General features: G+C 33.1%; 2 protein-coding genes across 2 annotated transcripts; one reads left to right on the forward strand and one right to left on the reverse strand.

Moving 5' to 3' along the window:
* Positions 1 to 11634: 11634 nt before the first annotated feature.
* Positions 11635 to 12228, reverse strand: LOC128668850 (uncharacterized). The gene has a single exon (XM_053742654.1). It carries the CDS (start codon positions 12226 to 12228, stop codon positions 11635 to 11637), a length of 594 nt encoding a protein of 197 aa, XP_053598629.1.
* Positions 12229 to 37329: 25101 nt separating this feature from the next.
* On the forward strand, positions 37330 to 38846 carry LOC128668851 (serum response factor homolog A-like). Its single transcript, XM_053742655.1, has 2 exons — positions 37330 to 37345; positions 38491 to 38846. The coding sequence occupies exons 1-2, from the start codon at positions 37330 to 37332 to the stop codon at positions 38844 to 38846; spliced, it is 372 nt and encodes a 123-aa protein (XP_053598630.1).
* The last annotated feature ends 33243 nt before the right edge of the window (positions 38847 to 72089 follow it).

The following is a 72089-nucleotide window of genomic DNA, read 5'->3' on the forward strand; positions in this document are numbered from 1 at the left end:
GTTGAAAACAGCGGAAAGTTTTGGGGCTGGCCCGCAGGGTCAACCGACGCCCAGATTTTTTTTTTTTTTACGCAAATTTTTTTAATTGTGTTGTGAGGATATTTTGTCCGGGGATCAAGAATCATGGAATTTTTTAAAGTTTCGAATCACTAGTTTTAAGATCTTTTCTACAAAATTTGTTTCGAGTTACCGCTATTGCGCAATCATGAGAAATACTGTGAAACAAACATTTTCTAAATTTTTTTTTTTTTTTTTTTTTTTTTTTTTTTGAAGAGACAACAGGATGATGAGAATTTTTCTCAGCTCAACAAATTTATTGATGAGTTAGGAAATTAATTCAGCTTTAATTTACTTTTATGTTCAACTTTGTGTGATAATTTGACGTTGAGATATCAGCCTTCAAATGAAAAAGGATCCTTTTCACTTAAATCATCGATATTTCTGCTACCAACGATTTCACAATAAATCAGAGGTGGCCTTAAATAACTCATAAGTTCCCTACAAGACCCCCCATAATTTTTCATTTAAAATAAAAGCTAAAAAAAAAAAATTTTATTTTTTAATTTATTTGAATTTTTTTTTATTTTTCGGAAAATTTCAATTTCCCGTTAAGAAAACTTAAAATTTTCAAAAATTCAAGTAGTTATTGGTTTCGGTCCGACTTTCGAAAATTGATTTTTTATCAGATCTTAATGTTTTGAGGTTCTAGGAAGCTATTCCGACTAATTTTAAGATGATATCCAAGTGTTTATATGTATGTACTAGAAATTTGAATAGCGCGCTACGCGCGCGCGTAAATTTCAAAGAATACTGAATCGTGGCCCGTTTTTTGCGAGTTTCGACCCTTGACTAACTTCAAGACTTTCATCTATTTTATAATATAGGATATGTACGTACGTACGTATGTAATTATTCTGTAACTTTTGAACGAATGAACCGATATTGATCGTCGAGGTGTCACTCGGCGCGGCTTGTTATTTACTATAACACTGAAAATTTGAGCTTGATCAGTAAGGTGCGTTCGGAGATATTCCAAAAAAAAAACATTTTTGAAAAAATGTTTTTTTTTTTTAGATAACTTTTAATGTGCTCAATAAATTGATTCCGAAATCTAATCGGCCCTGTAACTTTATAAGCCACCTCAAATGCCACCTCAACCATCGAAATCAGTTCATTCGTTCAAGAGAAACCGTTAACGAAAGAATTAAAAAAAATTTTTTTTTATTATTTTTTTTTTAAATTTATCAAAAACGACTAGATAAATCAATTTCAATATCTGATCAGCTTTAGAACTCAATAAATCACGTCGCTTGCCACCTCAGCCGTCTCATTTGGTCAATTCGTTTGAGAGATATCGTTGGATAAAAAATGGTAAAAAAATTTTTTTTTCGAAAACAACGGTATAAAAATTATCACAACAATTTTCTCGAGCTCAAGGCACTCGAAAACTGCGGTAATTTTTGGAGTTGGCCCGCAGAGCCCACCGATAGACTGATTTTTTTTTACTCTTTACCTTAGATTAACTGAGTAATTAACGCAAAAATAGAAAAATAGTCGAAAAAAAATAATTTTTTCATTCAAATGATATTCCACAATTATAAGATCAAACCTTGTTCCTTCAAATATTTAGTAAAACTTTAATCAATTGCCCCGGAAAAACGGTTCCAGAGATCACTTAAAAAATTTACGGTGCATTGTTAAGAAGCATTAAGGACATTCTAGCCTAACTACAAAAATAATATAATAATTAGTACTTGGCAATAGTGGAAGAAGCACAATTGAATTCTGACGTCTTTGACCACATTTTTCAGGGCGTTTCGGTTGGCCAACTCAAAATCCAAATGGATTATAGGTTGCAGTGCTTTAATTTCTGGGCAAAGATCGTTAAATAAAAATTTGAACACCTCTTCATAAGCAGCTGTTTTCTTCGACTTCATCAACACGTACATAAAGGCCACTGCCTGTGGTTTAAATCATGTAATAATTTCGATTACTTAATAGATATTTATGTAACTTAATTGCAAAATGGCAGTTTACCGACAGTTGCAATGTTGCGACATAAGCTTACAGGGGAAAAAAAAACAGATGCTGCAACAGAACGCGATCCTGTAGGAGCAACTGGACAAAATCCTTTTGCAGTAACAGGATTTTTGCTGTGGAATCAATAGGATAAAAAACAAGTTTCATACGCAAATTTTTTTTGTTCGTATAGAGGAATTTCGAAATTTGAAAAAAATTCTAATTCTGAAATTTAAGCTATTGTTCGAAATTTGAATTTTCTTCCAAAGTTTAAATGTTTGTCAAGATTTGAATTTTTTTTCAAATTTTCAAATTGTATTATACTGACAAAAATAATTAGTACATAAAACTTGTTCCTTATCCTATTGTTTTCATAGAAAAAATCCTGTTGCTCCCACAGGATATATTCTGTTGCTGTAACATGAAAATCCTGTTGGTCCTGGAGGATTGCGTCCTGTTGCAGTTTCTACTTTTTTTCCGTTTAACATTCGTGATGCATTTCTACGAACATGAAAGTATGACGCACGAGCCGGAAGCGTAAAATTATACGAGTTTCAGTAAATAAGCATATGAAAAATGAAGCAAATGTCGTACAATTGTCTCTGTCTGGATCATCATTTTACAACCAAGTTCCATGCTTTTTTTTTTGAAACCCATACTCGGAATGTACATTTTTAAGCGCCTATAGCTGGCGTCTTATAATTTAATACAAGACACAATCGGTAATAAAAATACCTTAATCTAATCATTCGAATAGTGACATCATCAGCAAATCAAGAATTTTTTTTAGTTACTTGGAGGATTGGTTGCATGTAAAAAGTATCATAGTAACTCATGTTGTCATATTGTGATAAAGTTTTTCATTATAATCTAAGCGCCTTTTATTATCTGCGGCAAGAGACATGTCATCTATAGGAATTTATAAGCGTACATTTCGAGTATTTTCGACGTGACAACGTCTTATAATTCGATAGAGCCGGCTGCACGCACGAAAAAACATGACTCATGCGACGTTACCTCGCTCTGAGGCGTTCCATGTAAGGCTTAAAGTGCAAGCGAGAGTGCGGAACGAGCGAGAAAGAAGCACAATCGGCCTTTGCGTTCGGCAGCGTTCGACATCCGTCTCTCTCCTACTTGAGTGAGCGATGCATCTCTGTGGACAGCTGCTATACTATAGTACATCTACATGTTTTGATCGAGTATCAAGTGCAGTGAAAAGTGAATGTGGTGTCAATTGTTTATAGCAACGATAATTACATCGATAAAGGTAATGATTCTTTCGATATTAATTATATATTCAGTGATATATTGTCGAATATTCGTGCTTTCATCATTAAAATGAATAGCATCGGTCCGCTAGTGCAGCGATTGTAGGTTATGCTATAATTGACAAAATTAAAACAATAAGTTAACAGAACTATTTCACGATGAGTAAAAAATCGATGGCTTCACTATTCAATCGAAATAATTATCGAGCGTAGCTATGATTTAAAAAAATTAAAACATAAATATTAAATCTTCCACATATCACAACAACGTGTCTGAAATGACAGGTTGGACCAGCCATCCGTCGAAGGGAACATTTTCTCCTATATCAAACACATTGAGGCGGGCTTTTTAAAAAATAGATTTACGAAAATTTTAATGTTTTCAAATTTTAAATTTTTAATGTAAGATTTATAAACAATAATTTAATCATTGTTTATTCTTATAATGAATTATTTAAAATTATTACTTTTTTATAACAAATTACAATTAAATTCTGTAATGACTCAAACAATGCAGGACAAACTTTAATAACGAACCTTAATTCACAGAGTTTGCCTGCTCACTTTGCAGATATTGAAAAAGACACAGTGATTCCAAGGTCTGATTATTAGATTCTGACTGAAACGTGGATGCTTGACAATTGTGATCCAATTTCAATTGAAAATTTTGAATGTGTAACCCGGCAGAATAATCGATCAGATTCTGAAACAAATGCAGCAGGTGGAGTGGCAATTTATAGAAACTTATCATTGACATCCACAGCCAAAATTCTCAACGTTGAACTTTCGGATACAACCCGCCTTATTAGAAACACTGGTGACGTTTGCTTAGCAGAAGTTACATGCTTCACCGCTGATACTACGTTCAAAATGGTTCTTGGCGCAATTTATATTCATCCTGGAGCAAGTATTTCTAACATCGGTGTTCTGCTACATCAAGCACTATTTCCGTATGTTTATAACAGGCAGTATGTACATTCCACCATGGAAGTTGATACCGATATACCAATTCTTCTTTGTGGCGACTTCAACACAAATGTGAAAAATGACGAAACATTCATCAAATTCATGAAAGACATGTTTAATGTCGATTGTGCATCAGACGTTAATAACTCAACAACACTAGGAGGCGCTACCATCGATTTGACTTTTTCAAGACACATTAAACTCGAAACACTCCCTTTCATTTCCTACTTTTCCTATCATCGTCCTATTCTCAACAGAATAACACAGATTGTAAGAAATTAAATATTACACATGTTTAAAAGTTGTAAAACAATTGCTCAAAGCACATTTATACTTGTAAAAACTATTAAATTGTAAAAAAAATTGACATAATTGTATTTATGCGTACAAATAAATCTAACTTGATCAATTTCATTGTGATTTCCAATTACCTCCTTCTCTATATACATATAAATCTATTATATACAAACAAATGAAATTAAAATTTTCTTTTGAAAAATTCTACCATTCCATCAGTATTTTCTTAAGACGTTTTTTTTTGAAAAATGCAACCATTCCATCAGTATTTTGCTATGACGTTGTCACGTTCAACTATCGTCAGTAAACCGACTTTACAGACAACCGATTTTTTTTTTTTCAAAAAGTTATGAATATATCGAGTACGATTCCGTATAAAACGTTCGTTGCCTAGTCAATCTTACTACTTGAGTTTTATACACAATCGTATTTGATGTATAAGCTACTATTTAGTTACTATTGCCCCGAAATATGAATTTGAGGGAAATAGAAGTTATATAAATATATATTTATCAAAACATAAAGTTAATTTTCTGTGGGATTTATTATAAATTAAACTCTTATTTAAATATAATAACAAACATTGAAGTGAATATAATTATTAGAGTACTATGAGTTAAGTGGATAAAAATTTTCCTCCATTTCAATGGACTGCAAAGAGATGGTCGATGCATTAGAATTTATTGTTCTTGATACTTTTTCTATTTTATTGTAGTGAAAAACATATTACAGTGTAACCCTGCATGAAATTATCATATATGATAAACTGTACATGTATTCTTATTAGTTTCCATATATAAATAACATTTATCTTTTAATACATCAAAACTTATGTTTTCAAATATATAAAAAATATATAGAAGTTATACGGAAATATATGGACTCGTATAAGAGAAAACATAAATAGAAATTTAGTAAAATTGGCCAAAATCTATATATATAATTTTATGTAAGATTTTATGTTTTCTCTGATTAAGGAAAATGATTTGGGATTATTCAAAACAATTTGAAATTATTTAAAACAATTCGAATCGACTAATATGTAGATATACACTTAACATGGAGCAAATCTTTTTTTTTAATTAGAGTTGTCACAAATATATATATATATATATATATATATATATATATATATATATATATATATATATATACATATATATACATATATATATATATATATATATATATATAATATTTTCATGCGGGAAAGCCGCAAAGTCAAAACTTGGCCGCAAAATTTTATTTAGTGAACTAAATCCGGCAAAGTAAATGCTTCAAATGAAGTTTTCGGAGCAAGTGTAACAAAAAAACATCCTATAAATATAGAACTCACTTGATTTCCTTTATAAATCTGCATCGTCATGAACTGGCGGGGCTTTATCGAATTCGGGATAATATTAAAAGTGGAATCGATAGAAAATTCCAATTCCCCATTTACGACATTTTTAAGTGTCATTTCCATGTAATTTATATTATAAAATACTACAGAAGTCTCATTGCCAGTCCCAACTTTTTTCACATCTAACTTTTCGTAATTGTAAGGTAATAGAGATTTCCACTGAGATCCTTACAAGAAATCTGCATACTCATCAAAATTTTTGGGTTGCGGAGGTACACCCTTTCTGCGGCACCTATACATGCTTGTCTTTTTATTGTCATAGGAAACAGCTCTTAATATTGACTTTAAGAGCTTCTGCATTGCACTCCAATTTACCATAAGAATAACATGGAAAAAATGTTTTTTGCGTATTCGTATTTTTATAAGTAGCTAATGATGCGTAATAGGAATCATTGGCAGGCATACTATTGTAGGTAATTAAATGCTCTACAAAAAAAGTTTCTTCTAATTTTTTTTTAAATCTATTTGTTCAAAAGTTATTTGAGGTTAAAGTCGAATTAATATTTAATTTTGAGATCTTTTCATTTTTCCGGCGAAACTATCAGACCTATTACAAAATATCATGAGGCCTTTATTGTAGACAATTTTATTTCCTAAAAGTTATTTCAAGAAAGTTTTTTCGAATTTCGCATTGTTTTCTAGTTATTTTTTTTTAACATCAAGCTCTTAAAATCGATTCGAAGACTATTTTTTTATGAGCTTGGCATTAAAAAGAAAGAAAATAACTAGAAAACAATGCGGAATTCGAAAAAACCTTAATAGAATAACTTCGAGGGAATAAAGTTGTCTTCAAAAAAGGTCCCATGATATTTTGTAATAGGTCTGATAGTTTTGCCGGAAAAGTCAAAAGATCTCAAAATTTATTATGAATTCGACTTCAACCTCAAATAACTTTTGAGTAAATAGATTTATCAAAAAATCACAAAAACTTTTTTCGTAGAGCATTCAATTACTTACAAAAATATGCCTGCCCATTATTCCTATGACTCATTGTTAGCTACTTACAAAAATCAGAAGACGCAAAAAAAATTTTTTCCATGTTATTTTTATGAAAATAGAAAAGTGCAATGCGGAATTTCTTAATATTAATATTAAGAGCTCTAATTTTCACAGGTGTCTTTACTTAGCTAAATGAAACTTTTGAATCTATTTACGAGAATACAATAAAAATTTCTTATTTTTTTGCATTACCCTAATAAATACACAGCTACCCGCTACGTATTCGCTTTAGATGTTTACTCTGCATATTTTTGACAGTGTACATAAAATAGTAAAATTAAAGAAAAAGTAAGTAAATAAGTAAACAGCAGAAAAAAAAGATTAAATGGTTAATAAATAAATTTATAAATGAATGAATAACTCTAAAAATGAAAAAAATCTTTATGTATAAGTAAAAAAAAATAGACTTAGAGATTAATAAATATATACATAAATAAGAAAATCATATAGAAAGTAAGCAAATCAATATACAAAAAAATTAGATTTAGTGATAAATAAATAAATTAATACCTTGTGAAAAATTGGAGGTGATTTTATTACGATATCGAAACGATTGCAAGCAGATTTTATTGCAATTGTTTCGTTAATTTAAGTAATATTACCGAAAAATTATATAAAAAATCACGGTTTTCTTTCAGTTCTCTCGGATATTTTATATATAAATGATATGACATCATTCAAAGCTCACGGAGAAAAATGTTGGCTCAAAACCTACCAATTTTTGTTATGCTGTCGACTAAGCTTAAAACAGAAAGAGAAGCATCCAAAAAATTATTATGCTCCTATAAAAAATTATTAAGTTGCTTCACTACTATTATAATGTAAGAAAGTAATTGTTATTAAATCTTATCAATAAGTGTTTTGCGCGTAGTATTATGATACAGCATAATAATTTTTTGGATGCATTCCTTCTTGTTTCAAATTTGGTCGATAGCTTAATGAAAATTGGTATAGGTTACGAGCCAACATTTTTCTCCGTGCTCGTTTAAGTTTCTAATTTAATCGCATTTACTGATTTTTTTCCGCATTAATTAAACTAAATCGTGCAGAAATTCAAAAACCGCTTGTTGGAGCTTGAAGACATCAAAAATACAAATGTATTAAAAGATTTTACCGAGCTTTATGAGCTCGAATGTGTGCTGTGACAGAAGTGGTTTCGAGCTCAAAAACAGTGGAAAGTTTCGGGGCTGGTCCACAGGATGAACCGTTTTTTTTTTTTTTTTTTTTTTTTTTACATTTAGAAATTTGTTTATTTATTCAAATGTTTATTCATTGATTGATTATTAAATTTTTGTTATCGTATTTATTTGTTTATTTTACTCATTTATCTATTTATTATTACTTCTATATATTTTTTTTTTACTTATGCATTCAAATATTTATATATTTTATTTATTTATTTATTTATTCGTCAATTTTTTCGACTTATTTATTTAGTTATTAATTATTGTATTTGCTTATTTACTTACTTATATATTTATTTATTATTGATATTTATCATTGAATAAAATAAATTTAAATAAATTTATAACGGGGCTAAGCTGTTACCCTGGTCGTCCTTAAATTACTTTTTCAAGGGCGCCACTGGAAGGATTAAACGGTCTTCCAGAACCGGTTCTTAATATTCAGGGTCGGTGTAAATTTCAATTGTAAGAGGAGTAAGAGGAAGGATAATTTTATAAATAAACTAGATTTATTTATTATCACAATATTCACTTTTATTAATTCACAACCTTGTAAATAAAACCTTATAATTTTCACAACTTATAACCTTTGACCTTAAACCTTATAACCTTATAACCTTATACCTTATAACTATTAAACCTTTTGATCTTATAACCTTTAGACCTTATAACTATTAACCTTTTGACCTTATAACTTTTGACCATATAAAATTCTGCCAATTGCTTTTGGTGACTTAAGACTAAATTGCCACTACCTTGGCATCACACACTCTCACACACTCGGTTAAAATCATTGCCAACTACCTTTGGACTTACAATTTAAAATCGGTTACCTCCCGAATTATTTATTAACTATTCCATACATTTTAAAATTCATTTCCTACACACACACTGCACTCGAGTCTCCTGGACTTAACTCACACACACTGATTTTAAAATGGCCGTTCCCGCCACACTTAATAAATTAATTAATTAATTTATGAAGAAAAATGATTATTATTAATTAATTAATTTCAGTATAACTCCTTTACAACAACTATCATTAATTCTTCCATTATGATAATGACCCAAAATTACTAGATTTAATATTTTAAGTTTAGTTCGTAACATCTCATCTCTGTTTTCTTTTACTCAACACTCGACTTACTCGACTTTTTACTTTATAAATTTTCTTTTACGCCGAGTATATTTTTATAATAATTTTATTTATAATTTTATGTATTACTTTACTTTAATTATTAATTTTTATTTTATTAATTTAATAAATCTAACTTAGGTCCTTGTCTAGTTACGGTAACTAATTTTTATTAATTTATTAATTTGGTTGATTTAATTATTTTTAATTTAAAACAACGCGGACTAGAATATGAAAATTTCTGGCTTGTCATTTACGATCGGCCTAGAAATTTCTACGACGCATATAACTCCGGCGATGGCCTGGAATTATAAGGCGACACCCTGGACCCGGCAATTGGGCCTGGATCCGGTTAGACAACCGTCTGGCTTAATTTTTATTAATAAATTAATTCTATGACTAATTAATTATTGACTATGGGCGTGGACGCGGATTGCTCCCGACTAACGACTAAGTATTTTGAATTAAATTAATATTCTGGCTTCGGCCTAAAATAATTAATCTAATTAATACCTGATTACTTTCTTCGGTTCCATCGTGAATAAGTGGGGGCTGGGGTAATCTTCCATACCGACATTCAAGATAGGGGGCGCTAGTAGCGCTTTCTATTGATCTTCTATACCGGCACCCGAGAGAGGGCGCTAATAGCATTTTTTAGTCGATTTGGTGGGGAGTGGGCCTGAGGGAAGGGAGGTGTGGGATTGGGGAAGGGGTATGAGATTGATACTGCAGGTTTGGGGCTTGGATTATTGGGTGGGGGTATGTGATTGATATGGTTAATGAATAAGGATGTAGAGGACGTTGGAGTGGGGGTATCTTTCAAATTTAGGTGGGAAAATGACGTATGCTATTATCATATTGTTTAAATGTTTTAAGATTAAACTTTAAAATATGTGGAAGGATGAGGGGCGGGGGTATTTTTATAACAAATGACGTGTTTTTCATTTATTAACGTATGTTTTATCTTATCTTATTTTTAGCAACGTTTACTTTTTTGTTTATAACAAATCAATCATTTGTTTTCTGAAAATTTACACTTTTCTCTAATATTTATCTATTTTTCTCCCATTTTTCCACCAAAATCGTAGTGGGGTTTGTATTACAAAACCTCTATTCATCCAACAGGGTTGTACAGTATACGTCTTAGTGTGTGCGTAAAGTTAGTGGTTAAATGTGTTTAACTAAATCGTTTTCTATCTATGCTTATGGCTAAGTTAAGTGATCTGATTTTTGAGTTATTTGTTTGACATCCATACATTTTGGATTGGATTCGAGCTCAAACTACATGCCCAGATGCAATTTATAAAATTGATTGCTTAATAGAATTAGTAAATCTCATAAGAAAATTGGAAAAGTTGGAAAATCGCATGATCAATAAATAAATAAACAATGAAGCTGATAATGGACTTTGTTGGGTTTTAAATGCCGGATTGCACATTTGTTGTAAAGGAGCTGTGTATTATTGATGTAAACAATACGAAATATACCAATGGATTGTATCATAGTCAGTATTGGCTATTTCAACCACCCATGGAATACATAAATGCTACGGTTATTCGTGAAAGTGAAGACGAAAACGGTGATCGACACGGAATTATGTGGGATACAGGCGATACACCATATGACTCATTTAATCTAATAATGATCGAATTAATAAAAAAAGTGCGCTACTTTTATGTCTAAGGAGCACAGGCGAGGGAGAGACTTGAAAGAATAATCGATTTTGCTGTTCCAATCATTGGTCTACAATTGATGCGTCATTTTTCATTCGATTGCTTAGAAGAACTCAACAAACGTTTGCATCGTATCAAACACACAAAAAGAGGTCATTTCGCATGTGCATTTGGTACAACACAACAACTCAAGCACTGGTTTTTGAAGTATTGGGGTGTTGGGATATCTTATGAAAAGTCTGTTCAACTATTTTACCAACTAAATGATTTGAGGAAAATGGATGTCACCGACATAGCATGTCTTGATAATTTGTTCATTTTACGTTTTGCAAAATCACCAATTAAATTTGTATGGGATACACTTCCAGGGCATTTCGAATATAATGAAAAATTAATGGACTATTCACTTTGCATCAAACATAACCCACTATCAGCTTCGAGCCATGATATTCTAGGAACATGGCTTTATCCTTAAAAAAAATATTGTCCTACATGCAAAAACATGAAAGATAATTATTGAAAATCAATTAATATGTAAACTCTACATGTATGTAGATTTTAAAACTACTTATACTAATTAAAAATAATGTAGGTTAAAAGATATGATATAAATAAAAACACAATAACTATAATTAAAGTGAGTTTTATTTCTTTAATTTTTCTCCTCCTTCTCCTCAATGCAATATATGTTTTAAGTTAATTTTCTTACAGTACTACTTAATGGATTATATTCAATTATACGATCATGTAAAATAAGACAATATGCAGATGTTTGATCCGGAAACTGTTCATCAGATTCAAACTCAAGACAAATATCAACTGGTCCAGATTTAATAGATTCATTTTGTGGCGCTTGTTGTAAATATTCAGTTTTTGTCAATAATGGTTTCGATTCCTTATTATAGTATGACGTTAGGGAATTAGTATGCATATCATATATTAAAGCATACTGATTACGACTAATGTTTAGATTTAAATTTCCATATGGATAACTTTGAGAATTGAGAAATAGCTTTACATCTCTAATATTGCAATGATCGAATTGACTGGCGTTTTTCGTTACAACATTTTTTCTAGCAGTTTGAAATCCTAGGATCACATATCGTGGCTTTTCCAATTGTGTCGAAGTCTTGATTGGCCAAACATGTTTCGTTGTTCGAGGGAGTAGTGGGTATTCATACAATTGCCATGTGCGAAAGCTTATTGATATAGCTGGATCATTAGCAATAAAGTTCAGTGTTGAATTTTCTGCTTGTCCGTCATTGTGACGTATGGGACATTCCATTCTACCTTATTGAGAAGAACTTTCACTATTTCAGCGTTACCACCAGCGGAAGCAGGTGTATGTATATATGTATTAACATCAGAATTTGATCTTATAAGAATCAATTAATGTTTAGCATTCATGATAATACGATGATAATCTTCAGCAAATCCAAGTATGTAACTTAGTGTTATAGAAATGTTGAAATATCCATTGTCATTAGTTAATTTACTGTCATTACTGATCAACCATCCAGCATGCCCAGGACTCAAAGATATATAATTTTTCATGATACTTGTAAGACCCACAGTTTTACATCTATCAATTTCAACAGCATTTAATTCATAGTGCATTTCTTCAAACATATGACAAATAGCCATATTGACTAAGTTCATAGTTGCACCTGCGCCGGTACCATTTTCTTTTACAAATCTTCCACAAATGTGCAGAGCACTTTTGCTTGGTAGGGTGCATAAGTCTTGATTTTGAATACTGATTCCAATTTCATCACTATTGTTAAATGTTGATGATGCATAGGTTGATGTGAATGAATCTCATAGTGAGAAATTGATTCATCAAAGATGATTGGTTTCTGAATGTCTAATATTTCCGCCATGGTAATATAATGCAGCACAAATTAACTTTTCTTATTTTTCCAATCTTCCACGTAATTTTAATCATAGACTTTTGAGGAATTCCACGTTCTGAGGTGTTAGCACTCTGACAGGAGCACGATGACTGATGGGCTTCAGACATGATGATACACTTTTATAGCTGCTACCAATCTTTTTATCAAATACAACCCCATTATTTCACTGATTTTATATGCAATCTTATTGTAATCCTTTCACCACGAAAATTCACCAAATTCCCATCGTGATCAACAATGCGCAGCTGAAGATTGTGTATTGACTGTACTGCGACTGGTAAGTAAATGATGTGGGATGGTACTTCAATGATCTTATATCCGGGTGCAACACTTGGGAAAAACTCATGAACTGTGTGAACTTTATGGTTATTCATATGTGCACCATTAGTAATATTGCACTCAACTCGCAGTGCATTGATTTTGAGGATCTTTATTGGTAAATCAGATTTGTGTAAAAGGTTCGGTTCAAGTCGACTATTTCCAAATCCTAATAATGATGCGATTGAATCTTTCGCTTCAAAATTTACAATTCGATTACATTTAATTTCACTATGTAATTCATTGTTATTTGCTTTGATACTCAATTCTACATCCTCAGGTAATTCCTTTATTAAATACTTTTCAATTTCACGTAATTTATAACTTCCGGTTGATATTCTTATAACTTTATCTGCCGCCTTTCTATTTACACTGGATAAATAGAACTTATTACAACCTTTATCAATATTAGGTATAGAATTGAATGTTCACAATTTCACAAGTCCCAATACATAAATTTTTCCTGGTGATAATTCAATTGGTGGAAAATATTGAGCTTCCAATGTGGAGGTAGCTCCAGATAGTGTTAGCGTCAAGGAATCAGTCATGACTAACTTATATCAATCAAACCACACCATTTATAGTTCATTATTGAGGAATTTTAAACACAAATGTCCACATATAACGGTATCATAATCTCGATACTTCTGATGATTATATTTAACGCTACCAACATCGAGACATTTCATGAGATCACTTGGTGGTTGGAGGTTACCGAATCCGTCAAAATAGATGGTATCATTACCATTCTTTTTGTATGCAACCCAATGGGTTCCACGACCATTTTTATCATCGAGATTTATGATTGCTGACTCTTTTTTCCACGGACCAGACTTTGGTAAATTATTTCTCATGAAAACACCTCGGAAATATGGAATTTTTAAATCTTTTGCATACTCGATTAATCGAAATTGGTAAGAGCTCGATGAGGTAGCGTTACATGTTTTTTGGTGGAGGGCTCAAATATAATCCCATTCCAGTCTTGTGCGGTGACAAGTATAACCCTTTACCCAGGGCTATAGCTTCCATTGTTGAATTATGCCGTTTACTCTCCTTCAATTCACGTTTAGCAGTCTTAGCAGCAATTACAGCTTTAGCGATACCAGCAGCACCTCCAGCTAATGCACCAGTAGCGCTTAAGCCAGCAAGAATTGGTATTAAAAGTGGTAACAATCCACCCACTTTTAGTGGTGGTATTGGTAATATACGTGATGATCGTACATTTTTTTTCCCACCAACCAATTTTACAGCTTCACGAGCACCCCGTAATGACGACTTAGACGGTGAAATGAGTACACCTTCATTCATAGTTTTTTTAGCTGTATTTATAATTTGCCTCATAGGAACAAGTTTTTTTGTTTTCTTTAATGTCTTCTTTTTCTTTTTACCATTTCTTCTAGACTTCCCCCTCTTCATTTTCAACTTCTTTTTAACCGCATCCATTTTTTTCATGCCCATACTCAAACTTCTCTTCACTCTCATGGTTTTATTAACTCCCCAAGCCATGGCTTTTTCACCAAGGCTGGCATCTTTTGCATGAAGACGTTGTAAAGCTATTTCAGCAAGATCTTTATCAGCCGCATGACGTGCTGCCATATTGTCAGGATTTTTAGAATAAGCAATGTCCTACGCTTTACATGCTCGGTCTAGAGGATTTATTCCCGGATCACCTCGAGCTAATCTTTTTGCTAATTTTGTACCAGGTCCACAGTACTGATATCCCGGTACATGTAATTCTATTAGTAGTTTATTTATAACACTGTTGACAAAACCTTTACCATGCTTAGTTGCGACTTTACTGATAGGTCTGCTCTTAGCCATTGTCGATCTATGACTAATCTCGATCATATAAATACTCGATACTTATAAGTATATTGTTGAGTTAGAATTGAGTCATCAGCGGAATAACATAGTAATTAGTGTTCTTAAAAATAATTCAGAATGAAGTTTGAAAAACAGACAGCTAAATTACCTGTGATCAATTTTGATCACATAATTCAAGGTGATGAGAAAAAAAAATTCAAAAACATCATGGCGCGCTGCTACCGAATACTGTTCGAGCAGTCCTTTGTGGATCATCAAATTGTAGGAAAACAAATGCGCTTCTTGCATTGATTACTCATCCTAATGGCTTCAGATTTGAAAACATTTATGTATACTCTAAATCACTAATTCAGTCTAAATATAAATTCTTAGAATCAGCATTACAGCCTATAGAAGGAGTCGGATACTTCCCATTTAATGATCATGAATCAGTTGTAAATCCAGATGATGCACAACCGAATTCTCTTATGATATTCGATGACGTCGCTTGTGAGAAGCAAGATCATGTTAGAGCATATTTTTGTATGGGGCGACACAAAAATATTGATAGCTTTTATCTCTGTCAAACCTATACGCGTATACCAAAACACCTGATACGCAACAATGCCAATTTTCTTGTACTTTTCCGTCAAGATGAAATGAATTTAAAGCACATATATTATGATCATGTGAATACAGATATGCCGTACAGTGAATTCAAAGATTTATGTTCAGCATGCTGGAATGATAAGAAAAGTGATAATAAACACGAATTTGTTGTTATTGACAAGGATAGTGAATTGAATAATGGACGTTATAGAAAAGGTTTTGACTGTTTTATAAGTATAAATTAATCATCTCTTTATAAATTGACACAGTCTTAAAGGACATTCAAGTGTGCAAACATGGCGTATAAAAATATGTTTCAGCAGAAAGATATGCTGCTCTAAATAACTAAAATTAGTGATGCGATAAGACAAAAGCATAAAATATTAAAAGTTGAGAAAGACACTTTTGAACAAACTGCAAATGAAATGTTTAAACCTATTGTGACACCGTTGAGAACATTAGTTGAGAATTCTAAAGCTTTAAAACATGAAATTAAAAAAGAAGAAGAATCATTGCAAAATTTTTCTCTGAAAAAACGTGAACATAGTGACTATCAAACTATTTGTGATAATAGTGACACACATGAGGGTCAGAATACTTATGATGATTTAAATGTGAACAGTACTAGTAGCAGCAACTTGGATGAAACCATTTTATCTCATCCTCCAACCTCTACAAGCACACCACTGAAATATCATAACTCTGTATCTAAATATATTGATATGTTGAATAAAAAAAATCCTAAAGGCTTGGATACAAGATTTGGTATTCGCAAAGAAAATAATCAATTATTTTTTGGTAATTCACCTGTTCAATTTAGAGATAATATAATATCAGTAAATGATCAAAATCATGTTCTATCTCCGGGGCTTATAGAATTGTTATTTAAAAGTGATCCAAATGAAAATTCAATTACTACAAGTGATTTAGATGTGTACCATAAACTCATTGTTTCAACGAATACTCACAGGAAAAATTATGAATCTGAAAGAAGTCTTTATGTTGAGAGGACTGCTAAATATACTAAATATATTGCTGACTTTGTTCAATCACCACAAAAAAGAGGTAAAGAGCTACCTGACTTTATGACTGTTTCAAAGAAACGAAAATATGTGGATTATGTTTATTGGGATGATCCTAATGAACTCATAGATCGCCTTCGCCTGTTAATAGCATCTCAAGCAGCTGGCAACTCTAGTCATTCTAATGAAATAATTTCAATCGTTGAAAAGCTACGTGAAGCTAAAATTATTTATTAAGAGATACATTAACAATAATTCATCATTTATAAAATAACATTCGGGAAGGAAGGATCATCAAAATGGGTATCGATATATTTGGACGTGTATCTTCCCAACTGAATCAGGCACAATTCAAAGGCTGTAGCAGTAGTGTTGGACCACCTGGAAAAAGTTTCAAATTGACAGATGATGGACAGTTTGACTTAGACGGAAAAAGGTTATGTAATGTTGCCGAACCTAAGAATGAAAGTGATGCAGTCACATATAATACTATGAAAATTGCAATCAAACAAGACTTAGACAATGTAAAAGCAATTAGTGACTACAATAAATATCGTATGACTGATCTTGAAGATAAAGTAACGGTTGAAATAGTTAAGCTAGAGAATAAAATGACGAGTAAAGATCCAGACCTCATTATCGAATTGAGAACCAAAGTGAGCGCATTAGAAGAGAGTCTTAGTGAACTGAGTCTATATAGCCAAACGCTATCAAATCGTGTAACAACGCTTGTGAGATCTGTAGTACGTGATGGTCAAATATTAGCTGATATTAAGCGTAGAGTATCTAAACTTGAAAAAAATGGAAAATAAAAAGAAAGTAATAGCCCAAGAGCTCCACAAACAGGCTCGAAAAAATTATCTTCGTCGGCATGTTGACATTCGTGGACTTGATGAGACTTGGCAAGCTGACTTGGTTAAGATGATACCATACTCTACGGCCAATAGTGGATATAAATATCTACTTACAATTATAGCTATTTTTTCAAAGTATGCTTGCCAAGTTGGCAGTGATGCCAACTTGGGGGTTTTCTCCCTAAATTTAGGGAGAAAAAATGTCGACAGGGAGTTTTTTAGGGGGAATAATTTTTTGGGGGTATTTTTAGGGATAAAATTTTAATTAAATTTTTTTTTTTAATTGCACTACTTTCCATACTCCATACTTCTATTCTATCAAAGTTTATAAAAAAATTTGAATGGATCAAATGACACTACTGTCATTGATGGTTACTAGATGGTGCTGATGCATATGTCTACATACTAGTCGTCACAGCTGGCAGCTAAATTTATAATTTTTATTGTTAGTTTAAAATAATTGTTTGTTTTAAATAATGTGAACCATAAACCAATAAAACTATACTCGTTGATTGATTGATAGTTCTACGTATTATTAATATGCCAAAAGGAGAAAACATTTCAGGTTGTTCTCAAAAATATACCACTAAATGGGAAAGAGATGATGAGCTTAAAGGTATGTATGAGTAAACGTTTCTATAATTACAACATACTTACCCTAATGAGTGATTGCCTATCTCTTTAAAATAATGAAAATGAATATAATTTCAAATAAATATGTTTCTAATTTGTTTTGACATTTATTCGACACAATAAAGAGAAAGGCAATCTTGAGGTTAAGAATTTAAATTAAATATATTTCTATAATAAAAAACTTCAATTGTCCAGGATTTTCGACATGGCTCAAAGGAAAGCTGTACCGAAATTATTTCGTAAAAATCAATTTAGGTAATTTATATGTCATGAAGACAATGCATTAATAGTTTTAAGCATGAAATAAAAGAGTATCGGTTTGTTAAAAATCTTACAATTTATCATTCTTTTCTTTCAAATATACACTATTTTGTGGATAGGGATTTATTTCTTTTCATACGACATAAAGATACATTACAGCTATTATATTCTCAGAAAATCATCTAGATTTTATAAGTTAATTTTTTTAAGTTGCAAAGTTTTTTGTTTGTCATTTAATGATAAATACTAAAAAATGTAAACTAAATTAAACATTTTTTTCTACAGACTGGATTAGGCCGGATTCTTCTGGACAAATCGACCAAGCTTATTGCAAGTACTGTCGAACATCGTTGAAATGTCATAGAAAAGGATTAATTGACCATTCAAAAACAAACAAACATCAAAATTGTGTTTTAAAGGAGAAATCAGCACTCAAAACCAAAAAACTAGATTCGACATTTAAACCTGTTGTCACTGAAAAAACAAAGATTGCTGAACTGAAGATTGCTGCATTTATTGCTGAGCATTGCTCATTAGAAACTGTGGACCATATGATTGAGATGTTGCCGCAGTTAGACCCGTTATCAGATAATTTGTCGAAATTAAAACTTCACAGGACAAAGTGTACAATGCTTATCAAAAATGTCCTCGGCCCATGTATGCTGCAAGAGCTAATTGAAGAAATTGGGGACTCTCCTTATTCCATAATTGTTGATGAAAGTACAGATTGCTCCACTCAAAAAACACTGTGCATTATGTTGCGTTTTTTTTTAAATTAAAAAAAAAACAGGTTGTGACAACTTTCTACGGGCTTATTAAAATTGTGGATTGTGACGCGAAATCTCTGCATTCAGCGATTAAGTTTCAGTCAAAAGCAGATAATTTGAAAATTGAAAACATGGTCGGTATTGGTTTTGTGGCGCGAGTGTGATGGTTGGAAAACATCAATCGGTTACTGTTATTTTTAAACGTGAATTAAGTGACTTGATAATTATGAGATGCGTTTGTCATTTACTTCATCTTTGTGCTGAAAAGGCAGCTGCTGCATTACCAAATAGACTTGAATATTTTGTCTGTGAAGCTCACAATTACTTTTCTAATAGCCCTAAGCGTTTAGAAAAATATAAAGATTTGTACGAAACCATGAATAATAGCAGAAACTCAAAAAAATTCAAGGCTTGAGTGGTACACGTCGGCTTGCAAGATATGATGCTATTGAAACTATTATTGATCAATGGGAAGAGTTAAAGACTTATTTTTTGCTCAATGAAAAAGAATTTTATGCAGCGTCTCAATTGCATGATACAATGTCTCGTCTACCGTATAAAGCTTTTTAATATTTTTAAAATCCGAATTAAAAATAGTGACTCAATTGAATTTTTTATTTCAAAGTGATAATATTGAACCAACAAAGTTATTTGAAGATTTGTTTTTAATGTTTAAAAGTTTACTTCAAAAAATTGCAGTTCCAGCTCAATTACAAAAAGTAAAGGACAGTGAACTGGTTAACTTTGATTTTATGCCACATTTGATGCACACTTCATCCCTTAATTTCAGTTATGAATTTCGATCTATTGCTGAATATCTGAATCCAACAGACTTAAAAGATGTAAAAGAACGATGTAAAAACTTCTGGTGTGTCTTAGCAAGTGAAATCCAAAGTAGATTGCCTGATCTTCATCCAAAAGTAGCTACATCTCAAGTTAAACCAAGTTTAAATGACATTTTAAAGAGCTTTGATAGGACTGCATTGTACGGTAATAAAGACGATGTTGAATCTGAGTGGAATGATCTGCAAAATAAGCCATGGTCTAATGTTAACACTTCAGAGAAATTTTATAGTGAAGTTTATGATGATTGTGATTCTGCTGGACACAAACGGTTTGGGAACGTCACAAAATTTGCAATGGCTCTACTGACTGTGCCTACTTCAAATGGTAGCGTGAAACGCGCTTTTTCAACTTACAGTATTGTTAAGAGTAAGCTACGAAATAAACTCTCGTTAGATTTGCTACAAAATTTAATGATAGTAAGATTTAGCCTACAAAGAAATTATGGTTCGTGAGTTAATTTTAATCCATCTCCTAATATGTTAAAATTATTCAACGTTAAAATGTATGATTTTAAAGATTCAAAAAGTGAACAGGAGCAAAAAGAAGCTGATGACTTGTTCTTGGCTTTAAATGACTCAGCTATTTAATCAGTTTTTCAAAGACAACTGTTTTTGTATTTTAATATAATTTATTACTTAAATTAGTTGAATAAAATTTTAATGTTTAAATATAATTCAAATAATCAGATATAAAATATCAATAAATATTTGTTTATTATTGACTTATTTTAAAAATATTGTATTATTATTTATTCCTGATAAAAACAAAGACCTTAAGCTGGTAAGTAAATGAAATAAAACATAAAATGATTGAATTTACATTTCATTGTTTGTAGGATTTAAAAATACAATTGTATTATTTAATATTACTGAATAACTATTCTAATTTATTTCATTATATTGAAAATGAGATACTTGTGTCACCATCAGGGGGTTTTAGTTTGAATTTAGTGGGTTTTGAAATAGCTTTAGGGGGAAAGTTTTCAAACAGTTGGCGACACTGATGCTTGGGCAGTTCCAATCAAAAGTAAAAGTGGCAGTGACTTCAGAAACGCTATGAAGTCTGTGTTACAGCAAAGGCGGAAACCTAAACATCTTCATGTTGATCAAGGCAAATAATTTTATAATAAAGAGTTCAAAGATCTCATGAAACATTATGGGGTTCATATGTACTCAACGTTTAGTAATTTGAAGGCCTCCATATGTGAACGTTTCAATCGAACACTTAAAAATAAAATGTGACGCGAATTTACAGCACGTGGAAATTACAAATGGATCGATATACTTGAAGACTTAATCGATAATTGTAACTACACGAAACATCGAACAATAAAAATGAAACCTGCCAATGTAACTGTTGGTAATGAAAAACATATACTTCAGAGAATTTACAAACCTCTTCAAAGTGAACAGGCGTGAAAACAAAATAAATTCAAAGTTGGAGATAAAGTTCGAGTAAGCAAGTATAAACATGTTTTTGAAAAGGGCTACACACCAAACTGGACGACTGAAATTTTCACAATTAAAACAATACAAAAAACGAATCCAACAACTTACAAACTGATTGAATATCAGGATCAACCGATAGAAGAAAGATTTTATGCAGAAGAACTCAGTAAAGTCAAGTATCCAGATGTATATCTAGTTGAAAAAATAATTAAAAAGCATGGAAGTAAAATGTATGTTAAATGGTTAGGATTTGATAATTCACATAATAGCTGGATTAATAAAATTATCATATATGATAATTTAAAAGCATGGAAGTAAAATGTATGTTAAATGGTTAGGATTTGATAATTCACATAATAGCTGGATTTATAAAATTATCATATATTTTTATAGAATTAATAAATAAAAAAATAATAACAAACAATTTTGACTTTTTATTAACTATATTTATGTATTCAAATTTATTTTTACAAAACTTAGAGTTAATTACATTTATCTCCATTATTATTATTTAGTTTTATCTTTTTATTTGATACTTTATAACCCCAAGGTAAAGTATCAGTTGAGGTGTCACTTAATTTCCTTTTATTATCACACCAACTTAATGCTAATTTACTTTGTTTAATTGTTTTCACTTCAGGATTACTACTTCTAATCAAATATTGATGTTTTGTTATGTTGACATAATCCACCAGACAAGCCTTAAAATCATCAAACGTGATCTTTCGTAAAGTAGACCCTTTGACTCCCTTAGCTCTCTTTTTAGCCATATTGACTTATTATCATTAAAAAATTTATCAACATTTTGTACATCAATATCCTCATGTATCCACTCAAAAGAATCTTGGGGCAAAGGCATACTCATAGCTGCTCCGTATAAATTATTTACATCATAATACATGAGATAAGATTTATCTTTGCTTTGATCAAAATCTTCACCCATAAATCGATTATTAGCTTTTGCATATCGATTTGTACATTGAGAAACACCGTCTCTTTTGCCTTTTTCAAAGAATAATATCATCTCGGGATCATCTAATAAATCTAGTTTTACATCTATGAGCTTAAACATAGCATCAAAAGCAAGTCCCGGTGCAGTGTAATAATGCAATAGATCTAACTCATTGGTTTTGTAACAATTGCTACGGAAATTCTCAAATATATCAGCCAGTAATAAGACGTCAGTTTTTAAATATAAATCGGAATATTCGCCGAGGGTATTTATATAAAATTTATCCCAAACTTGTTTGGCATGATTGTAATCTTTGTCTGAAATATCACAATCATTAAGTTCGGAATAAAATAATTTTCTGTCCGGTAAATTAGTATCGTCAAGCTTACCAATTAAATTAATGTATTCATAGGGAAATACACCTTTACGTATAGCTAATTGAAATTGCTGTGAGTCAGAATAATATTTTTGTGTAATTTTCTTATCCCTATCGTCAAGATATGAAGCTAATTTTTCAATACTTGATGCCATAAAACGAAAAGAGTCTATAAATCTCAACTTCACAAATGTATTTTTTATTGACTTGGTGAATGCAATGTATTTTTCTTTATTAACTGGTAAAATACTGATTTGACCATCGAAAACTGTAGATAATGACCTAATTATGAAATGTGAATCATAACCAGATAGATTATGAAAAATAACAGGAATAGTATGACTCCGTTTATAATTTAAATTACATGCATTATGGGTAGGACCTCTATATTTTCCCGTAAAATGACAATGGTCGCGGCACCTTATTTCACCAGCTGACTTAAATAATTTTCCATAGATGTGACAAGCTTTTGAATTATTATGATAATATTGTTCATCTGCAGTAAGTGGTAACATTTTAACATTATTTTTTAAATAAGTGTTAACTTTTTTACCTGGAATTTCTAATTTTCTTAAAAACCATCTAATACGATCAACTGAACGATAGATTTCAAACCTCGATAACGAATTGTCATAACTACAATGCAGGTAATAAGCAACACTGTGAGGGATATGCCTTTGCATATCATTAGTCTCAATCTCAAGCGTACATTCCAGGTCAGCATATACTACATAAGGTACAGGATCCTTATGCTTTAAATTTTTAAAACTTAACACTTTATTTTCATCTCGCTCTGGTAATCTCATTCTTACTTTGTTATACTTCAAGCAATCTGGCTTGTGTTTCTCAAGTGAATGTTCAAATCTAAAATGATTTAAACATCGATCGCAAAACCATAATTTTGATTGACATTTTGTAAGTTGACTTTTAACTAATCTAGAGAGATTTTTAATCAAAGCAAAATGATGTATAGGTTGATAACTTTCAGGATTTTCGTCATCATCATGCAAAGTAATTTCTGTCTCGACCATTAATAAATGAATAGTTCCTTTAGTAGAACTATTTACACTTAAATATAAAGGAACTATAATATTATTATCTAAATTATCTTCTTTATTTTTTACAGTTTCTGATTCTATACCGTAAACGTTGATCATTAAATTGTTAAGTTTTTCAAATTAAGGGATATCTTTGAGAGATATCGGAAATCTAGTACCTTGATGGTTAAAAACTGCATCCACATGTTGATATGATGACACTATTTCAGGGTGGTTATTTTTTGCTGGAAACAATGCAGCTTTGATGCACCAAAGAAAGCAGTAGACTTCATGATTCTTGATGTAAAGAACAGCCTTTTTGAGTTTGATATCTTGGGGTAGATTCACATATGTTGAAAAACCAACTTGCAGTGGAGCGTATCGTGATATGTTTACAATTAAGTTTATAATTTCACTCAAACTCCATCCTGAATCTTTCTGATTGAATTCTTCAACTTTTTTCAATAGCGGCTGATATGCACTATCATTAAACCAATCAGTAAGTGAAGTAGATATGTAAATTTCATCGCTTCTAGTTTTAAAGGATTTATTGTCTTTTATAGTAACGTCACTTTTAACATTTTCAAAACCGCATAAGAGAGTGACGCTTACTTTGAGGTTTTCCTCATGTTTTGGAATATTACTAATTTTTTCAATTATCAAAACTTTTGCATCATTTAAAAATGCTCTCAAGTCCATATGCCCTCGGTTTACAACACAACCGGTCTTAACTCTATTTTGGAAGGCATTTTCCAAGTCCCGCCATTAAACAAAATTATTGGTATTGAGAGCACCACCAGTCACTGGCTTAGATAATTGTAAAAATTTATCACTATACCAACACAGAAGTGAGATGTTAGTTTGTAAGTTTTTCTTTTCATGAACACTACTTTTACGTTCTAATAATAATTTATTGAACCGTTCGCAAGTATCATTACAAATTCTTATCCACGTGCCACATTTCTCTTCACTCACAGCATCAAGCTGAGATAATAGTTCATAAGCTTGAGCTACTGTTTTAAGAACATCATTATATTCAGCGATAGACATTATGATGTTCTGTTACAGCTACAGTATTAATAATAATATATAATAATTAGAGTTTTTCACAATTAAAACGTGTTTAACTTAAAAATCAACTGATAACTCTTTCTTATATAGACAATGATAAAACTTCTGACCAATGGGCAATCTTGAAGTTATCATTATTTATATCAATTCTAGGAAAACAATTTCTCTTTTAAATGTTTAGTAATATGACACATTCTTAAAAAATTTTAATGTATAAATTTGAAGATAAGGGTTCTTAAACGGATGCATTTTATTTTCTTCATCAATGATATTTTTTGAGTTGTATATATTTATCGTTATTATTATTATTATTTTCTTTTGATAATTTATCTCAAAAAAATTTTCTAATTGAATGTTTGGATGTACATACATGTGTAGCAATAAATCACTTCAACATAATTACTGGAAATTATGAAAATGATTATATTTAACAATTTCTTAAATGTTAATTGATAAAAAGATTTTTTATTTATTGCCACTCTTAACTGATTCCAAGAGATTTAAATAATCTAATGCACTATCATAATTATGTGAAATTATAAAAAATAATTAGTTTCTATATTTTTTTAGATATGATTTGATAAAAAAATATTTTTTTATTGTCTCTTAACTGATTCAAAGAGATTAAAATAATAAGTACAGATAAGAAATCATTCAAATATAATTTAAACCTCTAATAAGTTATTTGTATTGGAAACGAAAGTTAAAAATTTTATGGCCTCTATACAAATAATACCCTTATCTTATATAAAAAATGCTACTCTAGTTTATGATAGAATTAAAAAACTTACAACTGATGGTATTGATAACAATGTTAAAAAAAAAAACGAATTATCACTAATTATCTTCTCTACAAATAACCATTAAATATTATATTCAACATATTATTCAATTAAATCATAAATGATTGTTGTATATGAGAAAAATATTTAAATTAGATTAAAAACCAATGAAATTAACAAATTTCTCATGTATCAAACTTAAGCATGTAAATAATCAGTTTTGAGATCTGTTGAAATAGTTTATTTAAAAGCTTAATAATTTGTATTTCTTTATATGGAAAAGCTTCAATTATAATTTTATTAAAATTTAAATAAAAAAATCATTAAGATATATGTATATAAATTTATTTAAGCATTGTTTTCATAAGATATGAATTTTATAGAAAAATTATTTTGGGTGGAGCTCAAAATTTATTATGATGGTAGTGGAAATAGTGATAAGGTTTTCGTCAACTTTTTTACCAAAACGTCACAGCTATTGGTCATTACAGGATAATTATGGGTTGTCTTTATAGTAGTTAAGTAGGGATTTCTTGTGTATAAATGGCTGCATTTTAATGATATATAACATATCTTCTACTCAATACTAAAAAGTGTAGTGTGTACTAAGTAAAATTTTGCTTTTTACAGTTTTTTTTAATTAGCAGTGTAGTGTGTGTGTGTGATTAAGTAAAATTTTTTACTAAAAAAGTTTTATTTAAAATTCGTTTTGAACTATTCAAAGTGTAGTGTGTGTATTATTAGTGTGAAGCTGTGAATACTTGGTTTTTATTTGATTCTTCAAGAAAAAAAATGTAAGTAATTTCATCAGAACTATATTTTAAAACTCTTATTATTATTATCTTCCTCTCATTTTTAATTTTGATTGAAATTTTACAGAATAAAAAAAAATGGGCAACGTTATCAACTCATGTTACATCCCTGATGAGTGGATCGGCAGCCACTCACACTTCCTTATTTTTGAGGAAGTGGATCGTGAGGTCGGGATGTGTATGTAAAATGAGCATACGGCCATCAAGTCTGAGTGGTTGTGGGACCACATCTTCATTATTGGCGGTGACACTCCGACCTGGCTAACTTGGGCAGACAGTCATTGGTGGTTCAAGTTAACCCATGATGCGGCGGAGGAACCATCAGCATCGAATTACACGCTAATTAAAGAGCGCGCTATACATTTTTTCAAAAATCAAGCGATGTTGGGCTCACCAACAGCTGTACCATCTCCATCGCTGGTCAACGAGCTGATGGAGTCAACCGGGTGGTACGATGTGGATGAGTCGATGGACACAATCATCGATGATGTGCTGAATGATCAGCTTGACATCGATGAACTGCTGGAAGAAGCCGAGCAGCAGCAGGATCAGGAGCAGCAGCAGTGCCGACAACAGCACGCAGCTCCATTGACTTATGGGGGTAAGCCTCTCTGGCATACTCGCAAACCACCACCATCACCGAAGATTTCAGCCAGTGAATCTGAGTCGACATCGACTTATGATGGTATTATTATTATTATTATCATTACAATTATTATCATTATTAATTGAAAAGTATTTATTTATCTCATATAACGGTGGGCCCTGGCTACTTCGTGTCCAGTAGCCACGAACCACAGTTACAAAATTTCCCGGTTAAATAATTAATTATTAATTATGAATATAGATTTTAATTATTTTATTGCTGGTTCTGAACGCGGCAAATAAATCTCAGAGATGGGTCGACTCGCTTTTACCGGACACGCGGCTGAAATTAACTTATTCTAAAGGACGCTGGTGATAAAAGAAATTTATTTAAAAACTCAATTGCCTTATAAATATATATAATAATTTATTTAACAAATTCCCCAATATTTACGAATTTCCCCTTTATTTATAATTTTATAATTGTCTAACGACAAGGCAACCAGTTTAATTTAATAAATTAATTTCAGTTAATTTTGGTTTGTTTACGTTTAGTTTAAAAATTTAGTAGTAGTTTTATTTAATGATGGATTTAATACTTATTTAAGATAAAAGTTTTCCGCTGAAGAGAGAGAGTGTATAAATTGTATATATAGAATTTTAATTATAAATCTTATCTGGAATTATATCAACGACGTACAGGCGGGATCGGACGACGCTGCATCGTGGACCTCCTCTCTGAGTCTTGACTGTTGATGTGCGACTTGCTGACTTGATCCTGGGTGCACTCACACAATTCACTTATATATTCCTTAATGAAATTTGGTTTTATGAACCAGTTATATAAAAAATAAGATTAACTTAGAATTTATAATTTTCACAAAATCAAGCGAATTTAAAGACGAGGCTGTCGTTGCCGGCAATTCGACTTGAGTGTCGATCCCGTCTCAATTGCCTTAGGCCCCAACCTTTGATGACCCCTACTTAATTATGCGCAAAGGACCAATTTACGGTCACCTGCTGCGCGAGATCATCCCCTGTGGTCTAGCACCTAACTCAGCCGAACTCAGCAATCGGACTGTAACGAGAGAGAGAGAAAAAGACCAAAACCCAACAAGGACAGCGAAAGAGCCACACTCTCACGTCGTACCAATGCTGCCCGGTTATACCCCCCGTCGCCAGACTTGAGATTGGGGCTCGGAAGCTGAAAGAAACAGAGAATCTGATAAATTAAAGGGAGGGGGAAGAGTTAAGGTTAAAATTTATGAGTCAAACTATATATTTTTTTTCTCTTTGTCCAAATTTTACATGGATAGCATTTTAATTGATGACTACTCTTCAATAGGCACGGCCGGGTCTACCTCCACCTCTTCGTCAATCACGAGGAGGTCAGGATCATCCGATTGCTCTCCAGACTCCCCATCATCAGTTAGCAAGTCGGCTCCTGAACCTGGTTCATTATGAACCAATTTGATTGCCGGAGCAATAACGCTGGCCTCGAGTGGACCAGTTGACGGACCTCCTGGAGTGAGTTTTACTGGTACAAAATTGGTAAGCTCCTCGGCTACCTCGGGAGTCATCTCCTCATTCCACATAAGGCTCCAACGAGTCTTCTTGACAGCCTCAGTAACCTCCTTGGACGAGCGTGGGCGCCCTGGTGGTGTATAACCTGGCTGGAAAAATCTAGCGACTGCAGGACGTCCAGTCTGCTCCACAGATTTATTAAGGACGCAGCCTTTGGACCAACGCCCTGTGCAGTTCAACTGCAACACGCCATCAACGACTGAGCAGCATGGGGATGGCTCGGAGACTGGCACGGGACGAGGCGCAGGCGGACGGCGGTTTGGTGGAAGTGGCAGTCCTCGACGAGCTAACTCCTCCAGATAAGCGTTCTTGCGCTCCCGGCGCATCCAAGTACGGCAATGAGTCTCATCACGAAACCTCCCTGGCTCCTGTGCCATACGTTCGCGAACTCGGCGGTCTCGCTCTTCTCTCTGAAACAAAATTAAACAATTTTTGATAACCGAGGGCTGCGCCTGGGCAATTTCAAATCCGGAACATAGTGATTGCCCAAAATTTTTCCAGCCTCTGATTTTAACTCAACGACCAATGGACTAATGATTTTATTAACAATGGCTGGTCCTAAGAATTTACTAGCCAAACTAGACGAATATTTGTCGGCTTTTTTACTCAATTTCCGATTTGGGTAATATACCGAATCACCCACTTGCAGTTTGGGTGGCTCTTTAAGTCCCTTATCGTGATATACGGCTTGTTTTTCACTTTCTTTTCTCATTACTTCTTCAATTTTATGCCGTAATTGATCAAGGCGATTAATTCGAATACGCCACGCAGTATCATCAAGATCCAAATTATCTATTTCGAGTCTAGAAATTTTACCCGACAGCCGTGGTTCTTTGCCATGAACCAAATAGTATGGCGACATGTGCCTTGAGGCATGATAACTACTATTATAAGCAAGTTGGAATTCGCCTAAGTGTTCATCCCACGACGTCTGGTCTTTCGAAATAAATGCCCGAATCATTGGTTTAAGAGTACGGTTAATTCTTTCAACCGGATTACTCTGTGGATGCGCGATCGCGGTGGGTACTGATTTTACTCCCGTTTCTTTCAAGTACTCTTTAATCTCGTGATTAATAAATTCTTTGCCGTTGTCTGTGATTAAAAACAGAGGATATCCCCAGCGTGAGAAAACACGACATAAACTTTTTTTAATATTTAATCCGGTCTGTTTACGAAGTCTGAAGACCTCAATAAAACGCGTGTACAGGTCTTGCACAATCAACACATACTGATAACCGGCTTTCGATCGCGGAAATGGGCCAGTCACATCGGCCGCGACTATGGCCCAAGGTTCGATAGGTTGTCGCGTGCGCATCGGCGCTTGAGACGAGGTCTGTTTATATTTGACTTTTTTACAAGTTTCACAGTTCTCAACATACTCGCCGACATCGCGATACATACCAGGCCAGTAGTAGCGTGTGCGTATCCGATGATACATCTTATCGCGACCCAAATGACCCGCATCCGGTACATCGTGGTTCTCTTTTAAAATATTGGGGATCTCATTCTCTTTTAAAACCAATTTCCACGCATCTTGATCGTCAATATATTCTTTCAAATAATCTGGCTTATAATATTCTAATTTATCCTCGCTATTTATACGCCAATCAACAAAATTTTCCGGATATTTTCTAACGTTAGCTTTCTTTATGTCGTACCATGAGCGAACTTGAATATGTACTAAATCTACACCCTTATTTTTAATTTCATCGAGGACTTCGGACCACTCTACAGGGTCCTGGTCCTCGTATAAGCGCGATAAGGCATCCGGGCCTTCATTCTCGGTTCCACGACGATGTTCGATCGTAATTTGGTGGGCCAAGAGTTCCATGGCCCAGCGGGCAAGCCTACCGTTCGGATTCTTTAAAGTATGGAGCCATTTCAACGAGGCGTGGTCCGTGACTACAACAAACGGAAACCCTTCAAGATAACATCTGAGTTTCCTCACGGCCCATACAACCGCCAAACACTCCTTCTCGGTTGTAGTGTAACGCGTTTCGGCACCTCGTAACGGTCTACTTAAGCATATTATAAGGAACTCTTTTCCGGTATGTGGTTCCTTTTGAACCAAGAACGCGCCTAGACCCGTATCACTCGCGTCAGTATATAAATAATAAGGTAGATTTGGCTGTGGTACAGCCAAAGGTTTGGCATTAACAAGAGCTTGTTTAAGATCTTGGAAAGCTTTTTCTTCCTCCTCACCCCATTTCCATTCTGTATTAACGCTACATAATTTATTTAGAGGTCCTTGAACCTTCGCGACGTTTTGTAAATGTCTATGGTACCAATTCTCAAGCCCGCAAAAACTGCGTACTTGCTTACGAGACGTTGGACGAGGGAAATTCGCGATAGGTGCTATTTTTTCAGGGTCAGGTCGTAGACCCTCGCTATCTACAATAAAGCCTAGAAATTTTACCTCAGATCTCGCGAATTTACATTTACTTGGATTAATTAATAATCCAGTCTCACGAAAGATTTCAACAACAAGAGATAAAATAGCTTTATGTTCATCGTAATTCTCACTAATAATTACCCAATCGTCCAGGTACGCAAAAACCTTTTCAGTCCAAGAACTCGGTAGGTTTCTCCTGTGTACTTGCTCGATAAACCTATCGCGAAGCTTATCCATGGCTTTTTGAAATGTTGATGGTGCTCCCGCGAGACCATAAGGCATGCGAACCCATTCGAATTGCCCCCTACCTTCGACAGAGAAGGCAGTATAAGGAATGGACTCCGGTGACATTAAAACCTGATGGAACGCTTCCTTGAGATCCATGGTTGTAATATATTTCGCGCTATGTAAAGCACTTAAAATACGTAGCATATTAGGAAGAGGGTGCGCAGGTAAAATAGTATATTTGTTGATTGGTCGATAGTCGACGCAAAAACGCCAACCACCCGAGGCTTTGGTTACCATAACCGGAGAACACGACCAGAAACTATTACTAGGCCTAATATAACCTTTCTCGAGCAGTTCGTCTATTTGTTTATTTAATTCCGCCGCAATAACAGGACTACGCCGATACGGACGGATTTGAATGGGTTGAATTCCCGGTTGTAAGACGATCTTATGCTGCACGAGGTCAGTTAGACCTTGGTTCGGTAATTCCGCGAATTTAGACATTTCCGATTCTAAAAATACATCAAAATCTTTCTGTTGATCCGAAGTCAACGTTTGACAACTAGTTCGTCTATCGCGACAATTTATAAACTCGAAAGGATGATATTCATTAGTGTCTTTGAATTGCCAAGTTCTCGTAGCGCAATCGATTAATATCCCAAACTGAAGAGCGAAGTCCATACCTAGAACTACTGAATAGCTCAGGTCCTCGAGGACACTCAAATACTGCTTTCCTGCTATTGTACCGATTTGAATGATGAATGGAGCTCCCCCAATGGTTTTACATTGGGTATGATTCGCGAGAAGAACTCCCCGACGGTTCGTATCATCCTGTTGTAATTGACCAGAGCTAAGCTCACGTATTTGGTCATACACTCGCTGATTGATGTAGGACCTCTCACTTCCCGTATCAATTATACCGTTTATTTGCACCCCGAATATCCAGATGGACACCGGTATACGAGCTGTAATTATTGGTGGAACAGGACCAGTACCCGTATAAAATTTGGTCCGAGATGCAATACGATTGGCGATACGTGAGGGTAATGTTTTATCTCTGAGTATCTCAGGAAGATACGACGCGCGCGAAGGCGAAGAACACGATGGTGGAAAGTAATGACTAACAGCTGGACCCTCAGGCTCTAGTCCTGGGTCAAATTCTTCCTCCCACTCTTCTTCAGTCTCCTCATCACTCTCAAGTGGCTCCAGACCACATAGGTATGGCATACCGGGGACGTCTACGGAACTTGGTTCTTCCGACTCATCGGAACCAATTGACACAACATAATTGCTAGCCTCTAAAGTCTCTAAGATTTTTTGATGTATTTCATTCGCATTAATTTCGACCGAAGGAAAAGAACGATCAAGACCGGCGCAAATTTCTTCGAATAAATTATTAGACATTGGTAAATTAACCATGGGCTGTGCTTCTTCCCTCAAGCCTTCCCAGTGATTAATTTCGTCGTAATTTAAAATGGGTGGATTAATTTTGTCATTATTTAAAACCGATAAATTATTAAAAACAGATAAGTCATTATTTAAAACCAATAAGTTATTATTAAAAACAGATAAGTTATTATTAAAAACAGATAAGTCATTACTCAATAAATTATTAAAATTAGATGAGTCATTATTTAAAACAGATAAATTATTAAATATTGATAAACCGCTCATATTATCATATATATCGCAAAACTGCGCGAATGGATTTTCTTCATCATCCAAGTTTTCTAAATTACTACCAGTACTAATTTCATCGATAGCATCATACCAAATTTCATCTTGAAAATTATTTTTATCTAAAACTGGACTGCATAGGTCAGGTAAATTGACTTCAGTTTCAAATTGATTATCATTATTATTTAAAACGGAGCTAGTCGAATTTAACGCCTGATTTTCTAATATAAAATCACCTATTAGTTCACCACTGGTTAAAGCAATCGGACCGACAGTACTCTCTAAGACGCCGTCTGGTCTTGTTATTAAATTGCTACCTACTACTTCTTTAAATTTAAATTCTTCTACTGGACCGACAGTACTCTCTAAGACGCCGTCTGGACCAGTTATCAACTTTTTACTAATGAAATTTTCTATTTCCGGACCGACAGTACTCTCAAAGACGCCGTCTGGTTCCGAATTTAAATTAATTTGTTTAGTTGGACCGACAGTACTCTCTAAGACGCCGTCTGGTTCCGAACTTGAATTTATTAAATTTTCAACATTAAAATCTACAACTGGACCGACAGTACGCTCTAAGCCGCCGCCTGGTTCCGAGTTATTATTTTTTATATTAATTACTTTAATTCTTTTAAATTTATTTGGTTTATTCAACCAGGCTTCATGTGAACTATTACGACTAGAACTCCGATTTCCCCATATTATTTGTTTAAAAGACCTTCTACGTTTCGCGCCCTTTTTCCTCGGGGAATAGGAGGGCGAAGCTAGTTTTTTGAATGATCAGTACGACTAACATCGATAACACTGGTCGGTTGTATTTCGACACAATTAGCATGGTTGTTTACATTATTAATATTATCATAATTATTATTAACATTATTATTATTACGAACAAAACGATTAGAACGGTTTCCACGATTATTTCGATTATCATTTCTTTTAAAATTATTTACAGTTGGGTTTGAGTTTCCCCTATTAAAATTATTTATATTTGGTTGCCCATGATTCAGGTTATAACTATAACCATTATTATTAAAATTATTATTATTCAGATTATTATTTGATTGAACAGGGATGGCTAACGGACGTAAATTTGAACTACTCGTAAATCCAGGCCTAAATGAATCGCCATTTACTCTAAAACAATTTTGTCTGACGTGTCCTCTTTTAAAACAAAAGTTACAGACATCTACTCTGTTATTCATACACTGTTCAGACAGATGACCATTTTGCCCGCAGTTAAAACAAAAGTTCTGGTCGGAATTACGACCAGCAGTTACCTCACTAAATGTACGCGATACGGCATTCGAGTTGCCATTATTATTCGCGTTGTAGGAATAACGTACTCGACTATTTGGAGATTTATTTGATGAGAAATTATTTTGAGGAGTTTGGACAGTAGCTATCGATGCACAAACAATTAATTTGCCGTCATCACCCTCTCTAATTTCCTCGATAACGAGTGGTTGTTTATCATTCATCATCTCAACCAAAATTGGAGTACGCGGGAACGAATGCACTGCTGAGAATCGCGATTTTTCTTTCGTTTTAGCATGCGACTTATCGGATGGCTCAGACGCGCGTTTATTTTCTTCTAATAGCACGGCAGCCTCATGTAATACCGATAAGAGGTCATCATAAGAGTTCACTGACCTAGATAATACTAAGGTGGAGAGATTTCTAGGCAAGTGATTGCGAATACCCGTAACCTGTTCCGATTCAGGAGGTGGGTTACGCATCTCACTATATTTTTGTTGAACTCTAAATGTAAAATCTATTGATGATTCACCGGATTCTGGTCTCAACTGACCGATTTCCATTAATAACTGGGTGTCCGTCTTTTGTGAGCCAAATGCTCTTAAAAATTCCCGTTTAAAATGTTCATAATCAGACCAATGTCTACTGTACACGTCGTACCACTTAGTAACTTTTCCAGTAAAAATATATCCAAGAATTTTTACATAATCCGTTATAAGCCAACCCTCGCGAAACGCCATGGCTTCAAATGAAGCCAAGAAACTATTGGCTGATAAATTGCCCTGTGGATAACGTACTGGCCACGCTCTGACAATTTCTCTGATATCGCGCCATTTACGTAGCGAAACCGCCGCAGCATTAGGTATTACCAAATTATTTGCTCCAGGTTGCTCATAATATTCTTGGAAATTTTCTTGACCATTATTATTCCGATATCCGGCGTAATTCCCATTGAAATTATTATTATTTCCAGCGAATGAATTATCCCGTAATATTTCAAAATTATTGTTGTAATTATTTATTGGTGGATTATTACTTAAATTATTATTTTGAATTACGCTAGGATTAATAATGGAGTAATTATTACTATTATTGTTTAAATTATTATTAAAATTATTGTTATTTAAACCGGCCGTATTGTTATGAACGATATTAATTCCACTGGTACTTGGTTGTAAATTTACCGGGAGGGCTGAGGTCGTAGCAGCCCTATTTTCATGATTCAAGTGACCTGTACTACACTCCCCGTCGCCAAAACTGTGAGTTACCTCGCGAACAGTTTGTGTAATTGTCTGTACAGGCACTTGTGGATTGTTCACCGGTTGCGCGTTCATAGCTAAGGTCAGATTTTGTAGACAATTTAAAATCTGAGCCAGGACAGCTTGAGTTGTCGCTTGATCAGCCTGTGCGGAAACTGGAACGGTGCCAGGAAGAGAAGCGGATCCCGTATTAGGCTGAATTTGTTGAGAAAGTACCGGTGGGGGGTTTTCTATGAGTACTTCACCCATAGACGCCCGTAAATTATTATTAATATTTGTCGAATTAAAATTTAATTGTTCATTTGTATTTACGGCCTGTGGGTCGCTCGTTTGAATTGACCCAGGCGAAGTTGTAACAATAATAGGTGTAGTAACGACGGTACTGGGTAGAGTCGCGGTAGTGATTGATGTAGCGGTGGTCACTGTCGTGACCATAGACGTGGTAGTTGCTACCATATTCCCCAAGCTGCGCCTTACTGGCGGTCTAACTTGCTGTGGGGTGTCCGAAGTCACGATCAGATTAGGTAAACCGGGTAACGGATTGGGATTCGACATCGTCGAGGTCGCTGAGGAAATCGTAGTACTTGATGTTATTGTGCACGTAGTCGAGGGTGGTGAATGCACTACCCTGTTCTGATTCCTACCGTTTGAGGAACTAATTCCTTCGAAGATTATCTCTTCACTTTCCCGCCTACCCGATTGTTGGACCGAACGCTTCGAGTTTTGACGCGTCACTGGTCGAGTGTTACTCATAATATGATTATTGGGACTTAATTTTAATTTATTTTAGCTGGTAAGACAAGCAGCTTACGAGCCCCAATAATACTCAAAGATAAAATTTAATTACCGGTAGTAAATCCAAATAAGTTAAAATATTTCTTTTGTCACTTATTAAAATTGAAATTTATTTCTTTGTTACCGGATTAAGAATTTATTTTAATGACTAGGTGACGACAATTATGACTCAGTAATCCCTAACAATGACAGTTTAGATTATCCTAAATAAACTATAACCACAAGTCTATTGAAATTTAATTTTGTTTAAAATTAATACAAAAGTAATTCTTGTCAATGGCTAAAATTTTAAGCCACAGATTTTGTTTTATTTAATGACTGATAATTTTAAATTTTATTTCCGACTCTTAAAACTTTAAGCCCTGAATTTTATTTTTAACAATAAAGATTTTAGTTATTTATTTTAATTCATTTAATTGAAAGATTTACCTAGACTTAAGTCTAGTAAGTAAATTATTTTAAAATTTGAATATAATATTATTTTTATCAAACAATTTTATTGCAATGACTCATTCACTTAATGAATTTTACTTGAACTTATTTTAATAATTCAAACAGTGGTTTATTTTAAACCAAAGTAATTAAAATTATTTGTCTTTGTTTTATTAAAAATTTAACTTGTAATTTTACTAATGAATTTTCTTTTACGATTTTAATTCAATTAATTTTATTATAACAAAAATTTACTGTCACTGTTAGTCTAAAATGTATGAATTTTATTTACTAATTTATTTTATTTTACTTAGTTTATTTTACCCGAGAATTTACAGCAAAACTAACAAGCGATTTTATTTTATTTATTTCTCTGGGCTTAGTATTGTACCTATTGTTTGTACTACGAGTAACGCGTACGACCAACGCGTAAGACGATGACCTTGTCTTGGTCTTCACGAGACCACCGGAATTCATTGATTTTTTTCACTACCACGATTTCAATTTTAATTTTATTCTTTTCACTCGGTATTTTATATTTTAAAATTTAAGTATTTTACTCACTATTTAGCCAGTTAATATTTAAAGAAATTATTATAATTTTTATAGATTTAGTTTAAATAATTTTGGGCAACCAATATATATATAATTTAGCACAGTATCAATCCAATTTATGATTCATAATACCAGTATTTCTCTCTTCAACGGTAAAATATTTGATTAATTTAATTTTCCAAATTTAATTTTTACTTTATCACCAGGTCTAGAATTTTCCAAAACGAGAAAACCCGAGTTGGGCGCCAAATATAACGGTGGGCCCTGGCTACTTCGTGTCCAGTAGCCACGAACCACAGTTACAAAATTTCCCGGTTAAATAATTAATTATTAATTATGAATATAGATTTTAATTATTTTATTGCTGGTTCTGAACGCGGCAAATAAATCTCAGAGATGGGTCGACTCGCTTTTACCGGACACGCGGCTGAAATTAACTTATTCTAAAGGACGCTGGTGATAAAAGAAATTTATTTAAAAACTCAATTGCCTTATAAATATATATAATAATTTATTTAACAAATTCCCCAATATTTACGAATTTCCCCTTTATTTATAATTTTATAATTGTCTAACGACAAGGCAACCAGTTTAATTTAATAAATTAATTTCAGTTAATTTTGGTTTGTTTACGTTTAGTTTAAAAATTTAGTAGTAGTTTTATTTAATGATGGATTTAATACTTATTTAAGATAAAAGTTTTCCGCTGAAGAGAGAGAGTGTATAAATTGTATATATAGAATTTTAATTATAAATCTTATCTGGAATTATATCAACGACGTACAGGCGGGATCGGACGACGCTGCATCGTGGACCTCCTCTCTGAGTCTTGACTGTTGATGTGCGACTTGCTGACTTGATCCTGGGTGCACTCACACAATTCACTTATATATTCCTTAATGAAATTTGGTTTTATGAACCAGTTATATAAAAAATAAGATTAACTTAGAATTTATAATTTTCACAAAATCAAGCGAATTTAAAGACGAGGCTGTCGTTGCCGGCAATTCGACTTGAGTGTCGATCCCGTCTCAATTGCCTTAGGCCCCAACCTTTGATGACCCCTACTTAATTATGCGCAAAGGACCAATTTACGGTCACCTGCTGCGCGAGATCATCCCCTGTGGTCTAGCACCTAACTCAGCCGAACTCAGCAATCGGACTGTAACGAGAGAGAGAGAAAAAGACCAAAACCCAACAAGGACAGCGAAAGAGCCACACTCTCACGTCGTACCAATGCTGCCCGGTTATACTCATTTGTTTGTTTTTTTTTATTTAGCTGAAGCTGAATCATTGTCGGCGTTGGAGCATATACGTCAGCAGCAGTCGATGGAGATTGGAAGGCTCCAACAACTTCAGCAGCAGCAGCAACTTCAGATGGAGCAACAGCAGCTTCAGATTCAAGATCAACAGGTGGAGCTTCAGCGACGTCAGGAGCGTCAACAGTCGCTGGAAGCTCAAGTAAGACGCTTCAGAATGCTGCAGGACCACGATGCTGAAGTGTTCGTGGAGCAAAGCCAGGCAATAGATTACTGGCAGCTCCAATTCCACCAACTGGAGCGAAACAGTCGAGTGCTGCTGACTCAGTTAAATAGGGAAGCGTATGACGTCGAAATGGAAGCTGAATTCGACTGACCATTGTGATCACGATTATTATTATTATTATTATTATTATTATTATTATTATTATTATAAACATTATTACTATGCATTTTTGATTTTATTTTGTAAAAATAAATTGTAAAAATTATTTTAATTATTAATTTTAAATGATTGTTATTATTATTATTATTATTATTATTATTATTATTATTATTATTATTATCATTATTATTATTATTATTATTTTTTGTGTTATAGGAATGACGGCTATACTGGTCTACTTAATTGACAATTATTAATTTAGAATTAAATTCAAATCGCGTATGAGTTATTACAAGTGGATTATTTTCTAATGCGCACTGCAATACCATACTATAATTGAGAGGATTCCAATTATCAAAGATGTTAATATTATAAAAACGGTTTCGCCCCGAATATACTTGCTGGGCTCATCAGTAAAGTTGATGCAAGTATATTCTACTTTAGACCGTTGAAAAGATGTGAAAAAAGTTGACTGTGAATTCTTAAGATGATGATGGTCTTACAAGTATTCTAAGCTTGCATTCATCCTTTAGGAGAATTCTGTTTAATTTTTATTGCCTTGTATAATTTTATAAGGTGACTCTAATTTACGACCAGACTTTTTCATTTTTTGTGTTATAGGAATGACGGCTATACTGGTCTACTTAATTGACAATTATTAATTTAGAATTAAATTCAAATCGCGTATGAGTTATTACAAGTGGATTATTTTCTAATTCGCACTGCAATACCATACTATATATAGTCTGGTCGTAAATTAGAGTCACCTTATAAAATTATTATTATTATTATTATTATTATTATTATTATTATTATTATTATTATTATTATTATTATTATTATTATTATTATTGTTATTATTATGAGTGGACGTGTTGTGAATGTGCTCTGTATTTGACATGTATTATAAGGTGAATTAGAACAGATAATTGATAGTCTTATTATTGTGAATCTCAATTACTTCATTGCTTATGGTTCTGTTAATAATATTTAAGTCAATAATTATTAAATAATGTTCTATAATTAATTATTTGATCGAGATTGAAGTTTGAGGTTAGAACAGAATAAGGCATATTTTCATGTTAAGTTCAATCTCGCATTCATGTAATCTATAACCAAACAAGACATGGGCGACAATATAGGAAAAGTTTTCACTTGCTTTCGCTGTAAGAAAGATGTTAGTAGATCTGTCTGGGGTTGTAAAGTTTGCTTGAAAGATTTTCACCCTGGCTGTGCTGACTCAAATTTTCATAAGGTCTATGACTCTAATAATCAATTAATAAGATGCAATGGACCGTATAATACATATGATATCCAGCCAAAAGGAGACTTAGCTAAGGACGTCAATGGTATTGATATGTCAAACGTGCACACAGTTGATAATGACATTATGGTTACTAATGTTTGTCCAGTGGAGCAAATGTCAAACGTGGATCAAGTTATCAATAAAATAGACACAATAAATGCAAACAATCTGAAGTATATTAAAGAGTTGATAAAACAAGATATTAATAGGCATAAAAGTGACGTAGTGAATTCACTTAAACAATTTTTTCATCACGAAATATCAAAAATATCAATGGAAGTTAAAAAAGGTTTCTCTGATTTGAAAGATTCATTAAAAGTCACTTAAAGCCAACAAATATCTGATGAAGTCGGTAATATAAATGTTAGTAATAATCATAATAATAGAATTAGTTATAGTTCGGTCATAAAAAAGGTTCCAGTTGCATCAAATATAGATCGAATTATAGTTAAACCAGCAATATTTCAAGAGAATGATGATACAATTAATCGTTTGAAAAGTAATATAGATGTAGTCAAACTCGGAGTAAATGTTAAGAAACTTAGAAGTCAATCGAATGGCAATGTTGTTATCGATATTGAAAATGAAAGTGACAAGATCAAGTTAACCAACGAAATTCAAACTCGATTCGGTGATGCTCTTACAGTAAGATGTATCACAAAAAAGCTGCCTAAAATAAAAATAATTAATGTGGAGGATAATACATTGAAGTTAAGTGATGATAAAATAATAGCTAATTTAATTCAACAAAATGAATGGTTGAAAGTTAAGGAGAGAGACATAAATAATGTAATTAAAGTCATAAAAAAGTACTCTACAAGTAAAAATGGTTCAATAATCATCCAGACAAATTTGATGATTCATAAAGCCATTATTAATCATGGAAGGATACGGTTTGGTTGGAATAGTTATAGAGTTTTCAATCATGTCGATATACTTAGATGTTACAGATGTTGGAAATTTAATCATATTGCTAAGAATTGTTCTCATGAAGAGGTCTGTCGGAGATGCTCGGAAAACCATCACGACAGTGAATGTAAATCTGTTAATCTAAGATGTATCAATTGTGTAGAAGCTATTGAGAAATATAATTTAAAAGATATTAACTGTAACCATGCTGCAACTGATAGGAATTGTAGTTCTTATTTAAATTTATTGAATCAGAGACAAATTAATACTTTGTATGCCGAAAAATAGCTAACAGCCATAGATGAATCCGTCAATTATAACAAATCGAAATTAAGCATTATTACAGTTAATATTTGTGGGTTGATGAACAGGAAGAATGAAATTGATATGATTTTAAATTTAATGAAGCCAGATATATTATGTTTAGGAGAGACTCACACAACAGATGATGTATTGGATTGTGAAATCGCATTTCCAAATTATAACATGACTAGGACTAATTCGAACAATAGTAGAACTGGAGGAGTAGTTACTTATGTAAATAAAAATATAAGATATAAAGTTATTGTAAATAGTAATGAGTTTATAATTGGATCGTGGATAAATTGGATACAAATCCATGACAATAGTGAAAAATTGATCATTTGTAATGTATATAGATCACCTAGTAGCAGCGTAAATGTTTTCTGTGATAATATACTAGAGTTGGCGGAAAAACTAATTGATTTAGGTAAATTGGTAATTTTAGGCGATTTTAATATAGATACACTAAGAATGGACTATTATGCAAAAAAATTAATAGAAAGAATGTCATATTCTGGATTAAAGCAAAATATAGATATGCCGACACGAACTACTATGAGTTCAGAAACTATAATTGACTTAGTTTTTACTAATTTCAAAATTCTACATAAAGTCATGACCACGCCGAAAATCTCTGACCATCACATCATTTATTTAGAGATGGAGGGAGTAATTAATGTAAATAAGAGATATATATATTGTAGAGACTATAGTAAATTTAGTGACGAGGCTTTCCAAGTTGAACTGATTAAAAAATTTCCCAAGGTTCAATCTAGCATGTTAAATATTGACAATGATTTAGATAAAGTAAAAAGTTTTAATTCATCTATAGATCAAATAAGTAATTATATTTTAGATATTTTAAATGAGATTGCACCCGTAAAACGTAAGCAGATTAGATTTAATTGGAAAAATAAACCGTGGATTGATGAACAAGTTATTAATACTATGAAACAAAGAGATAATGCTTTCAAAATAGCTAGGATTTCACAGTCTTTGACGGATTTGACTAATTATAAAATATTACGCAATAAAGTTGTTTATGAATTAAGAGAAAATAAAAAGAAGTATTATGAATATCATATTGACAATAACAAAAGACAACCTCAAAAAATGTGGAAAACTTTAAAAGATTTGTTAGGAGATAAGAAAATAAACTATTCCGAAATATGTGAAATTAAATTTGGTAGTGAAGCTATAGCTGATATACAATTAATTACAAATAAAATGAATGAATATTTTATAAGCAGTATAGAGAATATAGTTAGTGAAATAGATTAGCAAAATAGTAATTCAGATAATGCAAATAAGGATATTATATGTAAATGGGAAGTTTTTGAAGATGTTGATTATGATATAATTGATAAAGCTATCATTGGGCTAAATTGTAAAAAAGGATCGAAGAATGAGGTTAATGCGCGACTTGTTAAACTTATATGGAAGACGAAAAGTGATATTATTTTATACATGATAAAGAACTCCCTCAAGTTTGGTATAGTGCCAGAAAATTGGAAAATTTCCACAATAACACCCATACAAAAAGTTGCAGGAGGTGTTAGAGTAGAGGACCTGAGGCCGATTAACACGCTACCGTTATACGAACAGATCCTAGAACATATAGTCAAAATACAGCTTAGTAAATTTATTGATGTTAACAACATTATTAACCCAGAACAGTCGGGTTTTAGAAGTAACCACTCATGCAAAACAGCCTTACAGTCTTCTATTATAAACTGGAGAAAAGATTTGGATAAAGGTTTGTTCATTGGGGTTGTTTTCGTCAATTTCGCACGTGCGTTCGAGACTATCAATCGTGATACTTTAATATTAATATTATATGAGTTGGGTATAGGGGGCGTGGTACTTGAATGGTTCAAGTCTTATTTATTCAAGAAAAGGCAAAAAGTTAAATTTAAGAATACGACTTCACACGAAAGTGAAGTTAAGTTTGGAGTGCCTCAAGGGTCGAAATTAGGTCCTTTACTGTTTATTATTTATATAAATAAAATAATAAATATTTTTAATCAGTCAGGCATTGACTGCAAGTTGTTTGCAGACGATATGAGGTTGGCAGTCAGTAGCAATAATATTGAGATGCTCGAAAGTAAATTAAATAATAGTCTCGGACTATTGTCGGAATGGTTAAGTAAACATCAACTAAAAATTAATGTGAAAAAAACGGTATAGATGATTATTCATGATCAACGACTAAAAAATATAAGAAATAAATGTAAATTGTTAATTAATGGTAGTGAGTTGAAATATGTTCGTGAAACCAAATATTTGGGTATCATGATAGATGATAATCTAAATTTTAATAGCAATGCTATGTATGTGAGTCGTAAGGTTGCTTAAAAAAATTAATGTGATTAATAGATTAAGATATTCTGTAAATAACTATGCTAAGTGTCTCATTTATAATACAATAGTTTTACCCCATTTTGATTACTGTGGCACACTAATGATTAACTATACTGAAAATAAGCTAGATGTACTCCAAGAATTACAAAATCGAGCGATGCGTGCTATCTTAGGAGTAAATAGGTATACAAATTTAGAATTGATGCTTGAAACTTTAGGTTGGATGTCGGTGAGACAGAGGATCGTGTAGAACACCTGTTTATTCATACATAAAATGAGAAACAAGCTTTATCCTGACTACTTAAACAATGAAATTAAGTTCTCTAATTACGCCTATAATACTCGAAATAAGTCAGCAATCAAAATAATGCATACACGTACACTTACTGCGGAAAAATCGATTGTATACAAAGGTTATAAGTGGTATAATAGTCTAACTGGGGAAATAAAAAATGAGAGTCGTACGAAGATATTAAAAATATTACTGAAAAAGTTTATAAAAACTAATAACGGTTATTTTGACAAAATTTAATTATAGTTAAAGTTATTTGTGATTTATAATCGGATAAAGATTGTTATTCATATTGCATATTGTCTATTGTGTATTGTTTAGATGAAAATGATGTAATAGGTTGAGCTAATTAATAATAAACATTACATTACATTACATTACGTTACATTACATTACATTACATTATTATTATTATTATTATTATTATTATTATTATTATTATTATTATTATTATTATTATTATTATTATTATTATTATTATTATTATTCTTATTATTCTTATTATTCTTATTCTTATTATTCTTATTATTATTATTCTTATTATTATTATTATTATTATTATTATTATTATTATTATTATTATTATTATTAATTTACTAATAATTTAGTTTGGAAATGGCAAACTATTTATGAATAAATTAAGACGTTTTGAATACATTATAATCGGAATTTAGTTTTTTTTTATTCTAAACATGTACATATTATTATTATTATTAATATGATTAGTTTGACACATTAGTTCTGCTCTTTTACAAAGAATTCAAATTTATTACATTTTCCACTTAGATATCTAATAAATAAGTTTTGTTCTTCAACAATTCGATTCAATGATGGTAAAAGTGTTGAATCGTCTTGAATGGCTGTAGTAGCACGTTTTGGCAGATAAACAAAAAACTGATTGTCCAGCGATGCCATAATGCTGTCACCAAATGTTGTGTTAATCAATTTCAATTTAATGACCTTGTATTCACCATCGACATTTGATTCACCCATTTGCTTTTTAGGTAAGATGTCTTTCAAGGTTGTGGTTTCATCAATTTTTGTAGAATCCATTTTGCCGACTGTCGAAATTTAAAACATTTTCAATGATATCATAATTCGAATTAGAAAAATAAATAGATAATACTTACGAATGAAATTTTTTTCTCCAAACTGCTTTGAACAACCCATAAGCACTTTAACGGAAGGTTGTCAATAACTATTACGGGTTCACTGAGATATATTTTTATGCTTAACTCCACACACTACTACTTTTGTGAATAGTTGAGAGCTGGTGAAGAACTGTAAAGACTCGGAACGAAAAACACTCTTTATAATACAAACCCTACTACGATTTTGGTGGAAAAATGGGGGAAAAATAGATTAATATCAGATAAAAGTGAAAATATTTAGAAAACAAATGATTCATTTGTTACAAACAAAAAAGTGAAAGTTGCTAAAGATAAGATAAGGTAAAACATCCGTTAATAAGTGAAAAACACGTCATTTGTTATAAAAATGCTCCCGCCCCTCATCCTTCCACATATTTTAAAGTTTAATCTTAAAACACTTAAACAATATGATAATAGCATACGTCATTTTCCCAACTAAATTTGAAAAATGTCCCCACTCCAACGCCTTCTACATCCTTATTCATTAACCATATCAATCCCATACCCTCACCCAATAATCCAAGCCCCAAAACTGCAGTATCAATCTCATACCCCTTCCCGAATCCCACACCTCCCTTCCCTCAGGCCCACTCCCCGCCAAATCGACTAAAAAATGCTATTAGCGCCCTCTCTCGGGTGCCGGTATAGAAGATCAATAGAAAGCGCTACTAGCGCCCCCTATCTTGAATGTCGGTATGAAAGATTACCCCAACCCCCACTTATTCACGATGGTACTCCAAGCAGTGTCCTCTATATCCACAATCTCAATCCCACACCTCCACCCCATAATCCAAGCCCCAAACCTGCAGTATTAATCTCATACCCCGTTCCCAATCCCACACCCCCCTTCCCTTAGGCCCACTCCCCACCAAATCGACTAAAAAATGCTACTAGCGCCCTCCCTCGGGTGCTGGTATTGAAGATCAACAGAAAGCGCTACTAGCGCCCCCCTACCTCGACTGTCGGTATGGAAGATTACCCTATCCCCCCACTTATTCACGATGGTATTGCAGATCCCTGTTGTGGGAGGGGAAACATCCCTGTTTATCTACTGTCCTCCGGTTGTCTCTCGTCTTTTGCGTTCTATTACTTTTCTTTATTACGTTGCTGGCTCCTTCACCTGCTTTATAAATAATTAATATATTGTTATCAAAGGTACCGGCTACTGGTCTGGTATCAATAATAGTTAATAACATTTTGCTTGGTTCCACAAAAGAATCCAAGTCTATAATTAATTAATTTCCTGTCTAATGGAGAGCGTCTTAGTTGTTCGGCGTCTTGTCCGGCTGTGTCTCTCAGCCTGGGTTTTCTCTTCACTTATGCTTGTACACCCACTCGACCGAATTCGGCAACTTCCGGAAACTTCGCCACCCCTACTTATTACTAAGTGGGACTGACAGACAAGCCCCTACGAGTTCCGTGCGGGACGACAGTCGCACTCTACCCTGGATAACCCTGGGGCAGTAATAGATTATATTGACCGCGCACATGATAGAAAATTACGGCAACTGAGCGCGGAAAATTCAAAGTTCCCTGTTACACTCCCCCCTGCCAGACTGTCGCCAGGTCGGAAATTGTAGGTTCTCGTCGTCCAAGGATGTTAGGTGTAGACTTGGTCTCTTAAGAAAAATCCAATAATTATGGAGGTAGAAAGTTTTACTTATGAGAACAGTTATTCCAATTCTTCGTCATCCTGGTACGGGATCAATCTCCATACCGGCTGATTCCTTGGGTTGTAATAACTCTCCGGTTGGACCCGGTGGTAGGGAATCACTTGGAGTAACTTCCTCGGCCCTAGGTGTTGTTGAAACCGGTAGAGTGGGAGTAAGGGCACAGTTGTGGAGCCCTACTCCTGTCTTAGACCTGGACCCAATGTGAAACGCCAACTTCTTCACCTTTTCCACAATTATTTCTTCCGCTGGTTCAGCTAATATCACGGCAAGCTTAGCCTCTCGCAGCTCCTGACGTCTTGCATTCTTCTTGCGTCTTATTGCGGCCTTCGTATCGTGATTGACTGACGATGGGGTTTTGGTCAACCCTTGGGGGCGCTCCCGCGAGCCCGTCACACTCACTGCTGCCGATGTTGATGGTTCCACAGCATCCCGGTGAGTAGATGTAGCTGTTTGCGCCGCTCTACTCACAGCTGCCGATGTTCTTGGCCGGGCCGCCTCCTGGCGAGTAAGGCTAACGTCACTCACGCGGTTCGTAGTGTTGGTAATTGGTGCTTGGCCTACCCGAGGTTGAGTTGGGCGGCTGGACATGGTCCCCTGGTCTTCGGGCACCATTGGGCCTAGTCGCTGTAAAGCCGACTGGCGTGTTGGCACTTGTACGTCACTCTCAGATCCCGCCAACGGGCCTGGATGGTTTATCACCAACCGGCGATAGAGATGTCTTCCTGGCGGTTCATACGGTCTGACGTTCCGATGGTATCTCCTGCGGGTCGCCTCAGTATACCCGCGGACTCCGTCCCTGGAGCGTCTTCTGCTCCGGTCCATCTGAAATAAAATGGGGTAAGTCGTATGGTCAAGGAGATCGTTATTATTAAATTACTATTTAGTCTTATTAGCAATACGCGTACTACGGCGCGGTAATTTTAAGCCAATTAAAGCATAACGCCTCTCAACGTCACCAGAAACAGCGGGTAAGATCGTAAGGAAAATGTGCGTTTAAATGCCTCCAAAACAGCTGCACCAGTGTGCCGACGTAAAGGATAAAGCTCGATAAACCTAGTATATAAGTCTTGAATAACTACTATATACTGGTGTCCTTTACGTGATCGAGTGAACGGTCCAGTTACGTCAGCAGCGACGATTGCCCAAGGTCTTATGGGTTGTCGAGTTTGCATTGGAGCTTTTGATGATGACTGTTTATATTTTGCTTGCTTGCAAACGTCACAAGGCTCCACGTAACTGTCCACATCCTGGTATATACCAGACCAGTAGTATTGGACCTTAATACGCTCATACATCTTGTCTCGCCCTAGATGCGCAGCATCTGGGTCTTCGTGATGTTTCTTAAGAACTTCTTGTATCTCCGGATCTCTCAAAACCACTTTCCAAGCATTATCGTCTCCAACAATAGATTTTAATGAATCTGGACGATGATATTCAAGCCGATCTTCAACAATACGCCAATCCGGGAATGACCCTGGATTGCGACGTACGTAATTAAATTTAACTATATACCAATTTGATACTTGCAAGTGTAAACAGTGGTTAAATTCAAGCTGACTTATGATGTCCAACCAATCTTCTAGAGTGTTCTCTTCATATATACGTGACAATGCATCAGAACCTTCATTTTCAGTACCTCGTCGATGTTCGATAGTTATCTGGTGTGAAAGCAGCTCCATAGCCCAACGAGCTAACCTGCCGTTCGGGTCTCGTAGTGAATGTAACCATTCTAATGCCGCATGATCGGTGACGACGGTAAATGGAGTACCTTCCAGATAACAGCGTAATTTACGTACTGCCCAGACGACTGCCAGACACTCCTTCTTCGTGGTGGTGTACCGAGTTTCAGCACCCTTAAGCTGACGACTTAAACAAATAATTAAATATTCCTTTTGTGTCTCGGGATCACGTTGTATCAGGAACGCTCCCAGGCCTGTATCACGCATCAGTATAAAGATAATACGGCAGTCCAACTTTAGGTACAGACAATGGCTGAGCATCAATTAATGCACGTTTTAATTTCTGAAACGATTCTTCTTCCTCGGCTCCCCACTTCCACTCTGTGGTTACACCAGTTAATTTATTTAACGGTCCTTGAGCTTTGGCTACGTCTTGTAGATGTCTGTGATACCAGTTCACGAGTCCCAGAAAACTTCGCAGCTGTTTCCTATTAGTTGGTCTAGGATAGTTGACAATCGGAGCAATTTTATCCGGATCGGTATGTAGTCCATCTTTGTTGACTAGAAATCCCAAGAACTTCACTTCTGGACGACAGAATTTACATTTTTCTGGATTTATCAGATGACCAGCATCTCGAAATACTTCAAATACTAGAGCCAAAATCTTTTTGTGTTCCTCCATGGTCTCGCTGATAACTATCCAATCATCTAAGTATGCGAAGACTTGATCAGCCCAACTAGTTGGTAAATTACGTTCAACCAAAAGTTTATGAAATCTTTCTTTCAGCTCGTCCATTGCTTTTTGAAATGTGCTAGGAGCACCCACTAGTCCATACGGCATCCGTAACCACTCGAATTGCCCTTGTCCTTCCACAGAAAAAGCGGTGAGAGAAATCAACGCAATTGCCATGTGGATCTGGTGGAAGGCCTCCTTCAAGTCCATCGTACTGATGTAAACCGCACCATGAAGCGCGCTGAGGATACGTAACATGTTAGGTAGTGGATGCGCTGGTGGTATAGTTACACGATTGATGGACCGATAGTCAACACAATATCGCCAGGTTTTATTTGGCTTAGCAACCATTACCGGCGAGCAATACCAGACACTATAGCTGGGTCTTATAAATTTTTTGTCTAGTAATTCGTCAATCTGCCGATTTAATTCTTTATTTATTACCGGACTACGTCTGTACGGTTTAATTCTGACTGGTTTAGCCTCAGGCTTCAGAACAATTTCGTGTTCAATTATATTCGTAAGTCCTTGATTCGGCATACCTTCAAACTTTTTCATCTCAAATTCAATGAAATTCTTGAAGTCCACTTCTTGATCAGCTGACATTGACGAACACTTTGTCGCATTTTCTTTACAAGAGATAAATTCAAATGGATGAATTTCAGTATTACCACTGAACTGCCAGGTTCTGTCTTTACTATTAATTACGACACCAAATTGCAGCGCAAAATCCATTCCCAACACTACAGAATGACCAAGATCTTTAATCACACTTAGATAATGTTCTCCAGCTACTGAGCCAATTTGTATAATAAATGAAGCACCACCCAGACTCTTACATAATGTATGATTTGCCAGTAGAACACCACGTTTTTGAGTTTCATCTGGTCTTAATTCACCAGAAGCATATTCTCTGATGTCTTCATATACTTTAGCATTTATGTATGATCTCTCACTGCCAGTATCCAAAATACCGTTTAACTTAATTCCAAAAATCCACAGTGAGACTGGTATTCTTGCTGTAATTTCAGGTGGTCTTGGTCCTGAATCATGAATGAAAATTTTCCTTTCAGCTAAACGATACTTGATAGCAGCTGACAATGGCTGGTTCTGGAGTATCCCTGGGATAAAAGCTTCTCGAGACGAAGGTGTTGTACTTGTGTCTGAGGCCTGCGAATCTGGAGACTGGCTTGGGCCTAGTTCCAAAAGACGCGGTGAAGACGTATTAAATTCAAGGTCAACCGGTTCAAGCCCTGGTTGAAATTTATCTTCCCATGGTTCTTCTGGTTCATTATCATCTTGCTCCATTATCGATGTGATTGAATTGATATTGATGTTTTAATCTGGCTGGTTGTGATCTCTTATAATAAAATCTTGGTCTTCCATGACTTGGATAAGCTGGTATACTAATTCAGTAGAAACATCTGACAGGTCTTCTTGAGTCAGATTCATTATTTCTTCAATGTCCAAAAATTTCGTAGGTGTCTTAATTGATTGTGAATCATGGCCTAGAACAAAATGTTGCGGTGAAATTGACACTTCTTTCACTGGCAATATTTTATACCGGCTATCTGGTAATGGTGACGGACCTGGATGAGAATACTGCAGTGAAGTCGAGACTTCATTGGCCTGCAATATCCCCAACCGGCTAATTGGTACTAATGATGGGCCTGGATGAGAATACTGCAGTGAAATCGAGACTTCATTGGCCTGCAATATCCCCAACCGGCTGATATTATTATCTAAAGTCTCTTTATTTAACCCCTTTTTTTCTTTATGAAGATCCTGAGCCAACGGGTGGTTCGGTCCAGGTGTTACTCGTTTTTTCGATTGTCACCAGGTCCCTCTTTATTCTCCTGATGAGCTGGAGTCTGGTTATCTGGTGCCGTTGAATTATTCGGTATATTTTCATTAGTATAAATCAGTAAATTACATTTGTTTCGAGTGTGTCCAATTTCAAAGCAGATGTTGCAGACTTCTTGTCTAGGATTTTCACAAACCTCGGAGACGTGTCCAGGAACACCACAAATGAAGCAAGGTCTGTTGTATCTGGGAGCCATCACCGGGTTTTGAGTAAAACCAGAAATCGATCCAGGATCTTGATTTACTCGCTGTCTGAACTGTTGTCCTCTCATTGAATTATTTTGAGGTCTATAATAATTCGTGTTGTTTCTTGTTTGTACTCCATATTTATTATTATATATCCCTGATGATGCTGATCCCATTACGTTACACCGAGAAGGTTCCAGATCTTCTTCATGGTAAGTAACTTCTTCCTCTGGCACTTGCATCATGTTAAATCAAGGTTTTTCTTGAAATTTAACCGTCTTGGACACCACAGCTGGCTGTTGAGCTTTTTCGATGCATCGAGTTACTTCGTGTAAGGCATTAAGTAAATCTTCATAAGACTGCGGTGATCTGGCAAACACTAGAGTCCGTAACTCATTAGTCAGGTGGTTTCTGATACATGCTACTTGTTCAGACACTGGCGGAGGTATTCGCATCGCTTGATATTTTTGCTGAATCCTCAGGACAAACTCAGTTACATTATCCCCAGGTTTCATCTTCATACGGCTAATTTCCATGATGAACGCGCCGCCGCTCCCTGGAGTATGTAACTCATAGCTTTTAAAAGATCCCATTCAGACCAGCCTTCTCTGTGTGATCTGGCTTCAGCAGCGTAAAGGAAATCGTTCACCGTCATATTTTCCTGAGGAAAATGAAGATTTCCCATTTTTAAGCTCTGCAAGATGTCCTTCCATCTCCTGTCGTCATTGTATCTGCCTAGATTTTGTTGGAAGACAGGACTTGGAGCGTGTACTTCCGGCTGGTTATGATAACCCTGGGCCTGGGGGTATTTCCCTGCTCTTCCTCCTGGATGTTCATTGTTCAACGAAATCTGACCTTGTGAACCTATTTGTAGTCGACGCAGTTGATCTTGTAGATAGTTAATTCTATCTTGCACTGGTATGTCTTGTCTAACGTCCTGATAGTTACCATGTTGGCCTTATGGTAGGTGTGATTGTTGATTTTGAAAACCATGATACTGAAGTCTGTCAGCAGCTGGGTCCTCCCCCCCCCCCCCGCCAAATGTTGACCCATGGAGGCAACGTTTGCATTATTACGCTGGAGCTCAGCTGCTCTCCAGTCTACTGGTGAGTTTGAATGCCAAGAATTTTCACTTGGATACCATCTGTTTTTCATTTCTCTACGAGAGTCCAAGATTTCTCTCATTAATTGAGACAGTTGATTTATTTGCGCAGTATTTTGTTCATTGGTACGTCTTTGGTTTTCTGATAACTGGCGTATCTGCTCCGTACTACTTTCCATACGATTGAATAATCGTTGTACGTCTGGTGGTATATTTACCAGATGGTTTAAACTGCCAGCAAAGTCCATTTGTTCATAACCTGGTATTGGCCTACGGGTGTCGTGGGCCTGCAGATTGGTTGGAAAATCCAACCCACCTGCGGCTAAATTTAACTCGCGGTTGCTTGGATTTGTGTTCCTAGGTAATGTATTCCGTGCTACAGAGTACAGAGGCGGTGGATTTGGTGGTAATGACATCGCAGATATCGAACTTATAGTCGTCGTTATTGTTGGTGTCGTTCTCGTTGACGTAGTGACTGTTGTGACTGCTGATGTCGTGACTGGTCTACCTGGATTAGGTGACATATTTGGACGACTGAACCCTCGACCTCCTGATAACCGACGTCCTGAAGAGTCTGGATCTTGTTGATTGAACATAATTACCATTTGTTGTTTTATTTAAATATTTTACTGATAATTTTTCTTGTCGGATTAAATTTTACCGAACTTAAACTTTTATTTATACATTTTAGTTTAAGTAAATCTTTTATTTTGAATTTTAAGTCCGAGTAGAAAATTAATCTTTTAATTCCCGAGGTTTTGTTCGAGCAATTTTAATATTTTATTTACAAGATTTATTTTCTAAATTTAGAATTATGACTCATCCGGTAGCGAGTGAGGTTTTAACTTAAATATTTTACTCAATTTTATATTTCAACGTTGTAAGTTTTTTTTGATAAAATAATTATTTTATTCGTTGAGTAGGTATTGTAATTTTGTTTTACTTAATTAAATAATTATTTCGATTAAATAAATATTTCAATTATTATTTAAAAACGTATCACAATTTACTTTAAGTATCACAGTTATTTTTGTACTTTATTTTATCGAATTAAAATAATACTTTCATTATAAAATTTTCCCGTATTTTATCAATTAAATTTCGTGATAATTATTTTTCCAACTAATTCGTAAAATTCTACTGATATTTTTCCAAAATTTTCCAATTTATTTTCAAATTTTTTTCATCGACCACGCCACACAACTAGTGCTTTTTTTATTTTACTTTTTATCACGCGACCTTTCCTTATAATTTATTTAATAAATTATCTCCTCAACCTCTCTTACAATTATTTACGGGGTTTCTATTTACGTTGGGCGCCAAATATAACAGGGCTAAGCTGTTACTCTGGTCGTCCTTAAATTACCTTTTTAAGGGCGCCATTGGAAGGATTAAACGGTCTTCCAGAACCGGTTCTTAATATTCAGGGTCGGTGTAAGTTTCAATTGTAAGAAGAGGAAGAGGAAGGATAATTTTATAAATAAACTAGATTTATTTATTATCACAAAATTAACTTTTATTAATTCACAACCTTGTAAATAAAACCTTATAATTTTCACAACTTGTAACCTTTGACCTTAAACCTTATAACCTTATAACCTTATACCTTATAACTATTAAACCTTTTGATCTTATAACCTTTAGACCTTATAACTTTTGACCATATAAAATTCTGCCAATTGCCTTTGGCGACTTAAGACTAAATTGCCACTACCTTGGCATCACACACTCTCACACACTCGGTTAAAATCATTGCCAACTACCTTTGGACTTACAATTTAAAATCGGTTACCTCCCGAATTATTTATTAACTATTCTATACATTTTAAAATTCATTTCCTACACACACACTGCACTCGAGTCCCCTGGACTTAACTCACGCACACTGATTTTGAAATGGCCGTTCCCGCCACACTTAATTAATTAATTTATGAAGAAAAATGATTATTATTAATTAATTTATTTCAGTATAACTCCTTTACAACAACTATCATTAATTCTTCCATTATAATACTGACCCAAAATTACTAGATTTAATATTTTAAGTTTAGTCCGTAACATCTCATCTCTGTTTTCTTTTACTCAACACTCGACTTACTCGACTTTTTACTTTATAAATTTTCTTTTATGCCGAGTATATTTTTGTAATAATCTTATTTATAATTTTATTTATTACTTTACTTTAATTATTAATTTTTATTTTATTAATTTGATAAATCTAACTTAGGTCCTTGTCTAGTTACGGAAACTAATTTTTATTAATTTATTAATTTGGTTGATTTAATTATTTTTAATTTAAAACAACGCGGACTAGAATATGAAAATTTCTGGCTCGTCATTCACGATCGGCCTAGAAATTTCTACGACGCATATAACTCCGGCGATGGCCTGGAATTGTAAGGCGACGCCCTGGACCCGGCAATTGGGCATGGATACGGTTAGACAACCGTCTGGCTTAATTTTTATTAATAAATTAATTCTATGACTAATTAATTATTGACTATGGGCCTAGACGCGGATTGCTCCCGACGAACGACTAAGTATTTTGAATTAAATTAATATTCTAGCTTCGGCCTAAAATAATTAATCTAATTAATATCTGATTACTTTCTTCGGTTTGGCTCCTCTGAGTTTTTACCGTCTCGTCAGGTCCTCCTTGTCGTCTCGTTCGTCACGTCCTCCGGTTGTCTCTCGTCTTTTGCGTTCTATTACTTTTCTTTATTACATTGCTAGCTCCTTCACCTGCTTTTCCAAATAATTAATATATTGTTATCAAGGGCACCGGCTACTGGCCTGGTATCAATAATAGTTAATAAAATGTCGCTTGGTTCCACAAAAGAATCCAAGTCCATAATTAATTAATTACCTGTCTAATGGAGAGCGTCTTAGTTGTTTGGCGTCTTGTCCGGTTGTGTCTTTCGGCCTGGGTTTTCTATTCACTTATCGTTGTACACCCACTCGACCGAATTCGGCAACTTCCGGAAACTTCGCCACCCCTACTTATCACTAAGTGAGACTGACAGACAAGCCCCTACGATTTCCACGCAGGACGACAGTCGCACTCTACCCCGGATAACCCTGAGGCAGTAATAGATTATATCGACCGCGCACATGATAGGAAATCACGGCAACTGAGCGCGGAAAATTCAAAATTCCCTGTTACAAATTATTATTTTTACAATAAATTTATTTTTTAATTTAGTTATTTGTTTTTTTTTTCAACTTCCCGCTAAGAAAATTGACGATTTTCAAAAATTTCGGGAAGTTATTGTTTTCACCCCGATTTTCGAAAATCGAGTTTTCATCAGATGTCGACGTTTTGAGGTCCTAGGAAGCTATTCTGACTATTTTCAGAATGATGTCCGAGCGTGTGTGTGTGTGTGTGTGTGTAAACTCTTTGTAACTGTTGAACTAATAAATCAATTTTGATGGTTGAGATAGCAATCGAAAGAGCTTGTTGGCCATCAACTTTCCTGAAAATTTCAGATTATTTGATCGAATAGACTCGAAAATATTGGCGAATTACGAAAAAAAAAAATTTTTTTTTTAGTTTTTTATTGATTTCTCAAAAACGACTAATACGATCGACTTCAAAATCTAATCAGCTCTAGAATTCAATATAACGCGCCGATTGTCACGTCAACTATCAAAATCGATTGATTAGTTGAAAAGATATCGGCGTTGAAAAGTTAAAAAAATAACATTTTATGTTATTTTTTCCGGATAAATCATAATATAACGTAATAAAATGTGCCTGATATCATACCAACTCATCTTTTTTAAAAAATCGATAAAACGTAGTTTTTAATATTTTTATCGGATATTTCATATTTTATTGTTTCTTACATGAGTCAAAACTTATTTAAATCTCGATTTTGATCCCTGACATTGATTTCTGCCTCAATACACTTATTTTACTGAACATAATTAGGAACTAAATTTTAAAAACCGCTTCATTGATGATTTTCGATTCTTAAATTTTCAAACTTCAGCATAACAGATAACTTGTTAGAGCTTGAAAAGATCGTAAAAAGACAATTGCATGTGATAGCATTTTCGAGCTCGAAGAGCTCGAAAATATATCTACACTAATTTTTTCGAGCTCTTTGAGGTCGAAAACAGCGCGAAGTTTTGGGACTGACTCAATTCATTTTTTAATATACTGACTTATTTACTTAATTTTAAATTTTACTTATATTTTTTTTATTTCTTTATTTATTCGTCTATTTTTTTTTTACTTATTCGTATATTTATTTTTTTTTTTCATTTATTTATTCTTATGAATTCTTTTATAAAGAGTGGGAGGGTTCAAACTCGTTTAGAGTGTCATCAAAAACTTTTTTCAAGTTTTCACCACTCGATGAGGATGCCGTTTTGAGCTCTGCGTGAAAAGCTCTATCCTTCGCCAAGGTCTCAATTTTATCATGGTTGTGGATGTTTATTACTTCTCCAATATTTCCATCTAGATCCATACTACAGTGAGGTTTGCATATTAAAAATGGAGGAGTAGATGCACATCTTTTGCGGTTTAAACACTCAATGATTCTATTCAAATTTAAAATAAAAAAAAACGATTGCTATAAGCTCAATGTCATTACTATGAATTAAAGACCCACATATATACAATATATACTTACAGAACAGGTTTACGTATTCTGTATGCATAATCTTTGATATTAAACGCATAACCGTTTATTATTTTTTTTTCCCCTACAAATAAACTTTTTAATTTATTTTTTGTTTCCTCGGATAATTTATCCCTACTCCCAGTGGGCTTAGGCCTGGATGCAGCCATGATAAATAAAATCCAGGAAATAAATAGTAAATTGATGGAAAAAAAATTTTAAATATAAAAATAATATAAAACACAATATAAAAAAGAACAATAAATTACACAATATACAAAATAAATTATTAATAAACTGATTGCATAAAATTTTTACGGAGACGCGGAGTAATTTCAGTTAAATTTACAATGACACTTATGACATTATTTAGTAAAAAAAAAGATTTTTTGATTGACGTTGCTAGCCAACGGATACTTAGAAATATACAATTAACAACGATTAACGCGTGTGGTTGCTTGCGGCCTCCACTACACGGAGCATCGCTGTTTCATTAAACAATGTGTAAAGCTCTCTTTCCTTCTTTAAAGTATATCTGTTTTTATTTATTAATTTATTTAGTTTTTTCTTATTTATTCATTTTTTTTATACCCATTCATTTATGTATTCTCTTATCTTGTTGATTACTTATATTTTTATTTACTTGTATATATATTTATTTAACTTTTTATCTACTAACTTTTATTTCTATTATACTTACTTATTTTCATTATCGTTATTTATTTAATTAATTATTTCATTATATATTATTTAATATATTTATTTTATTATTAACTTATTTATAGCGTTATTTTTTTTTCAATTATTTAAAAATCTTTACATTTATTAATTTTTTAACTTATATATTTGCTTATTCATTTAATTATTTATTTATTTCTTTCTGTTTTTATCAATTCAATTTTTTTTTCTATTTCAATTATTAACTTATTTATCTATAGATCATTTCAGATGCTTACTTACTAACTCACTTATATAATAATTTTTTTCTTTCTATCTTTTTTTATATATCAATTTTTTTCTTTTCTTCTATTTCTATTCTAATTATTTACTTATTTAATCATTTATATCTTTCTTTTTTTCGTTATTATCAATTAATTTTTTAATTCATTTATTTATAGTTACAACTACTTATTTATTATTTACTCATTTATTTATTTGTTTATTTACTCATTTCATTATTTATCTTTTTATTTATACACAGAAAAAAGAGATTTTTGGGAAAAGAAATTTTCACTTGTCTCAAAAAATTTCGCGTACAATGAATTGAAAACTAAAAATTTCTTAGAGAAAGAATAAATTTTCTTAGAGCAAGAAAGATTTTTTTTGAACCAAGGAATTTTTTTTCGTTATAAGAAAAGTTTTGTTTCCAATATATGATATAAAAAATTTCTTGCGCCAAGAAATTATTTTGTTTTCTGTGTAGTTCTTTGGCTGAAGGGAATAGCTCGTATACGCATTTTCTTGGCCAAGACTATTCTCAAAAGTTTCTTAGGCATTTTGGGCTGAGGATCATGAAAACATACTCCATTTTGTTCCTAAGCACTCCAAACAATTGTTAATAAGAATTTCATTGTTTAAATCGTAATAACTTCCAAAGCACTGATTTGATGGGGAAGTTAATTTAATAAAAAAATTTTTAGAATGAAAAAAAAATAATTAGTCTATCAGTTGACTCTGCGAGCCAGCTTCAAAACTTCCCACTGTTTTCAAGCTCCTTGAGATCGGTCGTCGGAATATCTTCATAGAACCTCATAACGACAAGATCTGATAGAAATTTGATTTTCGAAAATTGAACCCTAACCAATAACTTTCCGAACTTTTGAAAATTTTCAATTTTCTTAGCGCGAAGTTAAAAACGTAGTAGCAGATTTACATAAATATTGAGAGTACTTAATTTAAAGTTCAAGTCTTTAGGTTTCATAGTACAAACCGAGAGAAATTGTATGTTTAACACCCCCACCATTCCCCACGAAAGTTGAATTTTAGAAAAATATCAGGAATGATGGTCTCTCATTGACGTAAGATGCATTTGCTTCTTCCAGATCTCTAAACCCGATTGTAAAGAATCAATAGTATTTTTATTTTTTTTTTCATTTAATTCACGACTGTAGGCCAATTAATATAGAAACGGTTCACAAACAAATACTCATTGAAGATAACAATCAGAAAGAAATAAACACAGACTTATAATAAATTTTTTTTTATTGTCAAATTATGCATCGACATGGAATGTAGTCCATAATTTGTCCAATCGAAGGGCTTCACTCTTTTGCAACTTTCAATACAAATGGTTAAGCTATTTTTAGGTTGTAAGAGCGCATACACACAAACAGATTAATTGACGGAGATAAAAGTTGTAAAAAGGTTTCAATTAAATTAGGGATGTCCCTTAACGAATAAATGATTCAGAATTTAATGAATTCATGAAACGTATTGCTATTATATGATAGATATTATATATTTAAATATATTACACACCTCAAGCGCGAAAGCACTGAGGTTGCTTTATGATCGCTCTAAATTTTTTGACTCATTCACTTACTTTAAATTATCTCTATTTTAATTTTTTTTCATTTAAAATAAACGTTCACTTACTTCTTCTGTTAAAAACTTATCCTTCTTGATTAACAGGATAAGTTGCTGCTGTCATATTTTACTTTTAAAGAATTAAAGTTAAACTGCTTAAAAACCTGTTGTTACAATGATAAAAGGAAATTGTTTGTGATCAAATCCTTTAAATTTTAGATAATTTACATTGGACATAAGTAGCACCTATCTAATTTTTCAGCTTTTATTAAATACACTTAACTACTTTTGAACTATTAATAAAATTCACTTAAATCGCAAAAGGTAAATCGTCCTGTGACAAGGGAGGCGGCCCTGATTAAAAAAATCTATTAAAAGAAATTCAAAATAGAAAATTTTTAATACTTATAAATAATTTCAAATACTTTAAATCCCTCAAGTTTAGGAGAATCGAATTCGTACGAATCGTTTTTAATCACCTGTCTCTAATGAATTAAAAACGATTGAAAAGAATTTGAAAAAAACAAATACTTTCCAATTGCTTTTAATCGCTAAATAATAATTTAAAATTTCCGAATCATCGAGAGATTTAAAACGATTTAAAGAAATTTAAATTTTTTCATACCTTCGAATCTTTCTTAATAGCTAAATAATATTCGAATTTCTGGTTTACAAAGAGATTACGGAGGATTCAAGAAAATTCAATTATTTTGTTATGTCCTGATTGATGTTTTGGCGCTGGCGTAGTTGAGCGGTCGATTTGAATTGGACGTAATGAGAACTTACATATAATTATAAATAATTACTAAGCATGGGTTGAACAGCCACCATTAGGTGGTTGAAATAAAGTGGTTGTTTAATTATATATCGTTTTATATCTCAATCCGATTTATTCAATTGTATAAGAATAATTTGAATAATGTGAAAATATACAATTGAATCAATTTATGAATTTGTTGAAGTTCTCCTAACAATAACTTCAAGAGGGTGAGAAAGAAGTTGAGTGTTTAATATTGAGCCTGACTGCTCTCAATGATTCTATATTTCAGACTGAATTCACTTGATCGAGAAAAACTAGAGTAAGTCTCTTATCAATACGAGGCGCTTGGGCATCATGCCCGCGCGTCGCTCGATATAGAGGGGTGGATTTCGATAACAATATTCTCGAATGATCCATACTCCGTTCTCATGCTTTCTCCGTTTTTGTTATCAACAAATGAGTCACTTATCTATGAACAAAAGTTATCTTAGAACAAAATAGATGTTTGTGCAGCTGCACGTCTCGAGGATTTACTCGAGGCATCAGCGTTTATTTGTACATAACAAATATTACAAGAAAAATAACTTTATCAATATGTTTCAAATATTCTAAATAATATTATATCATTTTATGTTCTATTGTTTTATATCACTATGTTATGTTATATTGTTATATTATATTATGTCCTATAATTTAGAGTGACTTATTAATTATGCAACTTGCTAAATTATCAATAATCGTAATTAGATAGTTAGGTCTCAGATCGGTCTCTTAATAATTAGTATTGAAAAATAGTCAGAGACGTCTGATGAGCAGGCTGGGACGTAACACCTCCCCATCTGGTAGACAAGCGTCCCGCTTGTTTTTGGCCTTAGCTCTTGTTGGAAATGTAGTTTATTTCCTTTGTTGTTTTATTTGTAACTTTATTATACCCATCTTCGAGTTTAAGAAATCTAAGTACCGACCTGTGACCTATGACTCGACGCCTGCCTTTTTAGTGGCGACATTAAAAATCCATTTTCTTTCTAATCCGTATGTTTGTAAACCATGCTAAACATTTTTATGGATTTTTAATGACGATGTTCTTTTTTTTTCCTAATCCTATTTGTTTGAGGATTTAGATGAACTGTGCGTCGCGTATGCCGCATCTAAGGCCAGAAAATTATCTAAAAATTTATTTTTTTTTTTGTAAAAAAAAAATTTGAATACATTCTTAAAATTATTTCCCGTTTTTTTTTCTTTATTTAATTTATTTATTTATTTTTTTTTATTTTTTTTTTATCAAATTATTTTAAGGGAGACTATATGCGTATATATGAAAAAAAAGATTTTACGAATAGGACAAATTCATAAAATTTTCTTGTAAAATTATTAATATTTTATTTTTCAAAAAGAAACTTTAAAATATAATGTTTGTAAGAAGTTTATGCTAAGGAGAAAAGAAATTTTAAGATCTCGAACTATTATTTGAATGTGATTTTTTTCCGGTCTTCTTGATGTAATTATTACTATGATTTTAATTTTCTTTTAACTCTTTTAAATATATTACCTTATCGTAGTGTATAAAAATTTCTTCATTTCTTTCTATTATTTAGTTAGTTTTTTTCTCTTTTTTTTTTTTTTTTTTTTTTTACTTTTCACTTTTTTTGAGTTTTTAGTATTGTTTTTTGAATTTGTTTATTAATGTTAATAAGTATTACTATATTATTACAAAGACGTATCTATATTATATCTAAATATTTGTATATATTTATTTCGTAGTATTACTTACGACTTTTCTGCCTTTATGTGCTAATTCTGTATATTTGCATATAATTTTTTGTTTTCCTGCATCTTGCATGTTTTCTTGTTTTTTTTTTTTTTTTTTTTGCTTAAAATTCTATATACGTTTGCATTAAAATTATCTATTAAATAATATATAAAGGAAAACTTAATCTACAAATTCTTAATTTTATATTAAAATTCTATTTGAGTCTATATACTGTTAAAAAAAAATTATTATTTTTTTTCTGTCTTTTTTTTTTTTTTTTTTTTTTTGTTTATTTTTAATTTTTTCATGGAAGTTTATAGTCTGGAAGCAAATTTTTTTCTTAGCATTATTACACAATTTCAATTAGTAGCAGATATTATTGGTACTATCGTTCTTATTGAAATTTGTGTATATAAAGTAAATTCATTCATTAATTATAAAAGTGATTAACATGATGTGTTTTTTTTTTTTTTTTTTTTTTTTAAACATGATTTTAAAATTTATTTACTGTTTAAATAATTAAAAAAAAACGTTGTGGTTGGTTCACTTGTGTTACCTTACGTGGGCGTGTTGTAAATTTAGGAAGGGCAATTTTTTCCGGTGTTGAGGGTCCTTTCTGCGAGTCTCATTTGTCTATTCATTTACCGGGGTGTGATTTAGTGTCTAAGTGCGGTCCCACAAATGTTTTTTTTTTTTTTTGGGGTCCTATTATATAAGTTCGTGTTCGTGCATAATTCAGTATAATTGAAAAAAAAAAAACTAGTGTCTTGTTTTCGCGGATAGGTTTTCCTTTTTTTTTTTTTTTTTTTTTTTTTGTGAAAGTAATCTTTTGTGAAAGTCAAAGTTGAGGGGAGGCGAGCAAAAGAAGAGACAAAAAAAGAATATAATGGTTCAATTGAAATTTAATTATTATTTTGACGAATCGTCTGGAAGTATAGTTTCTTTGTATCCTTATTGATTTGGTTTTTTTTTTTTTTTTTATATATATAATTCTTTTTCTCTTTTTTTTCTATTGCCTAATAATAAAAAAAAGTATAATTTATGTTTCAGTTGGTAGATGTCGCCCTATGGCATTATTTCCTGGGGTTACTCGTTTGGGTGGCCGCTGCATCTGGGTACGGCCGTCGTTGTGTCCTCAGCCGGGGGATTTTTGATCAAGTTGTTGGTGTGTTCCAGCGATTTTTTGATTTATTTAATTATATTTGTTTAATTAATTATGTGAGTATTTACGTTTATCTATTTTGTTTGTCGATTCTTTTTTTTTTATATTTTTCATTATCAGCTTATATATACCTACGTATGCACGCACATACACGCATACCCACACACGTATATACATACATATTCACATGCATATGTATATATATATATATATATATATATATATATATATATATATATATATATATACATACTTTTTTTTTGTTAGTAATGTAATATTGTCGGTTACTATTTATCGTTTCTTTCCTTTTGTTGTTAGCCCGAGTATCGTCCGGATATCCAGGGGATGGTATCCGTTGAGGATATGTGGCACAAACGGCTACAGCGGCGAGCAGACAGGAACGAGTGGTTCCATGAACGGCTCATGCGACCAGCTGACGTCACGGAAGGTAACGACTTCGACTTCCTTGGTATCCGTTGGATGCATGAGGGCCGCTGGGGGGAGGACCACCCTGCTGCAGACTGGTGTCATCCGGCATGGGGTGCGAAAAATGGACTGATGTCCGTATATTCCATGGAGTAATTTTAATTCTCGTTTTTTTTCTTATACATTTTTTTTTCATTTTATAATGTGTGTGTGTGATTTTTTTTGTTTTCGTTTTTTTTTTTTATATATTGTGTGAGAAGAAAAAAAAATTGTATTATTCTGTGTTTGGATTAAGTAGGTTGTGGTTAATAAACGGATGGACTGAAGTCCATTCAAAATTAAAAAAAAAATTGATTTGTAATTTCTATATTTAAGTACTCCTTTTAAGTACCCTTTTCCTTTATCATTACTTTAAGTTTTCGTTTAAATTTATTTTAAGTTTTATTCGAAGCTAAAAGATATTTTAGTTAGTTGTAAATAAAAAAAAAAATTAAATAATAAAAAAAAAAAGTTCATTTATATTTTTGAAAGAAAGAGGAGAGAAAAAAAATTTATTTTTAATTTTTTTTTTTTTTTTTTTTAGGTGTTACGTGCCTGAATGGGAGTAAATGATTAATAATTTAAATTTGATTATTAATAAGGAGGATTCTTTTCGGCCCTAGTTTAACTAATAGACTGGGGACCTCTAAGTGAACGTGTGTTGGGAAAGGAAAATATATTGATTAACACTACCGATGGTCGTTTTATATAAATGTATATATTGTAAAATATTCGATTTTAACAGCTCAATTTTAAAAGGAGTAACTTACAACAATATAAACCACAAGTCAAATTAATTATAACTCTACTCGAATCAAATTGTTATTGTATAAATAAAATTAAACATCAATTTTCAATCAATTAGTAAGCGAAATATTATAGATGCCTGAATAAAAAAAATATAACGATTCTCATTCTAGTCCTTATAATGTTCAAATTCTGACCTGATTTCGATGATACAATTTCTCTGCTGCTTTACAAAACTATCGTACTTGTTCTTCACCCACTTACTCTTTATAATTCACTAAATTAACTTACGATGTTACTGCTAGGAAGACTAGGACACGAGAGAGCGATACGACGACAAATCTTCGGGGCCAAGAGTTTGGGTGGGCCCGAAAATTGGAACAGTAGGGGAAAAATTACCCAATTAGCTCTTTAGTTTGGGACTTCCACCCTTTCTCCAACTAGCTCGGAAAACTTGCCGTGCACCCACTACCTCGTTTGCTATCCTGCACTACGATATAAGTGTATGTATTGTCCATGTATAGGCGCATCTATACACACACAAACACTCTTAACTTATGCACACAATTTCTTATGCTTATTTAATACTACTTTTACTATTTTATTTATTATTATTGTAAAATTGTCATATTATTTAATACTTAGAATTATTATTATTACTTCCATACTAAAATTATTCTAGTTAGTTATTATTGTTAACTTCCATATTATTTATAATATCCAAAGTTATTCTAGTTAATCATTATTGGTAACTTCCATATTATTTATAATATCCAAAATTATTCTGTGTGTTTCTTTTAAAAATTCTTCAATTCCATCCAACGTGGCTCATGCGGCGGCTGTTATCCAGACTCATTATGTGCGTGGCGCCGACCGTAATTGCAAACACATTTTACTACCTGAGTGGTCACGTTGAATCTCAGGGAAATTAAATTTCTAAATCGGAAGTTTATGAAAATGATAAAATATAAAATAAGAACACACAAAAAAAAATGAAATGAAAATGTCTAGGACATAACAAGGCTAAGTTTATTTATTCACGTTTCAATGACTCTAAGTTTATTTTTAAGTTTTTTTTTCTTAATCGCACTTCAGTAAAAGAGAATTTCCACTATTGTTATTATCATTATTATTTTTTTTTTTATAATTTTTGTAAAAACAACTTATATCTATATACGTGTATCTGCAAAAGAGGAAGAGCGAAGGAAAAAGAAAAAAAAATGTACTCATGGTGCATTCATGCGTTTACTTTATGGAAATATTGTTCTTTTTGTAGCCGAAGGTACGTCGTTACCTTCATTAGTCTCTGAATTTGTGTCGATTTCTTTATCTATTTCAGGTAAATTATCGTCTGATGTCATGTCTGTCTGTGTTTCTTTTTGTCTACTGTTGTTGGCTATTATTTGTAATTCGGAGCATTCTGTTTTTCGATCGGTCGTTCTTTTTTTGGCGCTACGTGCATGGTGTCTGTGTAGAAGGACGTTAGTTAATGAGTCCCAAAATGAGGCCAGTAGTAATAAACTCCAGCCAACTACTCTATGGAGTTCAAGCGCGTGAATTATTGTATCTGCTGTGAATTTAATTGTTTTTTCTATTATCCATATTCCTAAAAATGACGCAGTATCTGTTCTTAACTTGTTAACGATGCCGTGGAGTTTATTCCACCATTTTTCCAGAGTGAGTTTCATTGCTTCCTCGTCAATGAGCCTATTTATTGTAATTCCCTCATTTACTATTTCCTGGCCTGTCGCGCCTCTAGCTATAGTATTTAAAACTGCGCTTTTTTCTACTGGAAACATCATTGATTCCCGTAATTTTTCTAAATCGCTATTGGAATAAATTTCACTTGATGCTAGGTGAGAAGGGGAAGTATAACTCCATGACGTTTTTGTTTTGGGTGCTATTTCCTGAGGAGAAATAGCTGGTGCTAGTTGTGGTAAAATTTGGTACCATGCGTTATTTATATTGTACATTGCAGGCGCGAAAGAGCTGCAATCTATTTGGTTACCGGTTTTACCGAGTAAATGAGTTCGCGGAAGCATAAAGAATTTTTCTTCTCCCCGAGTTACTGGTAATTCCTGGTAGCATGCGTCTATCCTACGTGTTTGTACCTCGACAGGCACTTTATTAGTCTAATGACTTCACCTGCTACATTTGCCATATAGCCGGGTTCTTTCATGAAGTGAAATGCAAATTCTGCCGGTGCTAAAGCTTCTAACGCTAATGAATTATGTAAGATTAATTTTTCCAATTCGCACTGTTGTCTGATGACGTCGTTGTACATAGTTACTATCTCGTTTCTTAAATGTTTTTCTAAATATACGACTTTTGAGTTAACATAAGCGAAAATGTCCATGTCCGTAGGTGTCAGCGTTGTCTTTTCGGCAAAGGAATTAATTTTTGTCTACACGATGAAATAAAGCCCCTAACTGAAAGGGCAAATGATATTTGGTTAGTTGTCACCGTATAAATTTCTTCGCCGTAGTTTTTAATTGGATTGTCTTCAACTTTTAAGGCGTTGCCTTCATATATTACTTTAAATCGGTCGAGTTCGCAAGCATCTCTTTTTATTATTTCCCAATATGTATTCCCTCCTTCAATGTCCATACATTTTTCCGTACTATACGCGCACCTGACACCCGACCGGAGAGTTATCTCGTTCTTCATGAAATTTACTGGAGCTAAATAGTCTTGTACCGTAATAAACACCTGACCTTGAATGACCACGTCTTCCCACGTTCCGTAGTGGTCAGAAAATTGTCCTCGCACGCAGTTTCCTTTATTGTCTGCGCTACCTGCTAGAGTAATTGCTCTACTAATTGTATTATTTGCGGGGATATCTATAATTACTGTATTGTACGTACGGTGTGTTCGTGTTTTGTGTATGTCCTGACAATATGCTCTAGGTGTTTCTTCTATATATTGCATGTGACCATTGCTTACTGTCGAGATGTGACTCGAGCGTCCGCAGTAATATATAGATCTGTGTATTTCTATTTTACATTGTATGACTCTAATGTGTGAATACTCTACCGTTTGAATTAATTGTATTTTTGTTTTTGTTGTCACCGGTTTAGCAATTAGTATGTCGCATTTTTGTATATCTACAAGAGATAAGGTTGTCATGTTAGTTGCGGGGGCTCCGCAGTCGTAGGCGATGAAACTGCTACCTTGATTAATTATTGAAGCCATTCCCATGAGAAAAAATATAGAGTGTATACCGCGACATCTTTACCTGAAAAATTCGTTTCAGTAAGACTTTTTGACGTCTATTGTGTGAGAGGGCAAAGAAAAAGAAAAGAGTAAAACAGGAAGGAAAGAAATATGCGAGGTACAGATTTCAATGTATCTACAAAAAGACGCATGTGTATGGGAAGAAAAAAAAACCTATTTATTTAGAAGCAATTTTGGCTCTATCACAATGAATGATTTTTCTCTTTCCCGGTTTATATTCGATTTCTATATCATTTTTATTAGGAAATATTTCTGTAACTTTATACGGACCTAAATAATTATCATCAAATTTACCATCTCTCCGATTCTGTACTAAGAATATATTTTGACCTATTTTGAAATTTACTGGATTAATTTTTTTATCATACCGTGCTTTGAATCTTTGCTTTGAATTTTCTAAATTTTGTCTTGCTTCTTTCCGTGATTCTAATAATCTAGTTGCAAGTTCCTTAACAAAATCTGCGTATGTAGGAATCACGTCTAGATAGGAAAATTCTGATGGTACTCGTGCTTCTTTACCAAAAACTAATTTATACGGCGTGAGTTTCGTACCTTCATGTACACTCGTGTTGTAAGCAAAAGTGGCATGAGGCAACCATTTATCCCAATCATCGTGACTTGTAAAATATTTAATATAATCAGTTAAAATTTGATGGCTTTTCGCGAGAGAACCATTTGATTGAGAATAAAAAGCTGTTGTCTTAATTTGTTTCATTTTGAAAATTTCGGCTACGCAACCCATTACTTTACCTATAAAAGCTTGACCTTGGTCTGTTAAAATTACTTTCGGGCAGCCGTGTTTTAATATAAAATTCTCGACTAATGCTATCGCGATATCTTTAGCCGTCATAGACACTAAAGGTATTGCAAAACAATATTTTGAAAGATCATCTTGCATCGTTAAAATATATGAATATCCGTTAGCTGAAGCTTTATTCGGTACTACTATATCTAATGCTAATTTATCCCATACTTCTGCGCATGTGTCTGTAATGACCATCGGCTGTTTTGTTTTTATCCTAACTAATTTCTTTTTCTGGCAACTAATACATTTTCTAACGAAGTCTTCAACATGCTTTTTGATATTATCCCAAAAATATTTCTGTCTAATTCTATTATAAGATTTAGTTACTCCTTTATGTCCGGCTATTGAAGTTTCGTGATTCTCGGCTATTATTTTTTCTCTTTCCTCTACTGGAGGTATTATTATTTCATCTTTATAAATAATTATTTTTAAATCACTATCTTTAAAAATTTTAGCAATAATATTTTTAATTTTTGTCCAAATTGTTTTTGATAAATTGCTTTGTTACGTTTTGGGAAATTACCCAAAATTAATTAAAAATCAAAATAATTTTTAATTATTTAATTTTATTCAGGTTTGGCCTCGTTAGAGTGTTCATAGACCCCTGGTGGGCCGTGGTCGTCGATTATTTTATTAATTATTAATTTTATTTGATTTTAGCAGTAAAATTTTAACCTAAACCTGAGACACAACGTTTATAATGTTACTTAAACTTAGTAATATGAAATTAAACGTTAGTATCTAGTAATTTAATTACCTCCGGACTCGGTCGTTTGGTATTATTGGAATGATTAATTCTAAATATAATTTGTACAGATATACTACCGCTTTGCGGTAATTTATAAATTACCTATGAAGTAACTGCTCAAGTCGAAATTCATAATGAAAAATGAGGTAGCTACCTCCCGACTTAAGTCAGTTACTATTTCTAATTTAAAATATAGTATAAATTTTAATTAATTTAAAGAAAAAATTTTCATTTAACTGATTTAATTCGGCGGTCAATATAATAACTGTGATTGATTGGATCGGCTGACTATTATCCTAATCTTCATTTCTTGAGATCGAAGCCCTGATTCCTCGTTGACTCGGCGACGACCTTTCAGGTGTTGATTAACGTAGTTGAACTCGACATTCCAACTGTTTCTGCTAAACAGTGGAAGTCTTCAAAATTAATAAAAATAAATAACTCGACGTGTATAAATTTGATTTTGTAATCTTTACGAATGAATAAAGTAAATCAAAAATGTCTCAATTGGATAAAATAAAGGTTTTAATAATCATAATTGTTAACCAGGATTTTTTTTTTCGAAGAATTCATTAAATATCACCCAGCGATTGGTTTGAAAAGTTCAAAGTTTGTAAATTCCTCTCCAAAAATTAAATGCACTTTTACAAATAACTTCACCTGGTTATTAGCGAAACACTCTTCAACTTGAAATATATTTTTAATAATTACTGGCACTTCACAATAATATTAATTTATAAACAAATTAAACTATTAGCTTTTAAACCCACATCCACTAGTTAATTTCTGTCATTACAAATTAGATAAGTTAACTCAATGTCATTGTACATTTAATCACAAAAATTTCCATTTGAATGATTATAAATAATCTAAAACCATCCTGATCACAAAGTTTCAATTTAATAATTACAAATAATCTAAGACCATCCTGGTCACAGCACCACTGTTACGTTTTGGGAAATTACCCAAAATTAATTAAAAATCAAAATAATTTTTAATTATTTAATTTTATCCAGGTTTGGCCTCGTTAGAGTGTCTATAGACCCCTGGTGGGCCGTGGTCGTCGATTATTTTATTAATTATTAATTTTATTTGATTTTCGCGATTTTAAAATATGTTCGCGATCTGGTCTCTATATTATTTATGAGGATGCAGGATTTGAGGAATTCTGGACAGCCGGTGGCAGCGTCCAGGACTGGATAAATTATTGGGCAGCCGGTATCAGCGCCCAATATTTAATTGATGATTTTTGGATTATTGGGCTGCCGGTAGCAGCGCTCAAAATAACCATGGAGTCGTAGGGTATTGGGCTGCCTAATGGCAGTCCAAAATAAGGTTGGATTAATTTAAGATTAATTGTAATTTATTAAGGCTAGAGAGCAGAGGTTCGAGCTCCATGAGCTCTCTCGAAGGACTGACTATTTCTTCATTATAAAAATATAATAAAGCCAACAGAGTTGACAAAATGTTGACGCTGCATCTCAGGTTCCCTGTGAGAGAATCGTCGTAGCCCGGGTCTCATGCATCGTCATCTGTTTTGCCTACCCGCGAGCCACGGCGACTCTCTTATCATAACCGATTTCCGTTTCATTGTATAAAATTATTTAATTAAAAATAATTAATTTAATTTAATCAATAAAATATTACGGGAACGTAACAGCTTCTACCTTGAGAAATACTAACTGATTTAATTTTTGATTTTTTCATATATGACTTTAAATTTTTGAAAGCTTTGTAATAATTTTTTTCAGTTGGTGTTTCTCGACTATCACTTTGAGTTACTAACGCAAGTACTTTCTTTTTAGATGTTCCCATTTTGATTACTTGACCTGTTTTATAATTAGTTAAAGGGCTCAATTTGAAATATCCTGACACTAAAAACTGTTTTTTCGATATCGCTTGTTACGGTACCATCGGCGTTAATAAAACATAAATAACAATTTTTCTGCATTTCTAAGTTATCTCTTGTTTCGTGTACGTTCTCGTTAGTGTAGTCGTTTGAAGTGTTTGAAATTATCGATATATTACCGTCAGAGTCTATTTCGTCGTTAGATAAATTGTCGTTTGCTATTATGATCGCATTGTCGTTTGACTTGTTTTGATTTCCGTTTGAATTTAATTGTGTCGAATTTTGTCGTATGTCTATTTCATTATCAGATGAGTTTATCTGTTCGATTTGGTCAAAATTTTGGTCATTAAATGAATTTATTTGTTCTATCTGTTCGAAATTTTCGTCGTCAGCTGAATTTATCTTTTCGTCGTCAGCTGAATTTTGTGTATGTGTATGTTCGTCATAGTCTGTACAGCATGAACATGCTTTGATTTTACGTTTTCTAGTCGATCTGCATAGTTCCGGTGTAATTTTATCAGTATGTGTTTAGTATGCGTCTGTTGAATTTGAGTTTATTTTTGTAGTGTTTGTTTTTGTCTTTTCTGTATCGTATTCAATTTTCTCACTTTGTTTATCTATTTTTCTACGTGAACGTATTGTAGGAGAAGGTGTAAACTCTGCCATTTTAGTTGTCCTTTTGATTTGAGAAGGATTTTATTTATTTTTATTAATTTTTGCGTTTTTCTTATCTGTCTGTATTTTTCGATTTGGGTGTGTAGATGTAGCTTGTGTTTGTACGTTGGGTGGTAATGATAATGGAGTATTCATGGTTTTACCACTTTCAGGTGTCTGTGGATTTGGAGATTGAGGTGATGGTGTTAAATTACATGAATTTTTGTGTTTTGGAGAGTTCATAGAATTATTAGAAATATAAGACAAACCGAAATCTGTCATATCAGATTCGTCACTTAAATACGAAGAGTTGTCTTTAATGAGTTTTTTCCTCAAAGTTACAACATCATA

This window comes from Microplitis demolitor, chromosome 10 (genome assembly GCF_026212275.2).
Source record: "Microplitis demolitor isolate Queensland-Clemson2020A chromosome 10, iyMicDemo2.1a, whole genome shotgun sequence".
NCBI classification, from domain to species: domain Eukaryota; kingdom Metazoa; phylum Arthropoda; class Insecta; order Hymenoptera; family Braconidae; genus Microplitis; species Microplitis demolitor.

Excerpts from the sequence above, each read along its gene's own strand:
- LOC128668850 (XM_053742654.1), bottom strand. The coding sequence starts at position 12,228 with ATGGAATGTCCCATACGTCACAATGACGGACAAGCAGAAAATTCAACA.